Raw genomic sequence first — 72,089 nt, forward strand, 5'->3', positions numbered from 1 at the left:
GCGGGCAGCAGGACCGAGGCAGGGACCATCCCATCCCTGTGCTGGGCACTGCTGGGGCTGCACCTTGAGTGCTGTCCTCAGTTCTGGGTCCCTGCTTTACAAAGGACATTGAGGGGCTGCAGTGTCTCCAGAGAGGGGCAACAAGGCTGGTGAAAGGTTTAGAAAATATGTCTTGTGAGGGACAGCTGGAGGAGCTGGGGTTGTTTAGTCTTGAGGGGGCTCAGGGTGGGGACATCATCGCTGTCTGCAGCTCACTGAAAGCAGCTTGTACTGAGGTGGGGCCGTGCCTGCAGAGAGGACGGGAGGAAATGGCCTTAAACATGAGAGGTTCAGATTAGATCCTAGGAGACAATTTTGTCACTGTTTGGGTGGTCGGGCACTGTTTGGTAGGTTGTGCAGAGAGGTGGTATGGGTTTGTCATGGGGATCTGGCACTGGGTGTCGGCCGCACTGGCTGATGTTAAAGGTCTCTACCACCCCTGACGGTGCCATGATTCCACCCTTCCATGCCGCAGGGCCGGGACACCCGCAGGCCCATTCCTGCAATGCTTTTAACAACTCCCATTTGCCCTTGGTTCTGCCAGCCTGCTCGACCATTGCTGCGGCAGCATCACACGGCCGAGCTGCGGCGGCCGCGCTGGGCCAGGGGCCCGGTGGCTCCCGGAGCACGGCTGAGGGGGCAATGGGGGCCATGAGGGAAATGATGGAGATGAGGCGACGTGGGAGATGGGCCGACGCCGGAGATGGGGCGATGCCGCCGTGGGCAGGGCGGGGCGGCCGCGCTGACGTCAGGGCGGGCGGCGGGGCGCGGGGCGGCTGCGTGTTCCCGCCCTCCGCCCCTCCCTGCGCGGGCCGGGCCGGCCGGCGGGACCCGAGGGCGCGGAGCGGGCCTGCCCCGGGAGGCGACACGGCCCGCGCCGGCCGGCGGTGAGTGCGGGGCGGCCATCCTCCCCGCGCCCTCATCGGGGGCTCTGAGCCGGCGGGGAGCGGCCGCCGTCCTCCGCCCAGCGCCGCCGCCCTGCGCCGGGGCGGGGGTCGCGGCTCGGCCGGGGATGCTGCGGCAGCGGGGGCCGCGCGGGCCGCGGGAGGCCGGGGCCGGGCGGGCGGGGCGGCCTCAGCGCTCGGCTCCGGGCCCGCTGAATGTCACGGAGGGCTCGGGGACGGCTCGGCACGGCGGGCCCGGCGCCGGGAGCGCCCCGGTGCCGGCTCTGCGGTGCTTGGCGTGTCCTGTGATCCGGTGTGCGGGCAGACGCACCTGCGGGTGCCTTGGGAGCAGCTGCTGCGAGCTCCGGCCGCAGAGGTCTTGTAGCGTGAGGTTTCGTATCTCGAGGGATTTAATCTCCGAAAAGGGGAAGCATCAAAAGCACCCAGTGTGTGTTCAGAGATAACAGTTTAAAAAAATAGCGGCGGTGGAAAAGGATTATAGTGGCGGCATTTCTGCTTTAGCAGTGATCTGTTGAGGTTTATACCAAGGGGATGTTCTATACGTTGTGGTGATTTCACTTTAATGACACTGAGACTTTGCTTTCGTCACCCAGAGCCTGCTGTTCTCTTCGTGTTCTGTCAAATGTACTTTGGCACACAATGAAACGTAGGCAACCTCAGCCTTTAACTTTGAGCTGGAGGAGGTCGAGCTGTTTATCTTCAGTTTAAGAAAGCAAAACTGCATGGGAACTTTATGCTCTAGCAGAGCGTTAGTGTCCAGGCCAGACATCAAATTAAGGTAAGGATTGTCCGTCTGGTATGCTGTGTAAAGATGTAAAGCACTTTTCAGGGGAGCTGGTGCATTTTGCAGGGTTAGAGCTTCATGTCTACAGCAGGTTTGTTCTTGGTGTCTGTGGGCTTTGAGCCTTGGTTTGGTACAGAATAGAATTTTTTGGTAGGAAGGTGTTAAAAATGAAATGAAATTGAATCTAAGTTCTCATTTTGTTACATTTTTTATAATTGAGAGCCACTTCACATATGTACTGAGACTTTAGTAAATTTCTCTCTTCTGGAGAAATATACAAAACTCTTGGGTTACTGAGACTAGTAAATTTCTTCCGGACAAATATACAAAACTCTGGGTTAGCCTGAGGCAGTAAATATTTACATTGTTTGCTGATAATGAATGAAATTCACAAGACGTTTTATCGTGCTTGTAATGATCACATAAATTCTATGGGCCCATTTTGAATTACATGCCTCCAAGCTGAAGAGGTGATGGCCTAACAAATGGGACATGAGCAACCTAAATGTCAACCAATACAGCTTAGAGTAGAAAAGTTGTTTTTGAAGTTGAGATTTAATTTCTGCTCATGGATGGTATTTTTCATTATAAAAGTATCAATGTTTGGGTTCCAAAAACTGCCCAGTATTGTTTTTTAACTGTAAAGCTGTTGAAAGGGTAGAAATAGCCTCAATTAACATAATGATCTCATTTAATGTATTGTTATACTAATGAGTAATCCTGTTTAATGGAACTGTTCGTGTAAAAGCTCATTGGAGTAAAATCCATTACTTTTGGACCTGATCATCCTTTAAGAGGGATTGGTTATTTGGAATAAACCAGTTAGTAGGAAATGTTGGCATGGGCTCTTTAGATAAAAAGCCATCATGCCATCAGTCTTGAGATGAATATTTCTTGCCTGGAATCCTTAGAAAGTGTGGATTTCTCAAAATGGAGAGGAGATGAAGGAATATAAGGTTACAGAAACCAATATGATAAAATATATCTACAGTGGTTGTGGTGTTCTCTTTCAGCCACTATTCACTGTAAACAGCAGCACCATCTTCTTAATTAGAAGCTTTCAGGCAGGGTTAAGTCCCGTGCCAACAGGGATGTTAAGGAGATCAAAATACTAATGGTGCTTTTGATAATCAGGTTGAAAATCCTGTATTGTGTTTCAATTGGAGCAATAAAAACAGATTATGTCAATCTCTGGATACCTGCACACGTGTATGTTACAGTAAAATCCCAAGAGCATTAAATAGTTACCCCAAAGTTGAAGTTTGGCTGGTCAGGAAAGGTCTCTGCATTTCTTCATAGCTCTTGGACACACAGCTCACTCTACACTGCTACCAAGTAGGTGCATTTTGGGAGATACTCTGGGAATGTTGTTTTCTCCTTAACCAAAAGTAGCTGGATTTGCAGTGTCCTGGACTTTGCTCAGTAGTCATTCTCTGTTCTGAAAGGAGGATTCAGCTGCAGCAGTTCTGCTGACAGTATCCTATGGGAATTGAGGAAAGTCTCCTCAGGGTGGGGGCTTTGCTTATCCCTGGTCACATGGGGAGCTGGTGTCACAAGTTCTTGCTAAAATGCCTGATTCACTGCAGATTGTTGGGTTTGTTTTTCATGAGCACTTAGTCTGTGCTGAGCTGAGGTCCTGCTCTGCAGAGTGCATTTTAATGGCATTATTGAAGAGGTACTGGCTCTGCTGGCAATGTCCTCACTGCAAGCAGGCTTGGCTTCTTAGCCAGAGGAAATGGCTGATGAGGATTTACTTTGATGAGGTGGCTGAACAACTTATGGATCAGAATAACCCTTAAATTGTACATAATTTCTGCAATTATTCCCTGAAGCCTAAGAAATTCTGTGCTTTTAGGCTAATCAGCCCAGATGGCTTGTGACACACACAGCACAAGGGAAGCATCCAGGGAGAACTGAATGTCCCAGCTCCTCTTGACTCAATAATATGCCTACTTTAAGCTGGAGATTCAAATCTCTTCTGGATAGATGCAGAGTTAATCACTACAATGTAGATTTAGTTGATAATTCCATTCACACTCTTTTTGTAAGTTGTTTTAAAGATTGGCTTTACTTAAATGCTATTATTTTCTGATCTTGTATGTTAAAATTATTACATAGTCATGTTGATACATATTTTTGGTGGGTTGAGGGTTGCTGTGGCTTTTGAGTGACCTTCATCTCAGTAAAGCAATCCTGCATAGGTAGAAACTTGGCAAGGCCCAGGCTGCTGCTGTTGGTAGCAGGAGATTTGAGGGGAGGAGCACAATCTGTCAGCCTGCAGGGCCTTATCCATCAGTAAACAGAGTTAAAAACAGAAAAAAAAAAAATCCCTGTGAAAATCTTTTAATCATGGAAGCTTTCTGAAATGGTAATTTGGATATGTATAGCTTTACTATGATTCCATTGAGATCCTGATTAAGCAAAACAAGCAATATGTATTGCCTTCATGTAAATTTGAATGAAACACAACATAGATTACTCTGAAACTGATCCTGTGACAAACTGTCATTCCTAACTGAAGTTACATCTCAATTTCTCAGATAATCTGTTTTGGTTTTTTTTTTCTCCTTCAGTTTCAAACCTCTGGGGACATAACAAATATCTGTGTCTTCCACGCTGTAAAAAACTGACCTTGAGAAGTACATTCCAGTATAGCTGTTGGTGTATCAGAAAGCTGGTAGGAAAACACAAAACACACATTAAAATCCTGGAGGCTGCCACTCTTGTCAAAAACATCTCGGTGTTTGTTATGCTGTGGGAAACTTGCAAAGTTGTTTGGTACTCAAACATTTTCAGGGAGTCTGGTTTTGAGACTGGAAACTGATTTATATCAGTGGAATTGTAGACAGAAGCTGTATTGAGTCCAGCACTAATGAAATAAAACAATAGCAAGAAAATGATACTTGGAAGATGTGTTTTACAAATAGGCAAGTTTCAGCTGAAAGCTGTAATACACAGCTGTGTGGCTGCACTATTTTTGATCAAGGGTGAATGTTAAGAAGTGAAACTTCAAATAATGCAGTATCTTCAGGAAAACACATAAATATGAAACAAACTGGTGTGTTTGGTAGTCAGGAGAGCAGGTATCTGTAGCCTCTTCTGGCACTGTAGGAGGTTTAGAAGCAATTTTAGTAGTAATTTTGCTTGGGAATCTGTGCAAGACAATGAGATAACCTTGAAAGAATTGTTGGGGCTCTGGAACTCCTTGCTTAAGGCAGTCAAGGATGCAGAAGGTTTGGGGGCTCAAGGACAGGTTACACAAAACAGTGGACAAGAGATCTGTGGAGGGTTCCTGAACAAACTGCATCAAATCTAAGAAATTCTATGAATTGAGAGCAGTTGAAGGTTGAGGAAGTCACATTTCTGTTTTTGCCCTAATCATCCCTTCCCTGGTGCATTTTGTTTTAAGGCAACCACAGGAGTTTATGGGATTTTTGTATTGCTCACCTCTAAAGTAAAATTGTCTGGAGGAACTATATGGAGAATTGAATTGGGCATTGAAGTGTCATGATCCACACACAGTGAAATTCCATGATTTATATAATATTTCCAACTTGTGCAGGATTCACTGTCTGTCTTTCATGGTAGCAGTGTTAAGGATTTTCTCTGTTAGTCCTTTTTCTAGTATTTTTTTTATCCAGCAGTGGCTGACTTAACAATATGATTTTTTTAGATACATAGCAATGTGCTGATGTGTTCTTGTCTCAAGATCATGATCTGTGAAAAACTGAACTATGCTGAAATAGCATTGGAAATATGTAGCAAAGAGCAAAGAAAATCTCAAAACTATTTTTTTCTATCTTCTTTCTGCTTCATCTTGTCTAATCTTGCTCAGTTATCACGTGTGAACCTCTTCAGGCTTATTGAAGATATCCCAGTGCCAGTGAGTGTGTGAATTACATGCAGTCTCTTCCAATTATCTCTGCTCAACCTATAACTGCAATTCTTACTCAGGCAGCAGGAGAAAAAGAAAGAATGAGTGTATGTGGCTAGAGGGGGAAAAAAAAAAAAAACAGCTTACATATTGGTTGAAAGCTCAGCCTCATTGAAGATTTAAACCCATGGAAATTCTTAATCTTAAGATACCCACATAGAAAAACTGCTCAGCAGCAGTTCAGACAGGAAGTATTGTTTCTGTTATTAGTCATTATTTAATCATTACAAAATATAGATTGAAAAATATGTTAGTGCCAGTGTGAGAGGCTTCTAGCTCGAGACAGCTCAGTGTTTTTACTTGGAGAACATGCATCAGTTGAATAAACAAACCAGAGGAGTAGGATGGACAGCATGGCAGTCTAAAAAGGGATATTTCCAGTTATAATTAGCTGTATACCAAGTTTCACTTGGCTTTCAGCCTGCCTGTCCTTATCAACAAGAAAATCCTGCTCCAGCTAACATGTTTGTATGTAAGAAGTAGAAAACAGTAACTGGTAACCAGCTCTTTGAGTTTGTTACTGAGTCAATGGTGAAGTAAATCTTTCCTAGAAGAGTTAGAGATGGGAATAGTGTGTTTGAATCACTAGAATCACTAGGTAACAGTGGATAGTGCTGAGGAAAAAAAGGTTATTCCTCTAAGTGAAATATTTGCTAGAGAACAGCAAGTAGTTCCTGATGGTTTGCAGTAGGACTTTGCTTTTGAGACAGATGCAATCTTTCTGGATTTGTTCTTACAAGACAGATTAAATTACCCATGTGAAATGCTGTTGCTGAAGGACTAATACCATCAGCAGGAGCAGGGGCCTGTTTCTGCTGTCAGTTGCTTTGATGCTGACATAATCACAAAATGTTTTAAGGAGACATCAGGATCTGACATTTCATTGGTAGAAAGCTTTAATTCTAGACTGCAATTGATGTTTGGGATTTTTTCCAGTCAATCTTAGCCACAGCATAAAATTTAAATTGCCTTTATGATGGTGATGCACCTTTAAAACTCTTCTGAAAGGCAGGCTTCTGATTACCTGCTGCGTTATTCTTCATGTAAGAATGCCAGAAATGTTTGAGAAACCTTGGAAAAAAGACTCTGGTGGGAAAGAGGAGAGTCTTTCCAAAATCCATGTACTTGCACAGAAGCATATACACAATTATGATTTTTCTTCCAGGACAGAAATCTTCCTAAATGCAGGGAAGTATTAAGGCAGCATAGGAACCTAGATATAAATGTGCTTTGTAGCCACAGTATGTTTGTTTGGAGTTGTTTTTGGAAGGGCTTGGGAGGTGGTGCTGGTGAATGATTAACAGGTTTTGGCTTCTTTGTAGGTGTGTGCCTTTGTCTCTAGATTGCAGAGCGTTGGATCTGTAAGGCAGACAGACAGTGTCATTTCTTACTTCAGTTTTTTCCCCTTTCTCTTTGTTATCCCTGCAAATTTGGTAACAACAAAGAGAAACAAGTAAAGGCTTTTTGTTTCTCCAGCAAAGATGTTGAAAACATCTGCATCTTTTGCTATTTAAGAGCTATTAAGCAACCCTAGTGAAGAAGCCTTACTTGCTCACTGGGGTGGAATCTCCTGGGTTGGTTCAGTCCACAGGAGGCTGTTCCTTGCATAACATAAGGAGTGAAGTAATGCACATAATTTAATTCCTTCTGGCAGGGGTGTTTCTGCACTGGAGCCACATGTATTTGCCATGATTAAGGTAATTATTTCTGATAGATGGCAAAATATCCCTCCCACCTCTTGCAGCATTCCTGGGGTCAGCACACCTAATGAGTGCTGCTGTCATCTGGGCCTTGTGTTCCTTGGATGCCTGTGAAAGCCACTGTGCCCTGCTCTTGTGTTCTGGAGCTGGTTATGCAAGGGCTGCCTGGTGTTTGTGTCTGCAGGTACAGGCTTGACATTGCTCATCCAGGCTGAGCAAGGTCTGCTGAAGAAAGGAATTGATGACTTCTGCAAGAGGATGCATCAGATGAAGAGCAGGTTCAGAGAGGAGTTGTGAATCTCCAGTGCTTTATTCCAGTTTCTGGCTGACCTGTCCCTGACAGCAGTTGGGCTGTCAGCACCAGGGCAGCAAAGAGTAACTGCCATTGCACTTCACATCTCATTTATCAGCAAACCATAATAACCTGCATTAACACTTATGAGGAACTTGAAATTGCACTGTCAAGGCTTTCTCCTTCCTTACAGACCCTGATAGTCTCTTTTACTGGGAGTAATTTGTCTGTACCCTCAGGTATCCTCTTCCATCTTCTTGTCTTTGTGCTGAAGCCGTTCCTTGCTGCAGCTGGCTAAACATCTGGACCTTGACTGCTTTCCTCCTTGTTAGTTGTGTAAGAATGCCAAAAATCAGTGCAGCTTTACTTGTTTGAGAAACAGGTTTTTAGCAAAAGTTTTTCTTGTAGGTAAAATTCCCATAAAATCTAAAAGGTCTTATGACAACTCATACCCTGTTTTGTTTCAATGTTTTGGTTAGTTTTGATGTAAAAATTTGGAGTTTAAAATGCATAGTTTCTGTTTTACTAATATGAAAAGTACAAGTGGGCAACAATTGCAAAGTATCCTTGTCTGGGCAGATAACACTTTGCCCTTTTTTGCTTCCTTGAGGTGCCTGATGCTGTGTATAAACAGCATTAATGGCACAGTGAACTGACAGTGTGGCCCTGAGGGATGCAGAGGGAGGTTTTGATTTTGGAATTATTGTGGTAGCTTTCTTCTACAAAATAGAGCTGTGTTTCCCTACTTCTTTTTCTCCAGTAAGTGCTTATGTCCTCTTGCCTTATCAAACATTAAGAATGCTGATGAATAGCAAGAATGCTTTTAGAGTTGACAAGGGATGTCACATTTTCTGCTGTATTGACCAGAGATATTGCTCAATGTTAGAAATACTGAAGCTCCAATTTCTTTATGATGTATTTCTTGCTTCCTTCTCTCTTTATTCATTCTCATGTTCTGCTCCTGTTCTTTGTCCTAGTGTATTTTAACAATAAATTGAGCACAAGAGCAGCTTGGATAGCTGGTTGGTTGGTGTTTGCTGGGTCAGCCCTTCAAAGTGGGTAGAACCTCGTTAGTGTGAGGGTGGAAAAACAGAAAAGGGAGTATCTCTAAGCTGCATTGAGACCTGAAAAGAGAATCTCACAATTTGGGACACAGAAAAGCAAGGTAATTTCAGAGAAATAGAACAAGAGGCCCTCACAGTCTTGGAATTTCTTGCTGTACTTCCTGGCTATGGTACCTTCAGAAGTCAATGTCAGGGTAGCTGGTGTTAATCACTGCAGTTTACATAGGAAAGGGAGAGTGGCTGAAATTCAGGGATGCCTTCATAAAGCATTGGGAATTGAGTTAAGAACAGATCTTTTGGAGAAATGGAAGGCAGGAGAAGGAAGGCAGGCTTGGAGAATTTCACTGCAGAGCTGATAAATCTTACTGGATCTTGGAGTGAAGGTGGCACTTTGGACTGAACTGAAACCACTCCATGCAGAGTAAACAGCACAAAAAGTTGTAAATACTCAAAGTTCACTCTGGAAGCCATCAGAATTTCTGGTTGCATTCTGATTAATTTTAATTCATGCAGCATGCATGATTTCCTCAGGATTCATGATCTTGAATTCCCCAGGGCTTGTCGTGCTCAGAGCAGGTGTTTGCCAGCTGGATCTCTTGCCAGTTTTTTCCATTCTGTTAAGCTCCCGTGGTGCTCTTAAAGCTGAAAATCGACTTGCAGTCATACTGCCCATCTTGGAATGTTCTCAAGTGAGTGCTAAGGAAGCCTTTTGCTGTTTCTGTTGCAGGGACCTCCCAGATTTTTCCCTGTTAACATTCAATACCTCCCTACATTGGTAGAAATAAGATATTTTCACATAACTGATGTAATTTTAATAACCCAGAGGTGTAAGAGGTGGTTTTATAAGCTGTGCACAGGGCACAGCTGAAATACACGCGCACTTCAATTTCTGTGAGTGAAACACAGATCTGAAACTGCTGCCATGGCAGTAGGATTGCAAGGGGAATTTCTCTGGCCTGTCACCAGCCTGTCACATGTGTTCCATCCCTCAGCTGGGTATTCCACACTGCTGTGACAAGAGGAGGGGAATTCAGTCCCATTCAGGAATCTGGAACTGGAAAATGCTGTTATCTGCCTGGGGGCAGGGATCCTAGGAATTGCAGGATTTTAAAATGTATTAATACATTTTCAGATGTGTGAATCTTTAAGCTGTCTTCTTCTGTAGGGCAGAGTCTCAGGTGCAAAGCTGGACTTTGCTGAGAAGCTAATGTATAGGAAACTGCCTTCCTGGTGCTGGAACAAACTGTGAATGAAATTACAGTGAATGTGGTGCTTGCCTCTTGAAACCAACAATGCAGGATTTTATTGAGGTGTAAATAATTCTGTAGAGGAAGTACCAAGGAGGGTGAGAATTAATATCCTTTTGCTTATCACCAGGATCTTGAATATCCTTGAAGGTAAGGATGTAGCAGCTTTGCAGTTAATTCAGATTATGCTTCAGAGGGGGTCTGTGGATTTTAACTCCTTTTCCCTGGATCATTATGTAAGGCTAGGCTCTTTATAATTAGCTTAATTCCTGATTAGGCTTGTGTGCACTAGATAATGTATTTCCCAAGGCAAAGAATATAAAACTTGTTTGCCCAAATGTCAGTTTTTTAAAAATCCATAAGTTACTTAAGTCTAAAAATACTTTGAATTTCTTTATAGTACAGTAGGCTGCAATTTAAATTGTATTGAACTTGAATCTTCTGGGATGCAGAAATCATACTCTAACTGGTAACAGTGCTGCTTGATAAGGGAGTTTAATTGTGAGGCTGGTGGAATCTTTCCTAGTAAACATAACTAAAGATTAAGGAAGTTTTAGAGAACTTAATAAGAAAATCCCCCATTTTCTGGGAAACATCTGCCAGACATGATGCTGTTAAGTTTTAGTGGTTTTTTTTGATGACATTGTGTTTCAGTGAAACAAATGAAACATTTGGGCTCCCGGAAGTGGCACAGTAGTTACAGTTACACAGCTAATAAAATACAGAGAAGTATTGTTTGTTTTTTAATTTAATTATCTGAAGTGTTCTGGGCTATCAGTATGGTTTTGTTGAAGATAATGTGTTGTCTTTGCCTAATCAAGGATAAATGAGCAAGAGCCCTTCCTAGAGAACTGAAATGTCTCCTTTTCAAGTTTAATTTGCAGCACTTGGTGGAGGATTAAAGTAATCTAATTAAATGGCCTCATTTAAATTTTGCAGTCACCTAAGAGATGGTAGACAGATGTGAAAAGGAATTATCCATAAAGCATGCAAGTTAAATTAGCAGCTTTCTAATTTAACTTTTTCAATTTGGAAGATTTCTTCACAAGACTTGCCTTTTCTTTAGAGTTAGGTTATCATCTGAGGGATCTGCACTATGATGCTTGCTGGGAATGAATTCATCAGCATATTAAAGGCCATTTTTTTATTCATGGAGCTATTAAAAAAAGTTGTACTTTATTGGATGTAGTTGACATGAAATAAAGATCTTTGATGTTGCCTGATGATATTATTTTCCTGTGCAAGGTATGCAGGTAGGCAAGAAGTCTGACATTAGACACCTCAATCCACATGCAGGCAAGTGTTATCCATGTGAATGAAATGGTCTGCAGGTCCCAGGGGGAAATATTTGTGTCCTTCTTTGCACACCTGTGTGAGGGCAGTGTCTCTGCTCTGCAAGAATTCACTGAGTCTTTGAAAAGTCAGGATTTGTGTATTTCAAAATGGAAATGCACACACCAGTTGCAGAATGTGAATTCTGGTGTTCTAACAAGTTAGGAGCCCCTAAATGCCCTGTCTGCAATGCCTTTCACTTTCTATCTTTGTAATGCAGATCTGCTTCCAGAAGTGCTGCTCTGGGGCATCCTATTCAGTGGCAAATCCTCAGGGTAATTCAGTTTGCATGAATTTAATGCCACTTCGATCTTATCTTTGATTTTATCTTCAACTGTATCACTAAGAATTTAAATGTTTCTTAGTGAGTCTTGCAGCTTGGGGAGTGATTCACTTCAGGGTAATCCTTGCTGTGGTTACACAAGATATTCTGTGTACTTTGAATAAGTAGATCCTTTGAATTTGCTTACTACCACTGACCTTATGCAGCTGTTGCACTGTACCTCAGGTTTATGTGTGAATCAGATGATTTCCAAAGTAGACTGCAGTCTCCATATAAAAACGATTACTAGGAATGTGAATCTTGTTTTGGGAGATCCATAAGGTCTCAGAAGAAAAAATGTTGTGATGAGATGCATGATGAGTAGTTATTTCCTATGTTTTAGGCATTGGGGAAATGGAAAACAATCTCAAAAAATTAGCTTTTAGTCAGATTTTACATTATTGTTTTATACGGGTTTATGTTGCAGACCACAGGTTTTTGCTGTGTCATATTTATGGCTTTTTGAAAAATACTAAATCTTAATTTAATAACTTAATAATTGTAACAGTTGAAAAGTTCAGTTTGTTGCTAAAAATGGGTAAATGAAAAAAAACAAAAAAAATCATCCAACCTCCTCTCAAGTTTATTTTATTGATTACAAAAGGAAAACAAAAACAGATGGTTTATGTAGAGAATGAAAGTTGGGAGAGGGAGCTGTCATCTGAAGAGTGTATTATTGCCAGATAACTGCTGGAACTCTGGAGTTAACAAATGTGTCTGGGTTACTCTTTATCAGCATGGTGGACTTAGGCACAGAAATCTAGGAAGCAAATAGCTGGAAATGTATAGAAAACTGTGTTTAATGTGTAGTTCATTCAGGTTTAATGTTGTTTTATTTTCCTTTCTTAGATTCAAGCACCCTTTAAGGACCAATGTACCCAATAGCTCATGGAAGAAAAAAATCAAAACAGGACATCCTTGGTTTCCAGGCTACCGAAATATGGAATGAAAACTTTGGGGGCTGTTTTGCAACCGATGCCAAATGGGACGACCGTGAACTTAGCAGGGAGTAACGGTGGCAAAAATTTCAACAAGCACAATGGCACTGTTGGAATGTCTTCCTTTGCTTTCAACTGGAAAAAATCAAATAAATGTCAGCTTAACGATCAGAATGGGAGAGAGGTCAACACCGGACGCAACTCTAATGAAAAATTAATTGATTCTGAGAAGTTCCCTCAATCTCAAGGAGCATTGGGCAATGATGAGCTCAGGGTGGGTTTGAACAGCACTGCTTCGGTTGTGTCAAAAGCAGCAAAGCAAACCAATATGTTTGTATCTTCTACTGAGGAATTAAATCCAAAGTCTATATCTGGACTCTCTAATTCAGCTAAATTCACCAAAGGTACCCTGTCAGGAAGGACATACTCTGGACTCAATGCTCCAAGATCAAATTTAAATGGATTTTATGGAAATCGGCCGGTGGTAGGTTTGCAGAGACCTAGAGCTAATTCTGGTGCCACAAGGACAAGTTCAGGAGAAAGCCTGGCACAATCTACAGACAATGCCAGCAAGGCTTTTTGCTGTGACAAAATGGTAAGATCACAAAGTTTTTCACATTCCATTCAGAATTCTTTCCTTCCCAGTGCATCTCTAACCAGGTCACATTCCTTTAACAAAGCTGTGGATCTTACAAGGCCTTATCATAGTCAGAATGTCGCTGCCAGGACGTCTCAGAGGCCTGCTCTGCTGTCAAGGAACGCGTGTCAGTTGGATGTACCCAATGGAAACGAGCCAATGAAGTATGGATTTACCAGACCGTACTCGGCTGTGTCAGCTCCCTGTTCCAAGAAACCCCCACTGTCAAACGGATCTGGGTCAGCACCTTCCTATGGATACAGATTGAGTCGGCCTTCCCTGCTGAAGCCCACCAGGCAGCGCTTTGCTGGGAGTGCTGTTGTGGATGGCGGCAAAAGCGCGGCTCCGGACGCGCGCCTGCTGGAGAGCGCGGAGATCTCAGCCAGCATCAACAGAGCCGTTGATAAAAACAGCATCCTAGAGAGCAGGGCTCACAGAACAGAACCTGGGGAGGCCCTGCATGAGAGTCTGGGAAAGCATGGGTCAAAAGTGATGTGTATGAGCGATGATGGAGATGAAATATCGATATCTTCTTTGTCATCCTCTGAGAAAAATGATTTGAGTGAAGACTTCAGTGACGATTTCATAGATATAGAAGAGGCAAACAGAACTGTACAAATCCAGCAGAAGGAGAGCTGCCTTCAGGAATTAGAGCATGGGAGCAGAACGTCCATCGAGCCCTTCACGTCTCTCAAGGGAGGTGGAGGATCTCACTGTAATGCTGACGACTGGCTTGATATAAATGTGTCTGGTAAATACATTTTTTATGTTCTGTTTGAAGTTTTAGGTGCTAAATCAAAATTCTGTGATAGTAATTAAGTTATTTAATGTAATTACCCATTGCTTATGGCTTGTTTCAGAATGGAACTGCTCTATGCTGACATATGTGTTTGCTTGTGCCTTTTCTGCATTATAGTTTTTTCCCAAGCATTACTTTGAAGAGCCCTTTGTGATAAAAATGAAAGTGACCTCCTTTAAACACATTTGTGTTGTGGTTGTGGGATTCCTCATATCTTTGTTATGCCATTCATTTTCTGGGTTGGTGATATTTTAAGAAAATTTCACCTCGTGCTCCCTCCACCTCTGTAGGCAGAGAACAGCTGTAACTGCTTCTAAGTAGTGGAAATAAGTGTAGGATGTGTAATTGAATTAGTTCAGTTATAAACAGAATTGTTACTGGGTCTTTTTTGTTTTTTCTGATGCATATTAATTCTTTAAAAATGAGTTGAAGACACACAAGAAGATGCTTTTGAAAGTCACATTTTCAAATCTTTGATGGGCCTCTCATGATAAAAGCTTATTTGGGGGATGTTGCAATTGAAAGACTAGAACCAAAGGATATATTTTTGGACCCACCTTCTAGTATGTTAGCAATGATGTAGATTGGAAGATTCCTTGGTTGTAGCTGCCAAACCAGCTTAAGCTTTTCCCCCTTCTGGGATGATGGAACAATACTGCAGAAAGCTCTCAGGTATTTCTGTTACAGTACAGCTCCAGCAGAGGCAGCACACCAGTAACAGGCATTTTAATGTTTATTTTTTGAAAATTGGATTGTTTTTGTAGTCTTAACTGATGCTGTTCTCTTTAAGCAGTGGATGACAACAGTGAAAGCACAAAACACACTACTGAGAATGTCATCTCTTCAGAGATGAACTACAGAGCTGGCTCCTCCTTTGAGCTCTCTCCATCTGACAGCTCTGATGGCACATACATGTGGGATGAAGAAGGGCTGGAACCTATAGGAAGTGTCCATCCATGTGGAAGTTACGACTCTTCAGAAATGAACAGCATAGTATGTATCTGTGTTCATAACTGGCATTGCTACAGTGTGTTGAGTTCATTGCTTATTAAGTATATTTTTTAAAATATTAATTCTTTTTAAAAAATTATAATTGTTTCCTCTTTGTGCTGTGGTTGATTGCTTTGTGAAACTTCTTGTTTAGGAACTCCTGTTTCTGGACCAGGTGACCTTGATCAAGCTGTTTGCACACATTTTTTTTCTTTCCTGATTCTAAAGTCAGGACAAAACAGGTCCTTCCTTACACAGTCTCATAGCAGAACTCACAAAGAGTAAAGGAATTTGATTTCTGCAAAGTACAGGTTCAACACCTCCTAGCAATCTCTAAACATAGGAGTGAAAAAGCCAGAAAATAGCTGTTGCCTCTGTGGCTTCTTGCATCTGTTATTCTGTACTGTGTGCTCACAGGGCCCTTGTGAGCTGAAGCAGACATTTGATTTCTCTCTTCAGTCAGTCATAGCATCTTTGAGGTGGAGACCTGGCTGTAGCTCACTGTAGCAGGGCTCTTTGTGCCTCTCCAGTGGGACACACAAATGCAGCACAACGTTTTTCTCACTGCTGAACTCAAACTGATGTGCAAGAAACATCATTAAATGTGTGGAGAGTGGATGGAGAGTTGTTGCTGTGCTGTGGTGTGATCCTCCATCTGGGACCAGAGAGCCAACCTTAGAATTTCAGTGGCCCTGAAGAATGTTCTGTCTGCTCTGTTTGTACTCCTTTATCTGCACAGAATTTGAATCAAGCAACTTGGGTTTTATTAACATTAAGCTAACAATCAGAAGGTTTGACAAAACCAGTTTGGTTTAACTGATGTGTCACTCTTCGTGAGTTTCAGGTGTGTTGGGTGCTGTGTCACCACTGCAATTTAGTGGTGACTTTCAGACTTGGGCACAGATAGGTAATTACATTCTTTGTGTGTAACCAAATATCAATTCCTGATATATTTTCAGCTGCTTGTGGTATTGTTTGTTCTCTGTCTTAAATTATGATGTTGGGATCTAGTGCTTGAAAGAATTTAGCAGTGGTTATTAACTTTTTGTGGCAGATGTGGCCAGCTTGGAAAAGCTGTTAGGTATTTTTGTAGTGTGAGTTTTGTAGCTTTATTGGTGTTTACAGAGAAAACTTTCATGGAGGCCACTGCAAAAACAAATACTCTTGTTGCAGACACATGCATGACATGCCAAGAAAAAAGGGAAGTTTTTAAACTTTGTCCTTGGTAAGTTTTAAACATAGATATTTTGATGCACACTCTGAAAAGTAACAAACAAATGGAAGACACTTCTTTTACTGTGCTTTCAGAGAATGTATCTAGGTTTTGGTCTGTGTAGCCCCTGTGAATTAATTTGTGCATGGATATGAGTTCCTATTGAATCAATTGCTGATTGACAGAAACTGTTGTAAGCAGATGAAAGGCACATTAGAAGCCTTTGATATTCTTATTCACTATTTTGCATTATTTCTTTGTTTTTTGAAAGTAAACAGATTTTAGAAAGGGCTTAAGAATGGAAGAATGTACTTACTAGTTTTGGAGGAAGTGGAGAAAGGAGATTTTAAGACTTGATGTTGAATCTAGAAGATCACGTATTGTTGCGACCCATTTTGATTTTTTTATCCTGTTCCTGCTTTTCCTGAATTCAGTGCTTACTGCTGCACTGTGACATTTATCTGAATGAGAGAAACATCAGTAGTACCTTTTATTTTTACAAGACAGAAATACATTTTCAGTAGCTTGGATTTTGAGGGGGGAAAATGGAGCTCTGAAATGTTGAATTGCCTCTTAGTAGTGGGATTTTAAATTTTTTTTTCCCTGTACTTGTAGGTTTTGGTAGAAATTATGATATATTTGATTTCTTTAGCCTGAAGATTGACAGTGATCTTTTCTAATCTGAAGATGCAAAAGAATTTCTGATGCAGCTTTTCATTCTTTCTGAAAAACAGTACTCTTGAGTAGGTTTTTTAAGCTTTTGTTCCATGTTTTTCCTTTTCTCTGCAAGCAGAGAGTAGAAAGACAAAAAAGTGAAAGCATTGAGAATAATTATTGTGATTAGTCAACACGTCAGATGTTTTGATTGCTGGCAGATACGTGATCAAATTATGCAGTTTCTATCCTCTAGTGTGGTGTGTTAAAAGCAGTTCATATCTGTGTGTCAAAATCCAATTGCTGAGAGTCAGATTTAAGAATTTGGAGTGCTTGGGCTAATGCCAGCCTGCCTGCCCTTGGATTCAGTATTTCCAGGGCAGTCACCAAAGCAGTAGCTCTGGAGTTCCTGTGGCACCAGGCTGGGTGAGTAGAAGCAATGTGGCTGAGTGGCAGTTCAGGGAACTGTGTGCTGAGTAATTGGTCATGTTTATTGCACAGTTTGCCTTTTTCTTTCTCATTTTCATCCCACTGCTGTTTTGGTAGTCTTTTAAGCTGTATCCTTCTTAGTATCAACAAATACTAGATGCCAAATGTTTTTCCTAAGCTTTTCCATAGATGGCAGTGCAGCCCCCCCTAGGGTGAACTTGGTTTAGGAGTGTTTGGAGCATCTTTGGGAGGGCAGCTTTTGCAAAGGGGATTTTAGCTGTGCTTCTGAAACGAGAACCAGCATAGGAAGGCAACAGCAGGAACTTGCTGGCTTCTGAAGCTCATTGTTCCTTTTGGGGAGCAGAAAAGCCAATATCTTTGCTATTCTCAGTACATCTTGATTTTAAAGATGTGGGAACGAAGAATAAAGGAAAATTTAGCCTCTTCTAATGCAGTCCTCCTGTTCTTTACTGAGTCAGCAGCTGTGAAGAAAATGTGTAATCCAGTGTTGGAAGTTTTAGAGTCATATAAATCTAAATAATATCACAGGCAGGACTTAGAGCTTGGTAGGAATTTGTGGGGTTTTTTGTAAGGATGAAAATATTTTTATTGCCTAATTGCATAACAGAAAGTAACTAATTCCACTATCTCTGTTGTTGTTTTATTTCCACTTTCAAATGGAAATTTTGGTTATTTTGGATAAATTTCTTAGCGCTGAACTGCTTTCAAATTTCTAAGCACTGATTTTGTTGGTGCCCTTTATAGTTTTTCCCACAGCTGGTCTTTGCTTCTGAGCACCAAGTTCAGTTCTGTGTGAGCAGACTGGTGCTTAGCAGAGCAGCTGATGGCTCTGTAACTTAGCAGGAAGGGCAGTATTTATCCATAGGTGCTCTCACTCAATTCTAGCTGTGCTGTTTGCCCCTGTCCTGGATTTTAGTCACTGACAGCAGTGCCTCATTCCTTTAGTGCTTCATGGCAGAAAGCTGCTCAGCAGTGTGAGTTACAACTCCTGGCTGTAGTTTGGTTTTGTTAGATTTTTGTTTTCAGTAATTTTTGTCTGAAAATACTGTTCACCATACCTGTAAACAATGTGTCTCAAACAGGCAGCCTGACTGGAGTCTCATGGCTCTCTTGCTGTAGCAAGGTTTGAGGTGTTTTCTCATCTCCAGCACATTAAGAAGACACATGGGAAAGAGAAGCTTTAATGTGTGTTTGTTCAGAGTGAAGCTTTGAATGTTTTTGGCAAGTGCAAGTCCTTATTTACATTGAGAAGATAGGTAGTACAGCTGTTCTTGTTCTGAGGTATCTGCTTGTTTTAAAGATGCTACAATATTTTAGTGCTCAAAGTCTGCAAGAAGTAAAACTTTAAACTGAAAACATTCCTGTAATTTTGGCTTCTTTCTGTAATACTCTCAAGAGAGGTTTTTGCAATGTGATTTGGGGTTTTTTTCATTTCTTTTCAAGCAATTGCATTTGGCCAATAGGTTTGGACAGGAAGCTTTCAGAGTGTTCCCTGTACTGTCAGATTGACTCTTTTTCCTGTAGGCTCCGGTAGCAATGTGGATCTTTGCACTGTGTTCATTTTTCCTGAAGTAAATCCAGCCAGTGTTTTTGGGTATGTGCAGAGTGAGCATCAATGTAATTATAAGGCATAGGATTATGGAATAATAATTGAAATCTGGCTTGAGGAGACAGATGGGTTTTAACTGCTTTGCTGAGAATTTAATTGCTCTTGGGATGAAATCTGGATCTCACTGGAATGAATCAGTTTGACACATGGCCAGAATTCTAGCCACAGTATCAAATAGTTACATTTTTCTCTTCTTCCAGGTAATTTTTTGAAGTCTTGTAAGATTTTTGTTGTTGTTCTTTGTTGTATTTTTTCCCCTTTGTGACTGTAACTTGGGCAAGGGCAATTCTGAATTAGTTTTTGAGACTGGGCAAAACGCTTTCTGGTTCCTGAAGCATTGGTACTCAGTGGAATATGCTCTACTTCTTAAAGAAAATGAACTTGCTAAAATAGAATTGTTTAGTTCAGTTATTAATTTATTTCAGTAGTTATTTACAAGTAATTTAGTGCTAATTACCTTAATTTTGTAAATAATTCACTTCTCAAAATTACTCTGTAGTAAGGTTTAAATTGCCAGTCTGATTTCTCAAATGAGTAATTTATTAACATGAATTCAGACTTGTAATGTGTGTAGTTCTAATACATTTATTTCTTTTATTATTTTATTTATTTCCATTTATTATACTTTCTTGATATTGCCTTCTACCATCTTCCTTTCTTTAGCAGAACTTTCTTTTCAGGAGGTAATGCCAAAACACTAATTCTTGTTCTATGAGAAGTTGGGCTTTTTAAACTTTGTAATGTTTGGTTACAGCTGTAATGAAAATAAAACTGCAAGTAAGCTTAAGACAATGTAAAAAGTACATAAACTTTTCTCAACACAAACTTTTTTTTTGCTAGAACTTTCTAAAAGAGTAGTCATGAAATGAGTCCTTCAGGTACAAGCTAGGTACAAGAAGCACACATTAAAAGCCTTTCATCTAATGAGCCAGATGAAATTCAGTTCTTTTTTCTCTTTACATCTTTCAAAGAACAATGAAGATCTTACTCAAAGCAGAGAAGAGCATTAAAATGTTTCTTGACAGGCTGTACTCAAATGAGCAGTGTTGACTTAATGCATTTCCTCCTCTCTTAGAATACAAAAGGTGAGGTTAATAAAGAGAATTAATTTCATTTTGTGCTCCCATGATGCTTCCTGAAAGTAATTTGTGTACTTCAGTTGAGCACTTCTTTAAGAAGTGTCTGAGTTTGTTCTGTACCTGAAAGCAAAGGATGATTTCACCTCAGTCAGTGCATTTTGACTAAAATTCATTATGGCATTAATAAATACACACTTCCAATTTTGTATATGGTTAGAGATTTTGAAATATTTTTTTTGCTAGTGAATGTGATACAGTGAGAACTGATGACACTATTAGATGCCCAATACTTTAGTGAGGTTGTGAGGATGGAAAGAAAGAGAAGGCATAATTATTGTGGTATAATTATTTAGTGAAGTGTACTTCATTAAATATGGATTCCCTTCTTCATAGGGAATCTTGTTATATATGTTGGGGTGATTTGGATTTTGAAGTAGCTGACAAATTGAATTTGTTGGTTCTTCACACTCCTTTACCTGAAAGCCTGACTTTTGAGTTAGGCCAATATCTTTATTGGCAAGAGATATCCCAGTAGCACATGAGGTCTTCTGTGAGGTTTTAGCTTTTACTGATGCATTCTAGAAAATGGCAAACAATGTATGAATTTATTAATTGGTATACAGAAAGATTTACTGGAAATACATTGTCTGGGAAGCTGCCATTTCTGTGGTCAAACTTCCTGCTCAGGTGTGTGTGTGTGTGTATATATATATATATATGTATAGTGATTCTGGAATTGGAATCTAATACACATGTCAGCCTTGAAAGCTGTTTTTCATTGGTAGCTGCTTATTGGAAGTTGCTGTAGTTGGTAACCTCTGTTTAAGCTGTACAAGCTTCTAAATTCATGTCTTTGTCCCAATATCTTCATGTCATGTTCCAGAATCTGATAAAAATTATTCAGATTCACTTAAATTTTACTTTTATAACTTCATAGTTTTCATTTTTCCAATAATACAAGTACAGAAATCTGTGGCAATTGTTTTTTTTGTTCCTAATTTCTAAGAAGCCTATTTTTATGCCTAAAAATGTGTGTTTGGAAAACCACTAGACTGCTTGGTTCTGATTTCAAAACCTCAAAAGTCAGTGTCATCTTTTTGCCTTTAATCTTCATTATGAACAGATAATATTTGTGAATATACTGAAGTAATGGGAGAACACCCTTGAGTAATATTTCCACCATTAAGTTTTTAGTAGAAAACTGCAACTGCTATGAAAAATTCAGTCTGTGTTGTTGCTTGTCAATACAGAACTAAGGGCACAAACTCATTTCAGTGTGTTCTGTCAGCTCCTCAGCCATTCCTGTGGTGGAGTTTGCTGGCAGGCAGTTTTCTGCTCGTGGCAGAGAAAGGAAATGTCATGACATTAGGGAATGATTTTAGAGGGAAAACAGCCACCATTGACTGTCCTACCTCTGCTCCAGTCTTCAACCTCTGAGTTTAACTGTAGCAGCAAGGAGAGGTGGTGAGAAACAGAATTACTTCATGAGATGGCACTTCTGTCTGTCCTGTGTTATATAGTGTCCCTAGTGTCAAACATTATTAGGAGATAATATGACTTTATTACAGTGCACAAACCTCTTGTGATCCTGGTCTGAGAGACATGACATTTGGTGAACATCCTTTTATGGCAAATTACCTTTTTTCCTTTGGGAAAGCTTATATGTCCTTGAGAGCTGCTTCCTTCAGAACTGACACAGTAAATCTTCTCAGGCTGTTTTGGCTGGAAAAACCAAGGAAGGCAACTTCACTTTTACTGATGTGTTCTGCTCATGGCATCCATTAATTACACCTTTGGGTCTGTGTTTTGGGCAGAGTGTGGCAGCTGCTGTGATGCTGTGTGAAATATGAGAGCAAACACTGGTAGAAGTTACCACTAGGTTCATTTTCTAGGCTTGTAAGGGATGTTTTCTGTATGAGCTGGTAACTGCATGTCTATATGTGAGCTGGTTCTGAGCTTTTGTGCCCTTGGCTGACACTGTGGAAATGTATCAGGATGATGTGGCATAAACACACCTCTGCAGGAGTGCAATATGTGAGGGAACACTTCCCCTGTTGTGAGCAGCTCATGGAGAGACTGGTCAAAATAGAATCACCCAAAGTAGCTTGCAGATATTTGAGGATTGTTTTGGTTTTAATTAGAAGCAAGTATATTAAGCTGGGTGTGTAAGAATAGAACACATTAATGCTGTGTAACGTGTCATAGTCAGGTTACTCCCAAAGTCTCTTAGGGTAGAATTAAAACTCTTGCTCAGAGGGAACAACTGAGCTACTGGTACAGCCATGCCCATGCTGTTCCTCTGAGGTTGTTTGGTTCCTTTCTCAGCTGGGAATTATTTGAAGCATCTATATTTTCCTTAAACAAACATTGTACATTTAATCCAAGTGCAAGCCAGTGGAGTGAGAATAATTCACAATCATTTCTGCCAGTTAAGAGCAGCTGTAGCAATTACACATTGCTTAATAGGGTAAAATGCTCCATTGTTGGCTAGATAAACTGTAAAAGCAATGCTGAACCTCTTGGTAGCCTTTTTGTGCAAACAGACTGGAAGCAGTGAGTAGGAAGAACTGCTTCTCCTCCTCCCCTGCTCTTCCTCTGTCACTATTTATGCTCAGTGCTGACTGCTTTCTGTGATTGTGTTTAAAAGTAAACAGGAAACTCTATTTAAAAGCACCAGCCTATTAAAAAAAAAACCAAAACAACAAACCTAAAAATAAAAAATCTTTTTAAAATTTGCTGGAATTATATAGGATGGTTACAATGCTTCCCCCTTTCAACTTTCCTCATTGCTGGAGGCTAGATGGCAGTCAAGGAATGCTGCATGTGGCAGTGGGCGTTGCTTGGGCTGTGTGCTTGAAAGTGCTGTTGCTTATGAAATGGTCAAGTCTCAACAGAATGACTAATATTTCTGGTTTTCCTATTTCTCTTCTTTCATTGTGTTACTGAATTTCAGATTTTTTACACAGTCTGGCATCTGATTTTATATATTAAAAAAAAAAATTAAAACCCCCAGCAAGTACAGATGCTTTAGATACAGCATGTAATAACTTAAACTAATAATGAATCCCTCTATACCTTCAGTAAACCTAGGTAGAACATACAAATAAAATGTATGTTCTACCTCTATAAAAATGTTTTCAAGAACAGTAAATCTCTAAGACCATTCTACTTAACAGTTAAACCAAAAATGTTTCAGATTTTCCAAGCCAAGTTGTTGTCGCATGTGTTGCCACAGCAACCTTCAGTTACAGAGCATGGACAAAATTACAAAGTACTTGTTTGGCTGCTTGGCCTAATTATCTTCAGTGTGACTTGTGCAGTGTGCTCTTATTCTGTCTTTGGTAACCTGCAGAGTTCTATCCCATCTCTTCCTTGGGTGGTTTTCTCTGTTTTGAGCAATTCATTTACAGTGGGTTTCTCTCTTCAGCCCTATAGTACACTATGTGCTTTTCCTCTGTCTGTGTTTTCTGCCTTCACTTAAGAGTTCTGTTCAGTTCCTATATAACATTGCCTTTTTGGAGACTTCCTATTTCTTTTTTTATCTCAGATATTGTCAGATGCTGAAAATAGCATTGAAAAAGACCCTGGAGGTTTCCCTCCTTTCTTCTGTCAGCCTTGCCTTGTGTTTGACTTTGGCAGTTATTCTTTAGCTGCCCTTCAGATGACTGATTTAGCCAGTCTGTTTTCTGTTTGTTTTTAAAAGCCACTTCCTTTTTTTCATTCCTCAAGCACCTGAAATGATGCTTTCTTAATTTCAGTGCTGCTCTCAAATGCTTCACTTGAGTTTTTTGTCCTGATTCTCCTGTAGGTCTTTCCCTTTACTCACACCTATCTTCTACTGTGGTCTTTTTCCAGCATCATCAAAAGCAAGACCTAAGTCACTAAATCAGTAATAAAAACAATTAGTTATTTTCTTTTAGCTGTCTCCTTCCTAAAGATGGAGCAAACAAGGGAGGTCTGAGATTGTGAGTTATGGAAACAGGTAAAATGTTCCTAATGCTCATACCAGTTCATGACTCCCTCAAAGCAATTGCTTTTCCTGCAGAATATCCTAATCTGGCACAGGTACTTGGAGCTGAGGCTCTTCTCAATTCTGGCAATGCTCTCTGGAATTAGTTGAGGACTTTGCATTTCTACACTAACCTCAATGCCTGACTTCATTTTTTTTTTTAATTCCACTGTAATATACATTGTGTTATAAACTTTCACTGGTCATCATTTTTATGTTTAATAGGGAGAAAATGCAGATATCTGTCTGTCTTCTATTTGGGGCACTTTATGGTTTACTTTGGTTGCATTATAACCTTTCAATACTTAGTGCAAGAATTGGGAAAGCTGAGAATCAGACCTCTTGCCTAGGTTCAGCTGTTAAACTAAATTGAATTCAAATTGGTTGGTGGACTGAAAAATAGCACTCTTCAGTTTAAGAAAAAGCTTATGATGCATGTTGCATGAGGAATTTTTGGAAACTGAACTTTTTGAAAATATTTTGCACTCCAGTTCATTATAGCGAACATTACTTTATCATGAAATCTGCAGTTTTGCTTCAGCAAAAGCAGCTCTTCTGCACAGAGTTCCCCAAACTTCAAAGCAGTGGTGTTGATGTTGTATCCCTCTCTAGAAAGGGATGCTGGGCTCCATGCCTTCAAAAAACTGGGTTAAATCCCAAGCTGCTGTGGGTGAGCTGTTGTGTGTGCTTGCTGAACCTGTGGTAAAACACAGAATCTGAGGACAATCACTCCAGGAAGGATTTGCAGAACACTGAAGTGAACTTGCTGAAAGTGGTATGTCACATGTGGTGTCCCTTGCCCTTTGGCCTTTTCCCTTCTCCTTGTGCAGTATGAGGGCTCCCTGCACTGGGGTGCTGGAGTTCCTCAGTTCTTACAGCAGGACTCACAGCTCATCTGCCTCACCTCCTGCTCTCCCTGTTCTGTTGCAGGAAGCCAGCACAGCACTGCTGCCTGTGTCCAGTGGAGAGAGAGCTTGGGGACAGCACTGTAGTTGGACCTGGGATTTCACAGTCCCAAGCTCAGTCTCTTCCTAGGTTGTACCAGCTTGAAAATCTAGTGCTGAATCAGCCTTGTGAAAATCATACCCCCTTTAATACACATTTCTCTTGTCACCTATATAAATACAATGGGATTCTTCTTTTTCTGTGACTTGTAATAATTGCTGAAACATGGAATATTCTCTAGGGTTGAAGCTGATGCACTTGGGAAGAATTTTTTTATTTCCTGTTCTGTTTGAGCTCATTGCCCTGAATCTCTTCATGATGCTAATTGCTGTTAAGCACACATTATTAACTATGTTATTCCCATGTAATTACCTGCAGTTCCTTATGCAGTAGAAAGAACAGCAGTGGAAGTATCTAAATTTTCTTTTTTTACATACACTAATTTGCTGACAAAATTTGTGCTTTATCTTATGGCTATTTCAGGATGACATTGCTGACACCTCTTTGTATATTGTGTTTCCCAAGTAGCTCACAGGGGGAAATGCTCAAAGTGCATTCACACATGGCCCAGTGATTACAAAGTCTTGGTATTTGCAGTTGTGGGGTTTTTTTGTAGCATGGAGTTTCCTTTCCTCAGTGTGGTGAAGAATGTGTAATTAGGGAAGCATAATGAAGTGTGCTGTTGACAGGAAAGTATGTCTGGAATCTCAAATACTGACCTTCTATGACACCATTACACTTCCAAAGTTCTCATTCAGAGATATTAAGGTGGCTTATCTAGGTTTATTAGTAAAAATTTTGGCATATTGTGCTTTTGTATTGTGCATTTTTAAATGCATTTGCGCAGTGATGGCAAAGCTTTTCCACTTTTTGTGTTTGTGGCCACTGTTTCTATTTTATTTGTCATGCTTATTAAAGTTCTTGTTCTTGCAGTAGAAAAAAATAATGCTTGTTCACACTAATTTGGAAGATGAAAGCACAGCATAGAAATAATTTATCAACTACCAAACTGAAGCTGCCTCTCAAGCATGCTTGTATTTTGCAGAATTGTTTGAAAAAATATGCATTAGTTTAAAAACTCCTAGTTCCTGAATAAATGGAAGCAAAAGCAGCAAAAATTTACAGGCATTTTGTTGTCCCAAATATTAAATACATGTTTCATTTAAATGGCTTTCATTTTTTTGTGAAGCTTTTTCATAGTTGGATTTATTATTATTTCCAGTGCCTTGCTGTGTGGGTTCTCCTGATTTTTCTTGTAAATGCACAGAATGCTATTTGTGGACAAAGCAATTCAGATAGGACTTTGAAATATGACAAAAGCGGGTGGTTTTGTCTCAAGTATTCCATCTTTCTTTTGTATTGCTCATGTTTTACAAAGTACACAGTAACTATTTTCATATCACACTTTCCCTCCTAAGTCAATAAATAACTTGCCCTGCAGAAATGCAAAATGTTTAATGTCCTGTGACACAACCCAAATCCCCCCAAAAATCTTGAAGCATCTTGTCACCGTCTATAATAAAATACAGTAGTGCTTTGTGAGTGCTGTAGGAAGGCTGCTGAAGAGCAGCTGGAGCAACATTTCAGACAAATGCCTGTTAATGTTCTTCCTTTTCACCTGTGCATCTGTGACAAGGCAAATCTAACAAATGACAGCCAGCAAAGGGGGGGCTTTGCTAGGGAATATTGTTGGGCAGTGTCTTCACAGCTTGTATGCCAGTATTCATGTAAGTATTTAGTGATCAATTTACTATGAGAAATGGTTGTAAAACACTTATTTGATTTAATATTTGATAAATTATTCTATATTGGTGTCACATATCACTTCTAGGAGTAGCCAATAAACCTTAGAAAAATCTGTTTCTGGTGTTAGGAAAGAGGCCAGTGTGTGGTGCCTGAGTCTGGTGTCAGGCCTTAAAAGCATGGCTTTCACTGGGAACTCTGGAGCTGGATATCCCGAGGAGTTTGCTCAAGCCTGCTGTGTGTGACAGTCACTTGGTGTTAGTGGGTTTTATTTCCTTGGAGTGATGGAGTGAAAGGGTGTCTGGGCTCTCTGCCCAGGCTGCTGTACTTTCCAGCAGCACTGGCAGTGTCAGACTGAGCCATGAGCTGGGTGTTCCACAGCCTTGGCCTCCTCAGTTCCTCCTCCTCTTGGTATTCTTAAAGCAAGAGGGGTCAGTCTCTGTCTTTTTAACACTGACTGGGCTTGCCCTCATTGCAGTCCTTTAATATACCTGGCTACATTTAATATGTGTAATTCATTTAGCACTAAATAGCATTTTTCTTGTGCCATTAGCATACTCATGCAGTGGGATGGTTTATTAGTCCCTTCAGGAACATATCTATAAGTACCATAATCTGAAAGGCAAAACAAAGCAGAGTTTGGTGCTCATAATAGCATGTTTGAATCTTTGTTGTCCCAAAAAGTCAAGATAACATAGGCTTCCCTCACTTCCTTTCAATGATTTGGTGTTGAGAGCTGAAATAAGAGGCATTAATGTCATCTCTCCATTCAAAGCTGTTTTTGAATTCCAAGTAAACAAAGTTGTTGAGTTTCAAAACACTCCTAATTGCTAAGAAGGCAGGATATTAATGAATAAAAAAGCCTTTGGAGTGTTCCACAGGCATCAGGCAGCAAAATGTTTAAATCCATCTTTGTTTCATCCAGCAGTGTTACTGTGTTATATTAGCAGAGGTGTGATGATTATTGTTTGTATAGATGGTCTGAAATAAGGCTGATCTTCCTGAGGAGAGGAGACTGCTGGTAACATTGGTTGTGTGCACAGTAAAAATGTAACAAAGCTTTTTGTGACAGTAGGGTGTATGAAATATCATGGAAGCAGCTGTATCTCACTTTGCCTTCCTTGCAGGATATCTTGAATAATCTTGATTCATGTGATCTTGAAGATGATGATCTCATGCTTGATGTGGACCTGCCCGAGGACCCTCCTCGTGACAAAGGTGAGTAAGGCAGCCAAGCACTCTCACTGTGAAACTGGATCATGGCCTTAAGAGACTTTTGACTTGCTTTCTTCTGACTCTTGAATTAATAAGTTAATGCACTCTTCTAAGTGGAGTGTGTTTTCTTTTTTAAAGTAACAACTCTTTCTTTTGTGAAATACAGGAAGGGAGATATTTGTTTTCCCAAATACAACTCTTATATTTGAAAAATTCTGAATATAGAAGTGTACTACCTTGAATAAAAATGCAACCTCTTTTCACGCTGTTTTTTTCCTTAGGATTATTTCTAGAGAATAAATTTCAAAGTTTTAAGTTGGTCTTTTAGTCTCATCTATTCAGTATGTTTGGAAATGCTGGGACAGTATTTTCTTTCAGCTGAATGGCCGCATAATTCTTTGAGATATATAATCTTCTTCTACAAAATGACAATATCTCCTAATAGGTATACATATACTTCAGGGTAGCAGAAGATGTAAAATTTAAGATGTGTGTTTTCAAATGGTGTTTTATGCACTCTTACATTCAGTGAGGGTCCTGTCAGACTTTTCACAGAGAAGGTAGAGGTACCTAGATGCCCCTGAAATAGAACAAATTCAGAATACAGTGAACTTGATAAAGGAAATTACGGCTGCACTTTGCCAAATCTCAGACTGGAAAAGTTTGAGGCATTTGCTTTGTTTATTCCCGAGCTACTCATGGGACTGCTGAGTATTGTTGCTATTATGAGCTGTTGTTATGTTAATATGGGTATTTGTTTTACCTGCACGTTCAGTGGAGGGCAGGCTGTCTTCAAATACAGAAACACTGAATGTGTAGCACTGTCAGGCCCTACCCAGTGCAAACAAGCACTGAAAGGAAGAGGGCTTTACTTATTTTGTGTAACATTCAGCTGCTTGCTGAAGTAAATTCAGGGGTTTTTGAGAGCACCTCTGAGTTATCTGGGTGAACACTCCTGTGTGTATATTAGATATGAAGCCAAATTTGCAGTAAATAAAGCACAATTTTCCATCTGTGATGATGGTGACACATTGTATTCTAATGTTGTGCAAATGTAAAGTGCAGTACATAATCTTTTAAATCTCAGAATGAGTTGTTCAATGTGCTTTTGTGAAATGATTTGAAAACATTGCAAGTATGCAACTTTTCAACCCTGACAGGTATGATTTTTTTACTTTTTTCCTCATTTTTCAGAATGGGTAACAATTCAAGCCTAAGGCATATTCTTTCAGTAGGAATAATTTAATTCTGTTGGGGCAAAACTAAGAAGCAATTTTAAAGGTTAGATCAATTTCTCCTAAGTTTGCTTGTTTATATGAAACATGCACTGCATTTGCATCAGTAATTCCATTACAAATTATTAATTTGAAAACTGCTAGAAGGGCATGTTTTTAAAGTTAAATGTTTACCACAAAAACATTTAAAGCTAATTACTGCTACTTTTCACATTTTTTTAGAGTTTGGGTTTCCTTGTAAAATTAGCCTGGCATAAATAGGATATCTCTGCTTCTTATCTTGAAAATTCTGTATTTTCAGCAAAGAGGATCTGAAAAGAAGAATTCAAAAGCCACCGCTAGGTTTTACCTTATGTAAACATGACCACTTGAAAAAGCGAAACTTCTTCTTGGTTAATCTCCACCTGTCTTTACTCAGTGTCTCAATATTTACTTTTCCAAAGCTGAAAATCATAATTGCTTGTAAACTTACTGAGCGCTTATTTTGTTACTAATTTTCATATGTTATGAGCTGTAGAAAGACACTGCTAAAGGAAAATAAATCTTGTTAGTTAAGGTGAATAAGTTTATTTTATTATGCAATTTTTTGGTTATTTGTTAGGTGATAAAAACTGAATTGGAGGTGTGAGTACTTGTTCTAGTAATGTTTGACAGCACTTTTTGCCAACACTTTTTCCATAATTATGTGCAACTTCACTGATGTCAGCCTCTTAAGACTTTCCAGGTCCTCCGAAACTCTCCTGGTTTCACTTTGGAGCCTGGGATGCTGCTTGGCCACTATTTTTAGCAGCAGTGGTAGCTGCAGAAGCATGCAGGGAGTGAGGAGGGCCGTGTAAATCACAGGGTGACGCCGGGCTGGCTCGCAGCCCCACGCAGGCTGGGAAGGCAGCGGGAAGCAGGGCCCGTTCGGAGCCGGGCGCGCAGCGCGGCTCGGGGGGCAAGCGCTGCTCCCCTGCGCGCAGCTGCTGCCAGGAGAGCGCTGGCAATGTGAGGGAAAGCTCCCTGGGTAAGTGAAGGACCAGGTGTGGTGGCAGAATAGCACTTTAGGGCTGTTTTTGCCGGGTCTGACTCCTGGGTAGGAGTTGTTTTGGCTTTCTCTCAGTCGTTTCCGGGCTGTTGCCAAATTTAGTGTTTGTTCCCTTAAGACGTTTGTGGAATTCCTGTGGCTTTGCAGAAGTTGGAGTCTTAAAGAGCTTGTTTGGTTTCCTTGTTTTAAATCATGCTGGTTGTCCAGTTAAATACAGATTTAATGTCTCTGAATCTGAAAACCAAGCCATGTGAATAGGAGGAGGTATATCTGTATTTTAAGTAAGGAAGCTGTTTTCTTTTTGCAATGCAATACTGGCCTTTTTTTTACAATGTTGCCTTTCTGTGTTTGTGTATTGTTAGAACTTGTTAAAGGCCTGGAGATACCATCAGTAAGAGAGAGAGAGGAAAATTGTTTCTTTTAAATTTATTTTCTTCTATAATTTCTACCTCCTTCAAATGATTTTCTGTCAAAAGTAGAAATACTATTAAAGCTGGATTCTTCAGTTTCTGCTACAGGTTGCTCTTATACTTGTAACGAGTTTATGTTTTAATAAAAATGTGACATTGTTGCAGAAGCCCACTTGATACTTCTAAAATGTATACTGTTTTGGATCAGTTAAAAAATCAAAACAAACCCCACAGACTTTACACTGCATCTGTTACCAGCACATAGTTAATATTTTATTTGCAAGGTCCTGGGAACAAGTCTTACGATTTTTTGTACTATTACGCTCTCTGTAGAGGAATGTGAAAATATGAGCCGCTATGAGAGACAAGACAGAAATGCGAGACAGCATCAAGAGGGATTCTGGAAAAGAGCACCACAGCAGCGATGGAATACACAGGAGCACTATCATCTTGGCCATACTGACCATTATATCCATGGTAAAAATGATTTGAACAGGTAAAGCACTTTTCTATATCCTCACAAGCATTTAAAGCACCAGTGAGCAATTCCTTTTTGGCACTAAGGGATCTCAAGTGATATTGAGTACAAGTACAATATTTTCTGAATAGTTGTGTGTCTGAGTGGAAGCACCACTGAGGGTTGTAACAATTTCTTTTCAAAACTTATGCTTCTATTTTCAGGCCAAGTACTTGTTGCTCATGTTGATGCAATATTATACATGTTGATTAAAATAGCTTATGTGTTCCATGGAAAACTATTGCAGTGTCTTAGTACTTGCATTTTTTAAGTTTGGGGAGCTTTTTGCAGTTTAATTTGTTGGTAAAGTAAATGTAACCTTATAGTCTTTAAAGGGTTGAATGATAGTTTATAGAAATTCTGCTGTGATAGTTTATAGAAATTCTGCTGAACTAACTTTTTTTAGGGCACTGTAGTTTATAGTCTGAGAGGGATCTCTGGGAGTGGAAAGGAAAACTCTGTATTTAAGTGAAGTAGCACTGACATTTTCCAATTTATTCATTTATTTTCTGCTGTGTGCCACAGTCTGTAAGTATAGCCCACGTTGCATAACATTTTCCTTTTTACCAACCACTCCGGTTTGTCATGTCTGTGTGTCTGTTTTGGGTTTTTTAGGGGTTCAAGCTACCTGGAGCCAGGTGTGGGTGCCCTGGAGAGCTGCGCGGCGCCGCGGGCGCTGGCCGAGAACACGGTGATGCTGGACGAGATGACCCTGCGGCACATGGTGCAGGACTGCACCGCCGTCAAAACACAGCTGCTCCGCCTCAAGAGGCTCCTGCACCAGGTGAGCCCTCCACAGGTGCTGGGGAGGATCAGAGTTGGGCATGGAAGTCTCACAGATACGTGTGCTTAGCAGAAAGAGTTTTGAATGCAGAATCTGAATGAAGAATAGAGGTAGAAGCAAGATTGAATATAGAAGAAAAGAATTGTTGAGCTGATATTACTGAGTAACTAAAGAGGCAAAGAGTATGTTAGTTAGAAGGGGTTTTTATGACTTAGAGCGAAAGATAAACTCACTTCAAACAAAAAGATGTTTTTACTAAGCAGAAAGCACAGGCAAGCAAGTCAGCAAATGTTGCAAGTAGAAAAAAAGTCTTTGAATTTTCTACTGCAAGAAAACTGAAGAACAACTTCTAGCTTAAGTTGTAATGTACTAGCGTTTAGTGATTAGAGAATAATAACATGAATATAGTAATTATGGTAGTTATGATAAGCTATAGATAAAAGTTAAAGTATAGATTAGTTCTACTGTATTAAGATGCTCAGCAAAGTATGCAATACATTTGCAACTTAAGTTTTAATGTAGAAGAAAAGAATTGTTGAGCTGATATTACTGAGTAACTAAAGAGGCAAAGAGTATGTTAGTTAGAAGGGTTTTTTATGACTTAGAGCGAAAGATAAACTCACTTCAAACAAAAAGATGTTTTTACTAAGCAGAAAGCACAGGCAAGCAAGTCAGCAAATGTTGCAAGTAGAAAAAAAGTCTCAGAATTTTCTACTGCAAGAAAACTGAAAAACAATTTCTAGCTTAAATTGTAATGTACTAACATTTAGTGATTAGAGAATACTAACATGAATATAGTAATTATAGTAGTTATGATAAGGTATAGATAAAAGTTATAGATTAGTTCTACTGTATTAAGATGCTCAGCAAAGTATATAATACATTTGTAACTTAAACTAAAAGTCTGTAAGCTTCCCTGCAACTGGAGCTGACAGCTCTGTCACCCACAAAGCTTGTAGGCACAAGCTCTGGCACCCACAACCCTAGACTGCTGTAACATCCTAGAGGTAATAAACTGCATTTTGAAGAGCCTCCTAGAATCCCACATCTCTCATTAAGACTCTTACACACAGGGACTAAGGCATTAAATAAACTGTGGACTGGGCCTAGGTGGGCTTATGTTCTGTTTGGCCTTATTAGGATATTGGCATTTCATTTATACATTGAGTTACAATGTTCCAGAAAGTGACTATACTATTTATTGCTGTTTCCAGTAGTGCCTTTTCTGCCTTGTCAGCACTTTACTGACTACAAAACATGCTAAATACTAAAATTTTTAACATTTATTCACCATTTTATTCACAATTAATATTTTTTCACTAATTTATTCACAAATTTTCTTCTCTGAGGAAACATCCAAGAAAAAAAAATCAGCACATGTGAAAACCAGCTTTTATCCAATAAGATTCAAAAAAGCTGGGAGTTAAAAAAATAAACAGTATTAAAATTGATCCCATTGATCAAACTTGCATTCAGCATGTCAATGCTATTAGCTTTTTCTTAAAGCTTTGTTTTCCTCATTCTTTTAATCTTTTCATTGTGTTTTGAGAAGAAGCTTAGCAAATCCTGCTGGGTCATCTCTATTGGAAGTGTTCAAATTTAAACTTCCTATGTTATGAAATTGTCATAAGCTTTTAAGGAGCTTTTTTAATGTACCTCAAAACTTGGCAAGTTGTGGGAGTTGGTAAACTGCTGGATGACTCAGCAGAAGTATGGCATTTCAGCTACAAAAATTTCTTTGTTGCCATAATAAAGAGCAGTCCATGAGGCTTTCTTTGGAGGCATACACAGATGAGCATTGAAAAGTGTGTGACGTTGTCTTTTAATACCACATTCATTGCTGCTCTTTTCTAACAGGATAATGTAATGAGAATAACTTAGTGCCTTAAAAGTAAGGCAGCAAAACAAAAAACAACAAAACAAAAAGCAAATCAACCTTGAGGCTAATTCAAGGGTGTGATTGTGCCTTTTAGAAATGAGAGCATTTGCTTCCTGTGCTGAGATGTCCTGATTTTGTCAGGGGGAAAAACAATTATAACAAAAGTAATGCGGTGCCAGAAGGGGAAGGTGTGTTCTTAGAACCCAGTGTCTGAGTGGTGGGCTGCTTAAACTGTGCCCCCCAACAGCCCCAGGCATTAATACAAAGGTTCCCTGCCACTTCTATCTAGGACTTTTAATGCCTTTAACACAAGGACAGTTTGGCAGCTTGATGGATGATCTGTGTGTGTGGTGCATGGTGTAAAGGCTTGCACATTATAGCCAAGTAATGTGTGGCCCTGCAGAGTATCATGTGTAAAATCTTGATCTAGTTTATAATAGCCAGGTTGCAGAATAAAAACCTTGCCTCAAGTAGCTCAGATTAACTTTTTAAAAAGAACTTAAATGCACAGAATGAAACAGTTACTCTTAATATGTCAGTTTTTCTAAATTTGCTCCTGGACTTGACAAATGCCTGATCCTTCTTCCCTGTAACCGTGAGTTCAGTAATAACAGGTGTAATTCTTCCCTTCAAACTTTGTCAGGCATACTAGGCTGTATTTTCCTAACCTAAACCAACCCTGTTTTGACTCACTGCTTCCAAAACTCATCACTGGACTTCTGAATATTTATTCTGCTCTCCTGTGTATAATCCAGTCTTTTAATCAAAGAACGTGAAATAGTAATGTAAAAGTAAATTAGCCTGCTGCAGAGGTGGAAACTTCAGAACCTTTACTACCTAAATTGCTAAACAATTAGGGCAGAACTTGTATGAAATATTTCTTCATTACATTAAAGTGTTAAGCCTTTACTGTAAACATCGTGCTTCATACCAACAGGAATGAGTAAAAATACCACAATTCTTCTTTACTTCTTGAACAGAAATACAGTTTTGAAAACAAACAGTTGAACTTTAGCATTCTGAACTCTGAACTAGGACTGGATCACAAGCAGCTTCTTGCAAAATATAAAAAAAATCAAGGTACAAAGCCAATTGCTTTCAAACTCCAGTTTTATTGTGGAATCAGTTCTTCTATTAGCTCCACCAATATTACACATTTAAATGTATGTGTTGCCTTTCTCCAGTTGTGACGTTCAGCAATAATATTTAATTTGGATAGGTAGAAATAGAGCTGTAGTCAGGACTTAGACTTGAGGTCCCAGAGGAACAGTTACAGTAAAATAGGAAGAGTTAGCAATTAAATTCAGTTTTATACAATTATCTCATCAGCTGTAGCGTGACTTAGTGTAGAGCACAGCACATAATGAATGTATACCTAGCAGATTCCTGGGGGGACTTAATGTGCTGTATGGATTCATTGCTGTGACTGGATGTAAATTAGCTGGAGTATTGCTAGCAACTCAGCTGCAGCAGTGTGGGGTTGGTGCATTCCCAGTTCAGCTTGGAAAAAGAAATAGTTCTTTGAGCAACAGAGCCTTGGCTGAGCTCTGTGTGAGCTGGAACACGTGCTGGCTGCTTGCTCCTCACTCACTGCCATCTTCCTGTGCCTTCAGACAGTGAAATCAGCAATAGGAGTCTCTCTCATACAGAGCTTAGAAGATTTTCACAGTAGTGAGTTTAACCTTCTCTGACTTTTCAGTAATGTAAAATAACCTACATGGAGTGAAAAATGTGGCTTGTTCTTGTATTGAATGCAGCCATATTTGCAGAGAGGTGTACTGCTGGAGAGTGTTCTCTCTTTAATGCTTAACTGGAGTGCTAACTTTGTATTGTAAGAAGAAAATGTTTTGGAAGTCTAATTCTAGTAATAATTGACATGTAAATGTTAATACCTCTTAAACATTGACTAAGGTGCTTCATTTGCATGCTTATTAAGAAATAAGTTTTCTTCTGATCTTAACAATTTCTTCCTCCTCCTCAATTAATTTCATAAACTTGCTGCTCTGGGTGTAGGTTAATGTGTTAATACAATTTTAAATAAAGTTTTTCTGTTTCTGTTGCGCTTGAACCTTTAATCTTGGCAAGGATTGACCATCCTCTGTAGTAACCCAATGCAGCTTGGTTGCATTGCTTGCACTTGCTGTTCCTGCAGGGAGGGCTGAAACATGAGGCAGTTCACAGAACTGAGATCTGTGAAGCTCTTTTTTCTGTGGGAGGCAGGTTTTATAAAAAAATGTTTCATTTCAACTTATCTTTCATGAATGGAAATGAAATTCTATTTTTCAAGCACCGCTCTTCACTGTAGCTTATCAGATATGGCCCATTTGTATGAAGAGGTGTGAATGAAAATGTGAACCATGTAGTGCAGATTTGTTAAATGCATCAGTACATTTTGCTGAGGCTTTAGATCAGTAAGTCACTTGTGTATCTTTGAAATACATATTCATTGTGTTCTGTTCTTTTTGCATCTGGTGAGATCCACAAGAGAGATTAATCTTTGTTTATGAGAAGCCCGAAGTTGAGAAAGAAACAGAGTTACAAAATAAAAAGATGTTTTTGTGTCATGCATTAAGTTGTATAACTTGCCTCTACAATTATTATTTACTAGCCACAACATAAAATAGTTCACCTCAGTGACTTAATTGTGCTTGGAAGAAACAGAACCAAAGGAGATGAACAAACAATAGCAAATCAAATTGGCAAACTGTAAGTTTAAGCAGTTGTTTCACTGTCAGATTGTTGCTGTGACAGTGTTTGACAGTGGCAGTGAGATTGACGTGGCCTGGATGAAACTGCACTCAGAATGCCAGGCAGGCAGCAGGTGAATAGCACCCTCTGCTTGATGAACTCTTAACTCAGCTTCTGCTTGCATCCTTACAGAAATGCCATTAGCAAAGGAGTCTGTTCAGATCAGTGATTTGTAGTGAATAAAGCTTGGAATTGGGAATTAAAACCTAGACCTTCCTAAAAATTCAGTAGACTCCAATAAACTTGCCACTGCTCTGGATAAGTGATTATACCAAAATAAATAGTATGTTTATATCAAAATAAACAATATGATTATACCAAAATAAATAATGTGTTCTGCTACTGTAAAAATGACAGCAGTAGCAGTTTTCTGTATTGCCTATTGTAGTGTGATACCTTTATGGTGATACCTTTATAAAGTTTATTGTATCTTTACCAAAAGATTGAAAGTAGATATTCTTTCCAAGTTTCCAAATGTGATGATATCTTGATGTACTTGTTAGTATTATTTTTAACCTACCAAAAATAGCATATGCATATAACCAGGTGCATTTTCTTTGCTAATTCTGTCATCTTTTTGGTAATTCTGGTATCTTTTTTTTGTACGGGGGTGGCTCTATTTTGCTGATTTCCCCTGTTTCATTTTAGCAGTGTAATGACAAAGAAGCAAAAAGCACAAGAAGGCATATTTCATAGATGAATCCTAGCTTGTGTTCAAATGGAGGCTTGATTTCCTACTGATAGAGTTAGAACTGCTTCTTTTCCAGTTGTGCTGTGTTCTCTCCATGTGTACTGGGGGAATTGCAGCTGTGGTGAGGGAATTGCTGCAATGACCTTTGTCCCTGCTTTGCTGGTGAATGAGTCAGGTGTAGCACAGGCCTGGAGTGCTGATTTAAATCACCAGGGAGTGTGTGACACACTAACCTTCTTTGCTATCAGGTCTTAATCTGCTGTTGTGGAATGTCTTACTGCTCCACTTCCCTGCATTTTAATAGCAGTAAAAGCTATATTGGAGCTACAGAGCTTTGAAAAGTCATGTGAGATACTTTTGCTTGAAATAGTTTGCCTTGTTTTGTGGTTTTTTCCCATTCCCATGGTGCCTCCTTCACAGTTGTAACTGTGACCATCTGTGGCTTCACTTCTGAGTGTATTTGTTTGAATCATTGCTTAAAATAAAATGTTGGTGAAACTTTTTAATTGGGGGATATAAGATAAATACAATTAAATACAATTAAATATAGAAATATAAAATATTGATAAATATTTATTCTATATAAAATAAATATAAAATACAATATTAATATGCAAAAAATAATTTGTAAAACTGTAAGTAATTCTAGGATTCTAATTGCTGCACTTTTCCTCTAGCATTTTACAAATGTTTTGAACTAACTAATGTTTGTGTTTTTATGGTATTACTGTGCAAATTATTTCAAAGCACTCTGGTAGAACTTCTCTGTAACATGGTGTGTAAACTGCTGCTTCATCAGTCTTTCATTTGCTGGCCAAGGGCCTGGAAGGGACAAGCATCTGCTTGAGAACTGATGACAGCTGAGTGCTGGACAGCATAAACTTGACTGTTCTCAAAATTATTTATATAAAAACCCAAAATTCTCAAAATTATTTATATAAAAACCCAAAAAACAAACAAACAAAAAAAAAACCAATCCAAAAGCATCCAAAACAAAACAGCACCAAAAAACTGAGGTGTAAGTTCTGTCAAGTTATAGAAATTAAGTATAAGTGTCTGTAGCAGGGGCATCACCTGGGCCTTGTACACAGGCTGCAGCAAGGGTGGCTTTCCTGTGGGGGGAAGAAGAAAACTTGCTGTTTCAACAAGTAATTCAAACTTGTATTCTTGTCTTTGTCCCCTGGTAGAATGATGAAAATGTGTCACTCCAGGACATCACAGTCTCAGTTCCATCGAGTCCAGAACCACAAGAACCTGAGTCAACTTTTAAGGTAAATGACATTGATTGACTCTAAGGAATAAGAGATGCAAACCTGTTTATGTTTAGAAAACACACCCAAACCTTGTGTGTTACTGAAGTACTGCTTCTTGCTTCTTTCTTTGTTGAAATGCTAACCTAGGTGAACCCCACAAAGTCAGTGGCAAGTTTATTCTTTTTTAGAAAGGGTATTTAAGGCAGAAGAAGTCACAGTAGGTATAGCAAATAGAATAATCTTTTCTAGTTGGAGACTTGTCATATTGTGTTTTCTGTGGTAGTAAGGTTTTGTAGCATTACTTGGCTCTTACTGTAAAATCACTATACAAAGATCACTAATTCTGTATTTATGGGAGAGAAACATTGCTTACTGGAAATACAACAAGGCTATAAATACTTCATGAAGTTGAAGAACACTTAAAATCTAATGTTTGTTCTGGGTTCAGTAATTTCTGTTGCTGATAAAGAGGACTGTAGGTAGTGTTTGCTGACTAGACCTTTTCATCTGCATAATGTCACTTGTTTGCACAACAGATGAATTACTGCTTCAAAAATGCAGCTGATCTACTTACCCTGGAAATTTAGGGGGTCAGCTGAATTTGGCCTCTTACAGGGACTTTTAGTCAAGTTTCTTCACTCTTTTACCTGTGTCCCTGCAGCCCCTCTCTCAGTGTGGAAAGGAGGAGAAAGCATGTGCTGTGTCACTGCCATCCCTGCAGGCATGTCTGATCTCTCATGTCCTGTAGAGGTGTTGCTTAGATCATGCAGTCCTTACACAAAACCACTGTTCTGTTGCAGATGGATGATCTGCTGAACGAGATCAGGCAGCTTAAAGATGAACTGAGGAAAAAGGATGAAACAATCAACCAACTAGAGCAGCAGCTTGTAAGTATAATGTAAAATGTTTAGCAAAGTCCCAGCTGTGCACTGCAGAGTGCAACTTCAATAGGCAGTTTTGATGAAGGCTTTAAGAGACCTTAGACAGATATTTTTTTCCTACACTTTCACTGTAACAATGGTAGGTTTGAGTTCCCAGTTGTGCTCCTGGGATCTTTAATTCCATAATCTGGTCATGATTTTGTGTGGCACTAAGCAAGGATGTTTATAATGCTGTTGAAGGTATTTAATTTCCAAAACAGTTTTGAACATAAAATTCTAGAAGCTGCTCAGAAAAAACAGTAAGGAAAAGATAAGGCTACACTTAGAGTATTTTAAAAATGGATGAGGATTGGGCCTATCATTCTACTTAAAGTTTTTGTTACTGGTTTTTTTCTTCCTCTACTGTCCATTATCTTAATAAAGAATTACACCATAGAATTTAAAGCTGAGCAAAGTTGTATTCTAAGTTGATTGTTTTTTAAGAAAATAATACAAAACAAGTTGAATATTCAGATTAAATCTGTCAACTATGAACAAGTTATGGGTCACTTCATCATAAATTAGGTTCAGGGAAACACAAAGCCTCAAGCAAGAGTCACATGTGCCTTTTACCTTTTTGCTCTTGTTCTGAGTTTGGATTTGCTGTGCATATCTTTGCATTTCGTTTTGTTAAATTCACCTGCTGTGACAATTTTTGTAAAACAACCCCACATTTTCAAGCCATTTCAAGCCACAGCAAGGTCCTACAGGCAGGGTAGATGAGATGCCAAGAGGTGCACACCATACATGTTTATCATAGCTGGGGACAGTACCTGTGTGACCATAATCTCTAATGAAATGTTAAACATGTGCTTTTGTAGGTGTGTGCAGTTAAACTGAGCTATGGCCTTCATCCTCTCCCTCTCTGGCTTGGGAACATTTCCTCTAAAACAAAACTGAAAGGTGAAGATTTGGCCTTTGCTCTGCTGTTTAAACAGCAGAATCCCAGATCACAGAATCCCAAACCCAATTACGTTGTTTGTTAGCATTTAGCTGTAAATGTTGGGTTTTGGGTACATTTGGTCTCACTGTTAACAATCAGCCAAAATTCCTTGAAGGAAGTTTCTCCTTCCCTGCTCAGTCATGCACCTGATTGCTGGAGTAACCTGTAACTGCTGCAGCAGAGGAACTCTGCTGTAGAGATGGGTAAAACTTACATTTGTAATGGCTGAAAGATGACTTGAAGAACTCAGTGCTTCAGAAATTTAAGTGGAAAAACTCTTTCCAAAAGTCAATATTTATTCTGGATTACTTCTCAGTATCCTTTGGGAAAGCAGCAGTTGTGCAGCACTGTCAACAGTGGTTTCTACCCTTTAATCGTATCGTGCTCTACAGTCAAGTCATGCTTCATGTTTGAACACTGGGCCTTGACTGTACTTTTCAAGAGGCTCACTTGGTTAATTTCTAACTAATTCTTGTTTGTTTTTCTCTTTTTGGGGGTGATTAAGGCCACTAGATGTAACTGCCAGAAGGACAATCAAAAGCCTGCAGGGGCAGTGCGCGCGTGTGCCGATAAATTCACACAAACCTCCTGGAGGAGGAGTTCTGTGAGTAAAGTGGGCCCTTCATGCTTGGCTACCTCTTTCTGCCTTTCATTCCCCACTGCTATAACCTGGCTCTCACACAACTCAGCCCTGTTAAAGAGATTCTGTACTGTTTGTGAGTAAAGTCCTTCCTGCTGTGCAACCCTTGCATACTTTTGCAGCTCTGTTATATAAACAAATATTACAAACATTTATTTCAAAATAAATAATTAAACTTTAGAAGTCTGCTCTTAAAATAATCACCCTTTGCAGCATTTAATTTACAGTCAATCCAAATCAATCCTGTATATCTAGTCATACTTAAGAGATTTTCTTATATCTTGACTTTAAAGTATCTCTTTGGGTTTTTTCCTGGTCAAATTTTCATTGTTGATATTTTCATATTTCTTGAGGAAAATAAACAGTATATTCTAAGTTTCAGTGCATAAGTGTAAAAACAAAAGTTAATATTGTTTATTTTTTTATAATTCATTTTAATAACTTGAATCATGAGAAAAATAATTGTGTAAAAATCACTTTGACAAAAGACATCTTCATTCCCATATGTTGTTGCATGGATCACATTTGTTTCCACTATGTAAAATTTATGTTCTTCATGAAACACCAATAGAATGATTAAGATGAGGGAGGGACGACATATTTGATATTATATAATAAGAAGAAAATACCTTTGCTAAACAAAGCTTTTGTTAGTCACCAGCAAATAGCATTTGGATCTTGAAGCTACTGCTCTAGCTAGAAAACCTAGGACATTTTATTCAAGGTTAAAAATGGGTTTGATTTTTTTTTTAATTTTTGTTTCTTTGTTTCTACCCTACATTGAGTTACTTGATGTAAGTTTGTAATAAAGATTAATCACCCCTGTTATCCTTCTAAAATTGCTCTTTTAAATGTATGGCACTATAGGGCAGAAGCACCACGGTGCTGTGTGTTCACCAGTTACTAGCAAACAGCTTTACCCATGTTTTCCAACCACCTCCTTTCTGTCATAAGAGGCTGTCAAAGGTTATAGCCTTAAGCAGCTTTTGGTTGGCTTTGACACCTCTGCTCCCCCATGTACATGTAACCACTTGGCTCATCCCATGTGTTTCTTCTCCTTTTACTTTACTGAGCCCTTGCATTGTTTCTTTTTCCCACTTTAATTTTGTGTGTGTGCTGTTGGTGGGATGTCTTTGTGCATTGATGCTGTTACAAGGTTAGTGGCTATTGTTTCCATCTTCCTTTTTTTCCAGTTCATTTATCACATGGCTTCAGCGTCAAGATGAATTGTCATGGAAAGTTAGTTGCTAACTACAGGAGTTTTAGTCTGTATGAATTGTGGTGTTATTTGATAAGACAAAGATAGTGGAGAAGATGGGGAATTTGAGTTGCTGTCTCAAGCACAAGGAGTCACTCAGCACAGTTGTCTGGTTTGGGTCAGGTTGGCCAGTATATTTCTTAAAGTTATATTGTAGTTTTGTTCAAGAAGACTTTTTTTTTGTCAGGAGGAAGTTTGGGTTAAAAGACAGTATCTTAAGAAGAGCTAAAGGAGCCTCTGCTGTATTCATGGTTGGGTGTGTGGATATGTGTATATGATACCCATACATATTCCTAGACATCTGATCATTGCACACACAATCCAAACATCTTGCTATTTTTATCCATTAGCAAAGTTTCTCATGAAACTGATAAAGGACTTGGAAAAATTCATGAAGTGTTAACAAATTTTGTAACTGTGCTGCTTTTCAGTACCTTTTAATAGCTGGGAAGTTTTGGACAGAATATTTTGGGCATGTTTTTAGGTATTTTTCAATGTTTTCATGTGCATATTTGTAAGTTACAGGCTTTCTTTCACCCAACAGAAGCAGGAACTCTGTAATGTGGGATTTCTCCAAGGAGGACAATGGTCTGGCTGGTGCAGCCAAATTTCAGTTCTAATGGTCAGACCTCAACTTTCTGGCTTCATGCTTCCTCTGCCAACATGCATTTGGATATTTCCTTGCATATAAAATAGTTTTTGATTTGAACCTAATAACAAAAAATGTCTCTTGCAGTAGAAAGGAGACACAATCAGCTCTTCTTTTCTTGAGGTAAGAGTACAATAAACAGAAGGAGACACCTAAGTCAAGTGTATTCTCACTACTCAAATCCCCAAAATTTCTTAAATAAATTCTTTTGGTTTATTAACATTCCTGTTCAGTTTAGTTTATTGGTCTTGGCCTAAGAATAAAGACTAAGAAAAATCTGTTTCTTGGTCCTATATGCAGTATAAGTCTTGAAATATTGTTAATGTTTATGAAATTAGCAGGTCTTTATATAGACTAGCTTTTTCATATAGATAGTTTTGTTTGTTTTTTGTTTTTTTTTTTTTTTTTTGAACCAAATTGTAGTTGAAGTCTTGGCAATGACAGAGTGGTTACTTTGAGGCATCTTAGCTTTTTGCTTCTTTAAGCTAGTTAAATATTCATCAAAATTGAAAACTATTACAATTTCAGTTTTTCCTATTAGTGTTGACCTGACAGTCATTTTAAATTATGGTGGATATTAGGTACTTCAGGTATCAAAAATTTGAAAATTAATGTGACTGTTTATAAGTTCTATATATTCTATACAAATCAGAACTGATACAAGTTTTTTGTTCCTGAGGAGTTTGGACCAGTCTGGGAACACAGTGATTTAGTGTTCCAAGGAACACTTTAAATGCTTACTGAAACATGCCTAACAAACATTGTTGATGTAGTGTGTCATAAAGAATAGATGCTGGAATAAACTAGGAAACAGTGAGAGGGGAAAGCAGCTATTTCAGTTAGGAATTTAAGTCCATATGAATAGCAGCAATTCAACTGGCCATTTGAAATAGCTGGTATTTCTGATCACTTTATGGTTCTGCTACTAAGTAAATAAATGGATATCATTAAACATATTCATTTTTAAAAGTCATGTTCACATAGTTTCTTTGTTATTAAATATTTCTAGAAAATGGCCCATTCTGATGTGGCTATAAACTTGTCTGGTGTTCTCTTCAGGGACCACAGCTTTTCAAAGTGCTTTTAGGTTTTTTCATATTTAAAGGTAAATAAACATAAGTGGAAGTTGTGTAACTTTAATTTAATCCTTGGAATTTAGTGCTCACATAATAAAAACCAGGGACTGGAAAGAAATGTTTGGGAAAATTGCCTTCTTAAAAATTTATAAGTAGCTACCTATTGCCTGTCTACTGTGTCTGTGACATGGTATTTCTTGTAAGTGTCCTGGCAGGATGCTCAGAATTTGGCTAACTTCTAGGTTAGGTTTGTGTTTTATTCTTGGTTAGCCATCCTTGGGGTAAAGGCTTGTACAGATATTTGCTGGCAGGGTAGACTATGACATTTCTGAAAGGATCTCTTACAGGTCTCTTATACAGAATTCATTCCAGTTAGTGTGTCTTATGATTTAACTATCATGGAAGAAGATAAAAATTACATGAAGAAATTAATGTTAATGGACAACTAACAAGAAAGAAAAATGTGAGCATCCATTGCCACGCTTGTAGGATTGTTTCTCTAATAGTAAATACTGATGTTTTTAAGACTTTGAGGGTAAAGGGGTAGAAGTCAAGTTTTTGTTGATAAAACATTTGGTTTCTTGGGCTGGAAAGGATGTTGGCAGATGCTGAGTAGTAAATGACAAGCAAGCAAACTGCAAAGCCCTGAATTTGTTCCAAGATACCTGCAAAAGACTCTGGCCTGTGAGGACCAGTTCCTACTAATTGCTGGCTGCTGTTCCACTCCCTGCTAGAGTAGATAGTGTGTACAGTAAAAGCTGGGTATTTTCCCTTGGTAACAGCTCACAGTGGTGAGATGAGCTTTGCTGTCTAAATTTGCATACAAGTTCATTCTTGTCTCTGCTGAAATGACAACAGAACCTCTCACTTTGCATGGGAGCGTGCATGGTCTTGTTCTTTGCTCCATCTTTTCCCTGCTTTTGCACTGAGATATTCTTTGCCTTCCTTTTGAATTTTGTTCCACTTTGTCATTCCAAAGCTTTCCATGTCACTTGTTTTGAGGAACCTTTGTAATCCTTTGTCTTTGTGTATTGGTCTTCTGGTTTTGGTACCTTCCTTCTCCTTAGCCTTAAACATCCTGTATGTGTCATTGTCACACCATTAATTTAAGCTTGCAGCTTTTGAGGTCCTGTCACTGTATGTGTTCACAGCCAGCCTCTGTTTCTGTCACTGTCCAATGCTCTGCTGTTTGCTTCATGTTCTTACACATGTACTTGGTGAAACAAAACCATAGCTGGGCTAGGTGGTTATATTGTGCCCCTGTCTCTTGTGCTGACTGTGCATGACATGGAGGACTACGTGGAAGAGAGGTCCTTGAACCCTTCACAAGCAATTCCTGTTGGTTTTGTGTAAACCAACACATAAAACTGGGTTGGTGAAGTTTTTCGTCTGAATACTTTCAGAAAGACTATTGCATGTCAGAACTGCTTTTTCATCATCTCTTTCTGGGTGCTAGGCCAGTCAGAGAAGACTGCTGCAGAAACATTTTGTTTGCCTCAGTAGTGAAGTTTGTCATTCTTGGTTTGTTCATGATGTGGCACTCTGAGGGTGTATGAGACAACTGGCAGTGCTTGGTGAGAGGGAGCAAAAATCACCTCCTCATTGAAGTGCTCAGAGGTTCCAGTTGTGTGGGTTAAAAAAGAGATCTTTGCTGTATTTGTTTCTGCAGCAGAACAGACTTTTTAAGGCAGTAGCAGTTTTGCGTGTTGGTGTATCCTTGGGAGAAGAACTGGAGTATCTGGCTGTAGGGCTAAAATGACTGTGGGGCAATAGCTGAGAAATATTTCACTTCTCCTTTTCTGGCAGAAGCAATTGCTTTTGTTCATGTGATTTCTTATTCTAAGGTTGAAATCTGCTCATAACTAGCAATGAAAAACTCTGGCCTTAGTCTTCATTGTAGCATTTAAAAGAAGAAACAGCCTCCAGATTTTCCCAGTGCAATTAGAGTCAGAACTTCATAAAGCATTTGGTACAACATAAAGCAGGAGTACAATTCATCAGCATCTCAGAAGAACGTTTGTCCTTCTGGTTTGTAGTCTGCTCTATCCCAGCTGCTTTTATTTTTCCAGTCCTGAATCTCACGTTGTTTTAAAATGCTGATTCACTTCTCTTTGGGGATGCCTTTGCTGTTTCACAAATCCAGAGTCTGGAAAATAAGAGGAATGGGATTTAAGAGTAGTGACTGGATACACATAATATCTGTGGGGAGGGACTGTTCAAACTACTGTCTAACATTAAAGTCTTAGAGGAAAAAGTTGCTTCAGAACCCAGGAGAATCCCATCACACATTTTTTGTTTGGGTTTGTTTTTTTTATGATAGAAGTTCAGGTAAGTCATGGTCTCATCTTTCAATTCTAGAATTCCTTGCTTATGAGTTTTATAGACATTGTAACAAATAAGTGGTTATTCAGGTTTTTCTTATTTCTTAGTTTTAGTAGGAAACTGCCACATTGTGTGTGCATTTTGAATATGTAGTATCATCTGAGGAGATAAGGTTTTAGTGTGTTTCTTTTTTCTTCTTCTTTCGATTTCTTGGGAACCTTAGTGCACATTTGAGTAATAGGAGATGAATATAGGTTGATGTTTAAAGGAGAAAGCTTGGTAAATTTGCTGGAATTTTGTACAATAATAACTATTAGGAGAAAATTAATCTTTTTGTAAGCCAGGCATATTTGCAGATACTTAAATCTTAATGTGCTATATCAATGGGATTGCTACATCCTTTATAATTTTTATAATCAGTTTCAGTCATAAGACACATCATAATACATTCCTAGTGCTGTATCTGCAGAGTCTTACTTTTTCATTTGATGTTGGTTTTATTATCTTATTTGTTGTACAATTAAACAACCCTGGCTTGGAGGATTTTTAGAAAAAAATTATTTAATTTAATAATCTATTACAAAAAAAGAAATCTGGAATTTATTTGAAGCTTACCTATATGGAACAATTTCAACTGCAGCGTTTGGAAGAAGGGGATTAAAATATGCCTGGAGACCAGTTCAGCTGGCAGAAGATTCAAGGAGGTTACTTGCACTTTCTTCATTTGCCTCTCTTCTCAGAGCAATGATAAAGTAGCATGAAGAATTATTGGATTGGCTGTACTTAGTGCAGGGCTTTGAAGTGCTAATAGGGATGCTTAAAAGTTTCTGGAACGTATCAAGACATGTAAATATTTCATTGCCTTTACAATAGTGTCTTAACTGTTATGTAGCTCAGATAGCTTGTGCTTCTTTTAATCTCTTTTCGGAGAGTAAAAGGGAGAGATATAAAATTTTCACCTCCCTTCTTAATGTGTTAAGAATTTCAAAGAAGAAAGCCCGTTGCCAACTCAGATGAGTCTCTGCAAAATCAGACTTGTGCCCGGTGATAATTTGCTTTCTACTATGTGGAGATTCAGTTATGTTTAGGGAATGGAAAGAGTTTTTCTTGGTGTTCCAGTAGTCTGACACAATTTTGGATGAAATGTGACCAGACCTGTAAAATGTAGTATTCTTTTGTACTGTACTATCAAAATCCAAAGAGTTTGATCATTTTCTCATCAGTCATTGAGTGATAATTTATGGGACTATTTATGTATTTAATGTATGTACCTATTCAGCTGATGCAGCACATTATATTATTTTGTCACATTGCTTGACTGAATCTAATGCTATTCCAGTACTTTCATGCAGCAGCCTAAAAATTGTGATCTTAATGACTGCTGATGGAGGGCTGTAGGAACCCATTAGGTAATCAATAACTCCATCTAGAGATAATCAGACTGAAGATCTTGTTTCATTTTTCCCCTTGGATTTCGCTGCAATAATTGTTTTATCTCAGCTTCTGAAGAACAGTAAAGGAGACTTGTCAGGCTTTTTTTTAATTTATTTCCTGTTCTGGATGAAAAGTGTTCTGACTAGCAGATTCTAAGGCTTGGTTAAATGCATGTTAAGTTTCATCTTAGCAGTACTGAAACCTGGAATAGTGCTGGATAAAATCTGATTAGGTAAGGATAACTGGAAGATCAGGGAAGTTTTTTAAACTCTCCTAAGACAAATAAAAGCATAATATTCATAGAAATAATGTGATGTTTAACATTGTTTTAAAAGAAGAATGGAAGTAAAATACTTTATTATTTGTCCAGCTGTGGCAGTGTGGTCTGCAGCAGAAAATCTGGAGCGGGGGGCACACTGGGTTCCTGTTTTCTGTGATGTGGGTGCTGTTCAGGTACCTTCAGCCTGCTGGCTCACAGGGTGGCCACAATTTATTGCTGTTAGTCAGGAGGCAGTGGGGCAGTCATTATTGTAGTGCCAGTATTCCAGGACTTAGAAAAGCAGTTTTCAGCTGCTTAAATGGCAAAAGGATTGTAAATTCTTAAACCTGCCCTGCTGAAATAGGAAATCAAGATTGTGTTGTTTAAGAGGGAAGTTGCAGCTTGGATTTGTAAAGGTAAGGATGTGGGGAAAAGGAAAAGTAATAAGAAAATTACTTCTTTTGAGAATGTAGCAACCACAGTGTGTCACACTTAGGGTGATTTGAGAGCTGTGACAGGCAAACTCTGCACTGCATGGATCTGCACAGTTCCCTGATCCTTTCATGGAAGACTCAAGCTCCAAGAGCAAGGTGCAAGGAAAACAGCTCTATGTCAGCTCTTCTCTTCCACAATAAATAATACTGATGAAGTTGGAGTAAAGTGGTCTCTAAAGCACCAGGACTTACTGGAAAATTCGTTTCTATGCATTAGAAATGTTTGTTGTAAACTAAAGTTGACTGGTTTTCCAGTAGATTAGAACAAAGCAAGCTACTATTTGGTGAGGCATTTTTAAAATAATTTTGAAGGCTGTATAATTGCAATTTTATCATATATTTTTAATAATGAAAAGCTCAGCTTCTATACTCTTCGCTAAAACTACCTGGGACAGAAATGTGTGCTTATATATTGAAAAAACTTGGAGGTATTTTGTAAAATTCCTAACTAGTTTAGGACATCTGGGCTCTGGTAGCATATAACATTTGCTTTTACGAGGTAGGACAGCTGGAAATATAACGATACCTTTCTGGGGAAAAGAATGGTGTGGCTTTTTGGTGTCTTGTTTTTCCCTGTTCTCTTTTTTTATTATACTTCTCCCCCTCTCTCTTTCTGCACAGGGTGGGTATTCTGCTCCCTCCTTCTCTCCCTGGCAGGGCTCATTCCAGGGCATCCCTCGGAGTGTTCCACCGCACCGCAGACAGAGTGAGTCTGTCCCTCTCACTCATCTCCCCCACCGTGTTCCAGTAGCAGCTTCCCCTTGGCACGCACCGTCCATCTCGTAGTCTCCTCCTCTCTCAGGCAGATCTCCAGGCATACACCATAGTCTGTGCCTAACAAAGCGCTTCCTCCGGCCAGCCTGCCAGCAGCTGCCACTTACAGCTTCGTAACAGTCATTAAATGCCAATAGACCTCAGCAGTTCTTCAGGCAAACCCGAGTAGGCCCTTGTTTCCAGTCCTGTCTTAACATCAGTCGTGCTTGCTGCATTTCCCTGTTTTCCATGGCTGTGATGCACTCTCCTGTCCGTGTGTCTGTCCTGTTTGCTCACGCGCGTCTCTGCGCGCGTTCACGTCAACGCGTCGTGGTTGTACAGAAAAGTGTTGCTGGGAAAGTGTCACTTGCATTGTCTCTCACAAAAAGTTTTAACTTTTCAGAATGGCTTCCCTCAAACTAATTATTTTCCCCCGTCTCTCGGTATTTGTTGTAAAAAGGCTTCTCTTACGTTGAAGTGGCTGTTGCACAACTTGCATGATTTATTAACGTTCCTTATGTGCTAGCTACAATGTGGGCTGGTATAAGATGCATTTGTTCACTTGGCTTGGATCTGCAAAACAAAAGACAATTGCTGATTTTAAAACTGTGTGCTTACGTAGACATAGAGAAATGGTAAGTCTTATTTTGTGCTTTGGTATTGCATTTTGAACGGATAAGTGTTTGAAGAAATATAACTACTTCATAACGCTAAAGTTATATTTTTTAAATGTACTGTAATTTGCAAATTACAGTGTTTGCCTAGCAAAGCTCAAGAGTGTATTTGGACAAGAAATAAAGGCAAAGTAAAATAATGGAAACAAAGTAAGTTTTCCAGGGCCAATGCAGATCTGAAGAGTAAGCTGCACCTTGGAGAGCTAAGCTTACATATATTTCACACTGCAATAATCTTTACGTACATCAATCACCAGGAAAAAAAATCTAATATTTTGTAAACTGTGCTTCAGATACTCTCTTGACGCTTCTGTGACAATGTTCATGTAAACAACTCATCAGGAATGCACAGCCTGTTTCATGGGCTTTCTCTGTGCAATAAGGGATGTGCTTCATTTCTCTGTGGTGTTTGATGTGGGACTGTGTGTGTAATGAACATAGAACCCCAAAATCTGATGATTGTGCCTTCTGTTGCTGAGTGGAGGGGCCAGCAGTAGCACAGCCTGGGTGATTCACTGTCCTACCAACAGAGACTGACTTCAAGGAGATCAGTTTTAGATTTAAGGATCATACAAATGTTATGGTTTTGGGACTTGGAGACTGACTGGAGAGTCAGAATGGGAGGATGCTGTCCCAGCTGCCCCGTGAGCCTCTGGTGTGACATCATTCACAGTGGCTGCTTAGCTGAAAAAGAAAACTTTGCTTGCTAATCTCGCTGGTTTTCTGAGCCTCCACCTCATCCCTCACTAACAAGGGTGGTCTCTTGTTTGGGATTCCAAAGTAAACTTTTGTTACTAAAGCAGGCTGGATTTTTTAGTGTGCATCTTATATGTTGCATTCGATGAATTGCTAGTAAAGCAGGCACAGTCAATGAAAATGGGTCCTTGACTAGTTAACCTAAACTATAACAAATATATTGTTTAGGAAAGTAAGTTTCCACTATTGGAGTGTTCCTAGCTTTTTTTCTTTCAGACTTAGGTTTAATCTATAGAGCAACCCTGGAAATAAAAATAAAGTATACATTAGGAGGTTCCTTAGACATTTTAAATTAAATTCTTGAAAAATCAATGATTTATCACTGTGTGAACAGTTCTGTAAAGTAAAACAACACTGGAACAGTCACTAATTTTTTCATTCTTTCCCACTTGGTTCAGTGGTTTCAGTGTTCAGGTTTTGGAGCTGGTATGAAATGCCAAATATGCGGTTTTAAGTCAAATGCTGAGCTAAGTATCACCACTGAGTGTAGGACAGCCTGAAACACCAATGTCAGTGTTCTTTTGCACTAATACAGAGAAGATGATGGGAACATGAAGTGTAGTCTCAGGTTTTGTCTGGTTGTGTTTTCAGTATAGACTTGGCAGTCAAGCACTTCTTTCTTAACTTCTGGATCCTGAACCTAAAATACATCTCTGCATCTGAATTCTGTAGGTTACTTCACTGTGCTGTTGATAGCTGATGGATACATAGATCACTTACAGGCACTGTAGATTATGAGGGTGTAAATCTGTAAACTGTTCATATTACAGTGTGTAAACAACTAAAAATAATTTCCCTCCTGCTGTACAGGACAGGAAATATATCCCTGCTAGGTAATATTACACTAGTGTAGGTTTATGGCTCTCTCTAAGCACCAGTCACGTCAGCACACCTGCTGCAGAACTTGCCTCAGCGTATCACTGCACTGCAACATACTTCAGCTTTGGGTGTATGTTTTTCACTTTTAATGACAATTACTTTTTAATACTTCCACATTTATTAATTTCATGGTTTTGCACCAGCCTTGGAAACAATTGAGCAGCTTGCATTTCATAAACACTTTGATAACAGTACATTAATTCTTTCATTTTAGGAATAAAAACCAAATAATTTTGTTCCTGTGATTCCCATGTGTCTTGAACTAACTCCTGTGTAAGGGTCATTTATTTTTCTTTTGATCATGGGATATATTTTGATGACATCTCAAACTTTGTTCAATACAGTTAAACCCTTTCAATTTGTGTTCTGGAAATGAACCAATTATGTGGCTCTAGAAATAAAGATTTAGAGAACACATTGGTAAGGAAGCAATCATGAGTTTTTGTTGTAATACAAGAATATTACACCACCTTCTCTAGGCCCCTCACCCTAAGTGCTTCTCCACACAGAAATGCTGATCAAAACCACTTTGTTATTCAAGCATTGCAGTTGTTGCATCTCCACTTACTGTGCACATCCTGGAGGAGATATTTCAACTTTTTGCACGTAAGCATTACAGATAGAGATAATCTAAGCAATGCTAGTAGGTGACACACAGCTTGTTATCACCAGGAAGGAAGCTGCTCTATGCCCAGTGACTATAAATCAGATCCAGGCTGTGCTTTTTCACACATTTTCTTTTAAACAAAGATACCGTGCTGAAATGTTTCCAAAGCTTTATGGACTGCTGCAGCTTTGTAGGATATACAGAGTTTTGTGTTAGCAGAAACAAGTTACTTCAGAGCATTAGCTGGGAAGTTCTGTGACAAATTATTAAAAACATCCGGGAATAATTACATTACTGCCTTTTTTATGTAATTAGTGTGCTTCAAGAGTGTTCAGCTATATGAAGAAGAGGTTTTTAGGAAAAACTTCTTTCCTCCCAGCTTCAGTACTTGCAGAGTCAACTACAAGAGAAAGGACTCTTGTACCAAACTAAGTTTATGTTTGCAAAAAGCCCCTTGATTTTGTATATGGTCATATTTATCTGCTTGCTGCACATATATCCATATTTGTGGATCAAATACCTGCCTTGATGTAGTTATATATTACTTGAAGTAATTTTTCTTTGAAAAAATAAAATTTTCCAAGTTGAGGTTTCTGTACAAACTTGCAGAAAGAATAATAATGCTTTGCCACATTACCAATTATTTTACTAGCCTCATGGTTGTGGTGAATGATGCTTAAAAAAATACAATTGTGTCATTATTTGAGGTCATTCTCCATACTGCAGAATCCTGTATTTAATGCTGAAATATGGATATAAAACAGCTAGATCAAAGAGAAAGAAAAAAAAAGTTCAAAAAGAAGGTATTAGAAAATGCTACAGATTTAAGGTGTGAACTGTTGATGTTTTCCAGAGGTGGAAAATGAGAGCTCTCTGGTGCAGCCTTTCAGCAGGGCTGTGTCTGCACAGGCCATGCTTTGAAAGTACAGCTTATCCTGTGCCAAGGCAGTGAGAGGAGGGGTGGCAGAACTGATGAGGAAATGAAAGAATTATGTAGCAGAGTTTGTTATCCTTCCCTTCCACCCCTTTCCAAAAAGAACCTGTGGTAGTTTTCTCTTCCAACTTGTGAGTTGCTGGGAAGATTGAGTTATGAAAAATGAGGGCAATATGATCCAAGGATGGAATGCTGTGCCTTTAATGACCTTGCTGTTCAGGGTTAGATATTGAACATGCATATGCACAGATGGAAAATTTTTTCTTTTATACAGTTTTAATAATACACACAAATTCTAGTTGCAGTGTTTGGAGTATAAGAAATGAACTGCTAAAAACCTTGAAGTTGTAAGAGCAAAGGTATTCCATGCAGGTCCTGCTGTAAATGTTTTTGTACTGCGTTACTTAAATACTGTTGCTTCCTTTGTTTCTTGAAGGAGGATTAAAAACCAGTGGGGGACACGGTAATTGCAATTGAAATGGTGAAAAGTTGCAGTTTGTCATGGCAATTGCTCATTGTTCTGTCTTGGTCCTCTGACATCATTGTCCTTGTCTTTTTCTTGTCTCTGCTTTCCATTATGCCATTGGCAAGGAGTTGAGAAGTTAGTCCATTACTTCTGTGATAAAGCGTGGTACAGTACAACTTCAGATTTATTCCCACCTCCCCCTCACGCATTTTCACTGTTGGGTTTTTTCTTTGCCCTGTGCATGATGCATGTCTGTGGGAGATGTGCATGCAGTTCTCAGATTTTCCATTGCATTGCTTCCCTCCTTCCTCAAGACACTGCAGGGAGAAAATTATTTCATTCTACAGAGTTATTGTAAAGGGAATCGAGATGGGGATCAAGAAAACCAAAGCAAAACTGACAGGAATTTTCAGCTACTGAATGAATATCACAGTCATGACCACATTTTTAACTTCTTTAACAGTCCATTTAATATCTTTCACCGTACAACATGATGTTTCAGTTTTCCAGCACAAATCTAATACAACCTCAGTAGTTTGATAACTGTACAACAGTGCTTATCCTTGCCATGGATGTCATCTTTCTCTGGATGATGTAACAGCCAGTTGTACTTGAGAGAAATAATAGAAAAATCTCTTAGGCTAACCAAGTAGAGAGTGAAAATCTTTATTTCTTGGGTAATTTTGGTTAGTACATCAGTATTTGGAAGGCTTTGAAGCTCTTGCCAATACAGAAAAATCAGTTTCTTTGTGCAGAAAGGAGCACGTCAAATGGACTTTGTCAAATGTACTTCCAGTTTGAGGAAGAGTGTCTTCAGTTCCATTGTACTTGAAATGTTTGAGTCCAACTTTGCATTTTAGGAGCATCCCAAAGGAGTGCAGGTGTTTGTCTACCTGCACGTTTTCTTCATGGGACATAAGTAGAAGTCTGGGTAGCATGGCAGTCAATTCCAAATCATGGTGTGTCCCACCCCAGAAATATTATCAGAAGTGCACACAAAACAATGCAGATGAAACCCTATTTTAGGACTTGTGTGAAACAAAATACTGTGCCTGGAAGGCAGAATGCTTCTTGATCTATTTCTCCTCCTTCCATCCTTCGTGTGATGGAATTCACCAAGTACTTCAGTCCTTCAGCTGGCTTATTGTTTTTACCAATAACAGGGTCAGAATTTCAAAGGCTTTCTTTGTCAAAGGAGAACTTGTATTTAGTACCAAGATATGAGCTGTGGGTGACAATAATGTCAGTGTTGGATACCTTGTGAAATGTTACATGCATATTTTGCAAGTGGCATTTTGCTGCTTTTAGTGTCGTTTTGAATGTTAATGCATGTAGAAATTTGATGATATTAAAATCTGCCATTGTGATAATTGGACAGATCTTGAGTAGAAATACACAATTACAAAGCAGTACAGTATTTAAAACAAGAGGGCAAAGATGATACCAGAGCTTTAGTGTCCTCATAATTCTGAGCACGTAGCCATTTTCTATCTTAGTATCACCAACTTTCTGGGTAATAAGCTGCTTAGACCTTTTAAAGTTATGAAGGATAATGAGTGTATTTGGCTATTTTCATATGAAAAATGCAAAATTGCCTGAAGGGAAGAGCTCAAATACTACCTAGCCTTTGTCAGAAGAATTCAAAATAGCATTATTGAAACCTTGATAGCTTTGTTGTACTTCATACGTGTTTAACTCTACTTTCCCTACAAATTTAGCTTCTTCTGTAATTTACCAATTTTGAATTTTGCTGATTAGTATTGCTAGAATTATTTGATATTAAGTCAGAATTTTTATTGATTATATTTTATATTTTCCTGTGTTTTTGAAGAGTAGCATTTAAAAACCTTTTCTAGTTCCTAGAAGGAGAAAAACTTTCTGACAATTTTTTTTTTCACATATGACATAATACTGTGGGCTATAAATGTTTTAATTTTATTTTTACTTCAAGTAGGACTAGAAAATAAGATTTATTTGTTGTAGTATTTGCATGGGAATTGGGTACATATTGCTTTGATTTCTGCATTCATTAGCAGTTTTGGTTTTTCAGGTGAGATCTCAAATCAGTAAATCATTTTGGCTAACATCTGGCTGTCACCTCCTAGACTGGAAGGATAATAACTTCTGTAATAAACACTGGAAAATGGAAAAAAATATCTGGAGGGCTAATTTTATTTAAGCTGTAATTCTCTCAGTGTATGCAATTACTTCTTTTGTTTAGCATTTCCTTCCTGTAGGATTGTATAGTTAAGAAGGATTTACAAAGTTAAGCTAGTTTTGGGTAGCATAAGGAATAATGTTTTTGTACTCATTTGACACCATTTTGGAGGCCATTTTGCCTTTTTTTTTTTTAATCTTTTCCCTCTTTCCAAAAAAATCATGTTCTGACTGCTCAGGATATTTGCCTTATATGTCTATCAGTGATAGTGGATGTCACTGGTCCAGATTGTGCCTTTTCTTGCAAGATAACTGTTATTTTCTAAAGGGAAAAAACTGCCCATAAATAAAAAATAGACTGAGAAACCTTGATTTTCCTGTCATTAACCTTTAATTTTTTTTTCTTGATGAGGAATTTTAAAGATTCAGTTTTTGGTAGTAATCCTGCCAGGGAAAAGATGAAAAGCCTAAAGAGTCCTGAGATGGGCTATGGCCCTAAATGTGTAACAGTAATCTGGCATGCACAGCAATCATTGCATTCTTCCTGCTGATTCAAAGAACTAAAAAGACCAGACAAATGATGAGTTTTCTCTTTAGAACTTTTGAATAATTCAGGAGAGTGACTAAAATAACACTTTTAGTCAAATCTCCCAAACACAAACATAGCTTCTTTTTTATTCACTCTATTTCACTAGTAAACAGAATAAGCCTGTTTACTGTGTACGTGCAGCCTGTCAGCTGGTAAGAATCCAGGTAGTTGAGTGATGGCTAGTTGGCAGGAGTTTAGTTCCCCTCCTTTGTAAAGAAAATGAGAAAAATAATCCAAACCTGCTAAAACTGTAGTTTAGGTTTTAATAGATTTTGGGTTTTGCCACGAATTGCAGAATTTTTAGTGATGCTTCCAAGATCTGTGTCCAAGTTACAGGTCTAGGATGTATTGTGAAAGTAGTACACCATTAATCTTTTAAGTCTCTTTACAGGGCAGAGCAAAGAGAATAGAAATTCCCCAGAAGAGGTACTGGCAATTCTCTTATCTGATGTGTGTCTGATTAGATTGTATCTTCTGATAAAATATAAAATCTTCTCTTTATCCCATGGCTGTCGGTGTGGTAGAGTGTGGTCTCTACTTTCACATGAACTCTGCTTCTTTATCAGCCCATTTAAAATCAGTTCAAGATAAAACAGTTACCTAAGCTTAGCCACTAGCTTGATAAGCACTTACTTCCTACAGACTTTCTGGCCTCAGCAAGGCAAGGAAATGGCCTGTAAGTCCCTGTGGTCCATCCAACTGCTTTCCTGCCTGTGCATTAAAAGGGTTGGGGTAGTTGAGGTCAGTATGCAGTGAGCAGAAATTGAAGATGGATGCAGCTGTTGTGTTGGGTTAAGCACTTGGTTAGAACTGATCTGCACTGACGTTGATTCTCACGCTGTCCTGCAGATTTGGGTGAAACCATCAATCAACCATGCCTTCTTCATCTTTCCTTTTTTAGCCGGTCGGTTTCCTTTTTGTCTTTATGTTGTTGTTAATTTCAGTGCTGGTATATTTTTTCCACTTCAGTTACGAGTTCCATTTGTGTGTGTCCCATGACTCATCCTGTTTTGCTGAAGTTAAAGTTTTGATTTAAAACCCCAGATATACAGCCCTTATCAAGCATCCAGTCAGCTCACGTTGGATTCTGAGTGTACCTGGTGTCTTCTCTGCCTAATATATTCTTGTATCATTTTCTCTTTAACAGCCTCAAGTACTACAGCCTTCCAGCAGCCTTCCCAATTCCACAGACCTCGCCCAGGGAAAACTAATAAAAACTCCACATATCGAGGCCCACAGTGAATATCCTAAACCAGATCTGCATGACAGTAGAAATCATCAGAATCAAAATGCTGCAAGTGTCTCTCTCCCAAATAGCCTGAATGACATAAACTCTTCAAGAAGCGTACACTTAAACACAAAAGATGAAAATACATCATATTTGGACAATTTGAAAAACAAAAACACTGAAGACCCTGGAGAGGTGGCTAGTAATAAGAAAGGTATACCACCTCGTTCTTACTATCAGACCTCTACACGAGCAGATGCTCCAGAGGTGCAGACTGGATTACCTGTGAAAGTTCAACCCTCATTCACAAACCAGGCTTCCCAGCCAAAGACTTCGAGAATCGTGAAGCCCCCAACTGCTTTAGTGCCTCCTACCATGGCCGTTCCCGTACGATCTGCAGATCACTCCGCTGCTTCCAAGGAACGTGAGCTTCTACCACTGAGGAGTTCGACTCAGCCACAGCCAACATCTGGGCAGGATAACCTGAAGGGTAAACAGAGTCAGAAAGTGTCTAAACTTCGCCCACCAACTACGTCCTTCGTCAAATCCAAGCAAGGGAGCAGTCAGAAATCCACACCAGTACCTCCAGAGCCTCAGAACACCTCCCTCAAGTCCAACATCCCCAGGCCACCAGTGCAGAGGAAGGAGGGCGTGCAGACGCACTCCGCTGGCGCGCACTCCGGGGACAGCATGCCCTCCGCTCGGCACTCCCGCCTCCCGAAACCAAAGACACACTGAGGCCATCCCACACCTCACCCGCTGCCACGCCGTGTCCCACTCCCCTCTCGGGACTGCCTTGGAGCCTGCTGTACCTGCAGCCTGCAAATCCTGCCGCTGTTCCAAACTGCATCTTCTTTAGGGTTTGCATTCTCCATCCTGCCGTGTTCTGAGGCTGATGTTATGAGCTGTGCAGTTTCTCTTGAGTGCTTTATTTTATCGTTGGTCTGTAATAAAGATAGTATTGCAATCTTTGTAGTTAAGCAAATACTGAAGTCTGTGATGACTACAAATGCCAGAATGCTGCACTATTTATTTCAGGATGGCAGAAATTATTTCTTACCTCTGTTTGAGTTATTAGACAATGAAATTGCTGTTCTGTTGAACTTCTTGGTTCTGAGTACTCGTTAGGTCAGAGTGGTAGAAAATTAGACTGACTAGCAGATGTTTTATTGGCCATAATTCTGACTCTGTATTCCAGAGGCCTATGCAAAAATCCTTGTATTTATCATTCTCTCAAGACTGACATATTTAATGTTATTTAATCTCATGGGTTGGGTGGGTTGTGTTGTTTTGTTTTGCTGTAATCTGAAGTAGCTCTGTTCTTTATTTATCCTGTTTTCACTGTTCACAGACGTTAGGCAGATTTCACAGGGTGAAACGAATCTTCTCGCTTAAACATCCTCATTTGTTAAATGACTGTGGTATGTTTTTATTGTGTTGAATAGACACATTACTGGGTAGATTCTTGAAATGCAGTGCTAAGGATGTTTGTCCAAACCTTCCAATGCAGGCTCTTAGGAATTGGTAAGTAGGGAGCCTCTGGGAATAAAGGGGTCCAGAACACCTATGTTGAGGTTGCACAACATGCATTTTAATTGATATTTTAAACTTTTATTGTTCTGCTTGTATTTATTAATTTCTGCTTAATATTGAAAGGCTCTGAAGTACCTGACTTGAAATTTTGCACAAACTTTGCCATATGTGTAAGAATTTGAAACTATTTTACAGAAATAAAACTTATATTAAAAATGCAACTATTTTTTAAAAAGGAAAAAATTACCCCGCTTATTTGCTTTGAGCAATCCTATTATGTCCTAATCCAGAGCTGGTACTCTTAAGAGTTTTTCAAAGATGTGGTATTTTGGGTTTTTTGGATTTTTCATTTTCTTTTTTTTTTTTTTTTTTTTTTTTTTTTGGTAATTTCTGAAGACGTGCATAACTGGTAAGGAGCTTCTTGGGGAAACTAAGCAGAAAAAAAATCTACATTTTTGTGCTCTCTAGGAGAAGTCTTCTTTCTGAAAGTAGTCTTGGTGCACTCTGGGACCATGACACAAATGATGCAAGTTACATGTGTGCATATCCAGTGAAGCTTTCCAGAAATTTGTTGTTATGTCCCATCTCCAATTCTTCCTATCTTTCCCATGACTCTCTTGGATGTTACTGGTTTTGGTTTTTTTTCCTGTTCTCAAGTTGGTTTTAAAGTCAGCAGCAGAAGGTTGCTGCAACGATTTGGCCCAAAATCTGTTCCTGAAGAGCACATAATGTCAGTGAAATGCAACACAGTGTTAGTTTGTTCTAGGCTCTGGCTGTAGGACATTGACATATTACAGTATTTTCTTTGAGAGAATTATAAATTAGTAGGTGTAGACATTTCATAAATGAATTCAGTATTCAGCTTCTATAATATAAGCCCTTTTACTGGGGGTATCCAGATGGATGCCTCAGTTGGGTGAAGGAAAAAAGAGTCATCTCACCTGAGTTTTCAGTACATCATTGGTATTCAAGAATTATTTTGGATTTCTTACACTGTAACTTTATTTAACTGAAGATAGAGCGGAAAAATGAAAAGCTTGGGGAGGGAAATGGGTAGGGGGAGATTCTTTTTCTGAACTACTTAGATCAGTCTGAAATAAGGGACCTGCAGGACCTTCTGTGAACTGAGGTGATGACAATGTAAGCAAGACATAGCAAGACAAATACTGTTAATTGTTATAGTTGGTATAGGATCAGAAACCACAACTTGAGATTGCAGTAACAATTATGCTCTGGTAATAATTTATTTCCATGAAAAGCATTGAATTAGTAGTATTTAATGTACATATTTACTTTAAATAAGAAAATAAAACTCACTTTTTATATTCCCCAAAACTAGCTCCTGGCAGCTAACTGTGTTTCTCAGGAGTTTAAAGACTGCTGAGGGAATGGTCAGATTCCTGGTTCATTTTCTGGTCCATATAGATTTCTATGGAAGGTGTGTTTTTTAAGTTTACTTTCCTTGAAGAGAAGCTGATTTTATTGTTAGTTGTATATGGTTTTGTGTAAAAATACAGTTTTCACTTAATGTTATTGACAGAAATTCATCATCTTCTGCTTCGTATTGTGGAGGTATCGGCAGCCTGATTTAGTGATGTTTCAATTTTTATGTTTACATTTAAAAGTATAGATATCTATACCTTTATTCATATCTGCACCTTTACTGAAAATTAAGGAGATAATTAAAGCAAATTAAGCAAAGAATATCGAGATGATCAAGGTTTTCATTAAAAGGACAGTTTCTAATTTTTCTTTCCAGAAGAAAATCTTATATTTATATGGGAGTGTATATATATATTAAAGGAACATAAATAGATTATAGTCCTTTTTTATAGCATTTCCCCGTTTTGTTCTGACAGGTTAGTGAGACACTGAGCTGGAGCCAGCGGGATTTGATCATGGATGAGACAGATGCTAGCCTGGCTTGTGTTTGTGTTCAGCTGCTAACCTGGCATCCCTCTAGGACAACTGCATGGTTGGGCTCTTCAGACTTTACCAGGGATGGCTCTGTTGCACGTATAGTAAGTCCAGAGTATGGCAAAGCCTGTCACGAGATGGGCAGCTGGGAGAGAAGTGGTGAAGTGAGGCTTGAGGCTTCACCTCAGTGAAAGATGGGGTTTGGGGGGTGATGGATGAGGGCACTGAGAGTGCTTGTCAAATGGGATTAAGTGAGTATTTTCAGGTGTCATATCTACCTTTTGGAAGGTGCAGATATATCATCAGTACTGGTGCAGATTATCCAAAATGTGTACATTTAAGTATTTGATATCTTCAGGGTTTTTTTTTTTTAGGTTTATAAAACCGATTTATTGCCATTTTTTTTGTTTTCATTTCTCATTCTTTTGTGCAATATTCACAAAAGTATTAAACTACTGTTCAGTATGTGTGTACAGAGCAATTACGCATTTTAACAAGTGAATAAACACAAAAGAAAAGAACAGAATTGCACTTTAAATGAGCTTTATTGCTTGGAGTTGTGCCTAAAATAATCTAGATGCCTCCTGCTGTGTGTGGCTTTTGTTTGAAACAAATTTCCCCGGTAGCGTTGCTGTTTCCAAGGTATTTTCACATCACTTTCACAGGATCGATATGCACTCTAGCATGTTTAAAAGCATTCATGTAGTGTACTGAGGTTTTGTTGTGCAATGACTTTAATTTAACCGTGGAATTCTAACACTGATGATACAGCCAGATCATTAATACCCTCCCCTGAAGCTAACACTTCATACTGCCAATCAAAGCCAGTGGCAAAATTTCCCTAGGACTAGCATAGCTCTTAAAGAATGATGGTCCCAGAATATGGTTGTGAGAAAACAAGTGCAATATTATCTCTCCAACTTTCTCAAAATAATTACTAAGGCCCTGAAAATCCAAAATGACACAATTTTGATACAGTTTGAAAAAAACCAAGGGGTTCCTCAACTTTCCATTTTACAGCAGTGAGAGTAGGCATAGCAACCAGACTGCATTATAGGTCACAACAGTTCATCTCAGCCTTGATCTACATGCTGATTTGGTGTAACAATGCCTGAAAACTGAACACCATTTGCGTGATTTCCTTTGTTTGCATGTCACAGCCATATGCACATTCTAAAGTCTCATACTGGGGTAGGTTGCATGTTGTGGGGGGGAAGTATTTCTGGTTTTGCACAGCACATAATCCTCTTAATATGGACATTTCCTTGCTGTACAAATGGAAATCGGTTCTTGAATTGGGCTTCCGTAGCTATTCCTTATCTCGTTACAGAGGCTTTTTCTGAGCAGAGTGGATTTCATGTGACCCTGGTGGTAGGGCTCAGTGTAGTCATCTTACAACTGTGCTTTCAAGGAAATTCAGTCACTGTTATGGTAAAGCTGCTCACTGCCTACTAATTGTAAAAGCACCACCATAAAACCAACATTATTCCCGTGTAGCAAAATCTTCAATTCAATTCAATACTAGCTAAAACAAGAGGTACCCTTACTATCTGCTTTGTTGTTTTTGGTTTTTTAACCCAGGCCAGAGTAAATACTGTATATTGGAATTTGCTTGTAAAGTTGATTAAAAAACCTGTATGTAAAAATTCTTTCCTCAATGTTGCTCTAGTGAATAAAAATAAAAGTCATAATTCTAATAAGTATCTCTTTCTCTTGACTATTCATGTCTGTGCTTTTTCAAGTCATTGGTGCAAAATATAGATAGAACTGTAGGCAGAAACTTTGGGGGGACAGGGAAATTAGACTTACATTCACGATGGATTTTTTCTTGGAATTGTATTTCTCCCACAGAAATGGCAGGCTTTTAGCATGAGACTTATTAAAGGGAAAAAGGAGGGGGAAAAAGTCTTGGAAGAGCTAAACATTTTAATGTATTGATTGCAGATGAACATGGACTGACATGGTTAATTCTTAAAGGTATGTTTTGGCACCTATAGTGCAGTTAAGACAGCTATTAAATACTCTGCCTAAGTATTTAATGAGTTAAATTCTTTATCATAAGATACTCTGAGGGAGTTATTTCCTCACAGAAGTCCAAATGAATACAACGTGGGCAAATATACAAGTCCTAATTGTGTGTCAGAATTTTGCCCATGGTTTGAATGGTTTGCTGTTCTTGAGATGAAAGGAAATCTGCTCCATTAATTAATCTGACCTATTTCAGTGGATGGAAGTTCAAGTTTGAAATTATGATCAAAAAGGGAGGAAAATCCTGTAAGTTTGAAGTAAGAACATTTAAAATATACTGCAGGCAGGCACTTGTAATCTTTAACCTGATGTTGGCTTCAAGATGGCCTTTGAAAATTTGCATGGGTTTTGGGGTGGAAAGAGCTGCACAGGGTTTCCAAGTTCAAACCAAGAAGGAAGGAAGGGAGTGGGAATGAATGAATCCTCCTCCTGTAGTTCTCCTGGGTAAGTGCCCTTTGTTTCCTGTGGCCCAGACTGTGTAAGTGTGATGTCTAATCCTTATCAGTGTGATCATCAGGTGTTGAACACCTGATGCAATGACTATGGAAATAGTGTCCCTAAAGGCTGTCATTGACAGCTTCCCTGTCTTCCTCCTCCAGAGGCAAAGGCTTCCTCCATCTGCTGCTGTCCAAAGTGACAACAGTGGTTTCCTGACTCTGGAGCAGAGCTGCTTTATTGCTGTTGGGCAGAATGTTACACGTGGGGAGAAGGTGAGAGGGGGTGAGACATGTCAGACATTGCCCTTCCTTTGCTACCCAGACTGAACACCCCTGGCACCTTCCCTTTGACAGGAATATCTGGGGGTTTTATGAGCACCATTGAATGCAGCTGAACCACAAGACAAATTAATATCAAGCTATTTGTAGCATCAAACAGGTTTGTGCAGTTGCTGCTTGCCCTTATGGGTGATGGGTATTAGCTGCTGTTTCAACAATAATTGGCTTGTAGTAGAATGTCGCAGACATTTCTCCACAGAAATCCTTCCTTTTGGATTTCTGTGTCTTCGGGAGGCCAGAGGCCCCCGAAGAGAAGGTAAACAATTGTTATCAGCTGCTGTGGAATGCAATAGGATTCACCTTGATTGGCTCATTTTCTATGTTTATAATTAAGAGCCAATCATCAGTTCAAGCCAGGGGACTGAGTCCTTGGCCACAGCTTTGTTGTGGGTTCTTTTCTATCTCTTCTTAGCTTAGCTAGCAGCTCTGCAAACCTCTCTCTATATTCTATTAGTATAACTATAATGTATAATATCATATATTAATAAATCAAGCCTTCTGATCAAGATACAAGATTCACCGTCTCTCTCTCACCAGCAGCGGCCCACTCAGGTTGCTGTAATAGTAGAAGGCACTGAACATAAATGCTCCAGCTCTAAGAATTAGTTGCTCAGTTATTTAGTGCTAATCAGTCAATCTGAAAGCTAAAAGAGTGGGTTTCTGCTAGAATTTCTGATAATTTTCTCTGAAGCCACAGGCAGTAAGAGCCCTTGGGTCTCATACAATATGTGGGGTGCAGTGCAAGCTTGCTCCAAGTCCTCACTGAAAACACAGTGTGAGTTCTCAGTAAGATGCTGGAGGCAAAAGTAATTGACCAGCAAGCCTGTTTTGAGAAGGATTTTGAATTTGATTATTCCAAAGCACAGCACAATCTGAAAACTTCTGAGCTGTTTAAAATGGTTCCCTCCATCACAGGCTCTGAGAATTTCTTCAGTTGCCTACAGTGTTTCATGACACAGGTTGGCTTTTAAAGCCTGTTACAGTGCAAGCCCCTGAAATAGCCCAAGATGAGAGGTGTTTAAAACCACTTGTAGACATGGCATATTCCAACAGTTACTTCACTTTAGTTTGGTTTGGCTTTCTTCCTGAAAATTCCATAGAAATGCAGCAATTTGGGAGAAGCATTTAGATATCAGTGGAGCTTCACATTCTGACAACATGGGGTTCTCAGCACCTCTCCAGTCAAAACAATTATTTAGATTTTATTTTGAAGAGACCTGATAATATCATTATCTTGGGTGCTACAGAAAAGCAGCCTGTGCATTCCCTCATTTGCTCATGATATCAGAGCACCCTTTGTGTACACAGTGGTTAGTCTAGGGGTAGTAAATGTACTAATTTAGCTACCTCAGAAGCATATGTATATAAAACCTATGAGCCTTTAAAGAATTGGATCATTTGGTGTGATAGGTTTCAATGCTTAGTAATACAAAAATCCAGCTATTCCCACAATTCCATTTTAATTGCTACTCAGTTTGACAAACTGTACTAATTATCCCACGCTACCTTTAATCTCTCTGCCTTAGTGTCCTCATAAATAAAATCAGAATTGTACTGGTGTTAGCAAAGTCAATGCTTGCAAGATTCTATGCTGACAGCATGAAAAAAATTCCCTGAGGAAACGAATCCACCCTTATTTTCTTGAACACTTTATTAATCTTCCTGGATTTGCCTGCTCAGGAGTCTTTAATTTTAATTTTTTTAAAAGTAATTCCTTGCATACAAATTTTGTGGACCTTGTTGAGACTCTTTTATTAGATCCAGTGAATTTCCATCTTTTAGGAGTTCCATGGCAGTTATTTGCAGGAATTCATGAAGTGTAAATGAGAGGGAATGGTCTCTCTGTGTGAGTTACATGCAGCACAGCAAAGTTCTCTGAAACTCTGTAAGGAAGTCCTCATGGAAATCTGTATCCCAAGCAGCACTGGCAGTTTCAGGGAGTGGTAGGAACCTGTGGCCCCATTTTCCAGGAGGATCCCTAAGGTGTTCATCACGTTTATGCAAACAGTTGTGAGTTTGTGGGATGCTTCCTTTTTAATTCCACTCACCTTTGGCTAAGTGATTCCGTGTCACTGAGACTGCTGCCGGCAGCTCTGAGCACAGCCCAGGTTTACAGTTCACTGCTGTGTGGTTCCTCTGGGTTGTCGCTGTGTTTTCTGTCCCCCAGGGGTGGCAGCAGCCCCCAGTCACAGGGGACAGCCTCCTGCTGGATCAGGCAGGAGCAGGGAAGCAGTTACTGCCACAAGACACAGCAGAAGGGTGTCAGGCTGAGCTCATATGCCAGCATCCGAGCTTATGTTTCTACAAAGTCTGATGTTCAAACCATATGCTTCTAAGCTGCTGCAGATCTGGTGTTCCCATGCAGGAGGCCTAATGATGCACAAGCTCTCTGCCAATCGTGCTCCTGTGCTTTTCATCCCGGCATTCAATTCCCGACTTCAAAGGAATTAGTTAAGATCTGTGCATGAGCATTATATTAACAGCTGTTAAAAGCTCTGTGTGTGGTATTTCTGGCACATACAGGGCACTGAAAAAATGCTGTATGTTTGGAGTTTGTATTTAGGCATGAAAAATACATATTTCCTTTAAAATGTTCTTCTAATGACACTTTTTTTGAGCTGCTTTGAGGGTGCTCATTTCCTCAAGGGATTATCTTGGTGAGTTATTATTCTGCCAAGTAGTATTGTCGGGTTTCATAGAAATATATTTGTTTTATAAGGAAAAAAGGGTCATGGAGGTTATTTCACAGATTATTACACTTCTTATGTTACTGACACAAAAGAACACTGCATAATTTTTAATATGATTTCTTGTGTCCCATCCTGCAATGTGCTAGTGCAACAAACTAGCAAATTTGAGGAGGGGTGTTAGAAACACACTTATGGGTACATGTTGAATGTTACAGAAGGGCTTGTCAGCTGTTACTGTAAGTAGGAGCATGGGTCTCTGTGTGTGATAAGTGCTCTAAGCTCAGTACCAACTACCCAGGCCTTAGCAAACATGTTTTAGGCAGCGTCTGAAGGGTTAACCCCAAAATCTGATAGTATACGTTTTTTTTGATAAAGCACTTGGGGCTCGACATACAGAAGACGACAAGAATTAGGACTATTACTTTAACTGTAAATTCCTAGCAGGCAGGTGGATATCAGTGAGCAAGATGAACGGGAAATCCTCCCGTGCATTCATTCCCTTTCCCTTTAGGTGAGCCCAAAGCCAGCGGTGTGCGCAGCACTCGGTTCGTGCCGGGCTGCTGGGACAGCAGAGGGCAGTGCAATGCAAGCAGCCAGCCCTGCCAGCTCCTGTCCCCGGTGTCACACGCTTTCCCGGTGTCACACGCTCTCCCGGCCACAGCTGGAGCTCTAACCATGTCAGCAGCCTCAGCTGATTTATTGTTAGGAGGTGGAGGGGTAAAGCAGACATTGGAAACCTCCCTGAAGAATCTGTGTGATTTGAACGGGAATAAATTAGTTGTTTTCCCTGCTTGTTCTCTGTGGCAGGCTTGTCTTGTTCCAGCCTGCTGTATTTATCATTCAGCTCACTGACTGCTCAGGTGGGAAGTTCACAAGAGAGATGGGAGATAAAGACTAAATGTTCAAATGTGTTGGCAACTCCAAGCCCCTGTAGAAATCTTTGACTGCTCTTTCAGTGCACAAACCCGGCAGAGCAAATCCTGCTAGGATGAAATGATCATTTCACTACACCAACACAATTTGTTGTGCTGATGGTCACTGTTAGAAAATTACTCAAGGAGAACCTCTGTGTATTTACTTCCTTGTTTAATTGTGTATAAACTTTTCTGTACATAAAACAGATGAAATAAGTAGAAATCAGTCTCCCTATTGGGTCCTGTTTTCATTGTGTTTTAAATGAGCCTGATTTCTTGAGCATATTTGTTACATTTTTAAAAAGAAATAATTATTTGCTCATATGGTTCCTTGAATTTTGTATCCAGTAGGTAAAACTTCCTTCTCAAACCTTGGAAGTGATCACTTGTGCTTGGGGTCAAAACTTTATTCAAATTTTATTCATATGAAAAATGAAGCCTGCTGTGATCAGATTTAATTTAAAGAAAAGATTTCTTTCAGTAGAGCAAGTATGAACTAAGGTTAGAAGAACTTAACAATTTCGCTTTACTGACCTGAATTGAGATAGATACAAGCAAGCAATTTTTCAGGAATTTAATTAGTGATGTATTAGACCTGGGTCTTTCGGTTGAGAGTCTCTTTGCTTGATCTGTCGCTCTGTGAAACCTTGGACTCAACCTTTTTTATTTTTCTAGCAGTTCTGTTCTAGTACACAATGAAAAGTTTCTCAATAACCCCTGAAATGCAACTATTTAAAAATATCTCTCTGACCCTTCAGGTAAACTGAGTCCACATTAGCCTGTCCCCATGTTCACATACAATTTTCCATTTCCTGTGTTTATTTAGTAAATTGTTCCTCATCGCTATTTTCAGACAGAATCTTTATTTTAACCTATAGCAAGCAAATCACACTTAAATTATGATTTATGTTAATTTTAGCAGGAAGCAAGCAGGGCTTTATTTATGTTAGCTCTGTAGAAATACAACAAGGTACTCAGCAAACATGCTGCTGCTGGATCTGTGTCACCTTTCAGGGCAGTTGTGCTTTGTACCATCCTGTAAAATAATTCGTTTTTGCAGACTGAATCCACCAGAGGGAGTTTTTTGAGTTTTGGTTGGATTTTTTGAAGTAGTGATGGCTTTTTCTCCTAGGTTCCACAGATACCATAGTATGAGTTATTGCTGGTGTCTCCCACCAGTCTGAAGAGCAGGAAGGTGCTGCTGCCTTATGGCGGTGTAGCCTTGGCAGTGCCTGTTGAGGGGCAGGAGGAGGCTGCATCAGTGGAGGTGTGGGAGAAAGCTGTAACATCAAATCCTGTGAACTCTCTTGGAGGAAGGACAGGGCAGCAGGATCCCGTGCAGACTCACCTGAGGCTGCAGTAACTTTTAAACCAGTAGCAGAGCAACTATGTTAATAACTATCCCTGTCCCAGCTCAGTGGCAATGCATAGTAGCTGAAGCCAAACACACCATTTTCTTTTTATTTCCCTGGGATATTTTCACACATGTCCACACTCTCCTGTCATGCAACTGCACAGTATTCTAGCTGCTTACATGTGTGGATTCCTTTTATTTGTAATTGTAAGTGTATCAGCCCAGTAACTTAAGTAATTCTGAATCTTTTCCCTTCCTCTGTGTTTTAAATCAATCTGCAGCTAATTTACTCAGGCCAGCTTTTGATCTCCATGTCACCTTGCCTGCTTTGCCTGTCAGTTGTAGATTACATTTGGTCTTTGTACTTTGTGATTTGATTACTGGTAGCTACTTCATCGTTCCTCTCTTCCCCAGTGAGCCATGGGCATTACTGAGTTCATCTTTTCATTGCCTAACTACAGAGGACACAAACCTTTCAACAGCAGAGAGCAGACTGACAGGGAATTAACCTCCTGCTTGTGGAACCAAGGATGTGTCCTGAGTCTGTTCCTCAGAGATGTTTCCTTGCTGTCCAAAGCCCTATTGTCAGCCTCTGTGGTATCAAAGCTGTGGGAATAATTAATTCTCAGCTTTGAGCTTTGGGTGGCTTTGTGGAAAACCAAAGCAGACACTGTATGGATTCATTTTAAGTACGCTATTTTTATAAGTCTTTTTGAAGCTGAAGCTTCGATAAGGATTCCACCTCTATTTTCTTCCTTTAATTTGCTCCATTAAGACATGACTGACCTCTCAGCGCACCTTTGGCACCTGCCTGTGTTCTGAGAGGCTGCAGCTGAGCCTGCTGCCATGGCAGGGCACCTGAGTGTGATCAGATGGAAATGCACAGCCCTTACTCCCAGAGCAGCTGGCCCAGCTGCTGGCAGCTCTGTACAGAGCTGTGCCTTGTCTTTTCCTTTTGTTTTGGAAGGTAATGGCCATGGCTCAAATAAGACCATTTCCTAGAATGGACCATTTATTCTGACACATGGTCTCTGTGGTAGATTTCTTGGGGGTTCCTTGGGTTCTTTTGTTGTTTTGTTTGGGTTTTTAGCTGCACGATGCTAAGGTGCCCTCCTGCCATGCTGGAAGGTACACAGAAATCTCTGGCCACTTGCTCAGTGCTGGATGTCCTGCAGACTTTGCTACCTGCCTGTTCAGCAGCTGTAAAGTTTGGGTTGGATGCACACTGGTGCCTTGGCTCTCTGGTGACCACAGTGACCACTTGTCATGACTGACCTGATGAGTGTCAATGCTCAACCTGGCCAGCAGTACCAGTGACAAGGATTAATGAATCCCTCATTCCTCAGCCCAGGATCTCTCTTAATTTTGTGCTTCTCTGGCACATTTTGTGGCCTGGGGGCTGATGCTTTGCAGAGGATTTGCTGAAGGCAGCCCTGAGATTTCTGTGAACCCTGGGCGTGTGTTAGACCAGGAGGGAAGTGCACATTGCAGCCAGGTCAAGGCAGCATTGTTCTGGTGCCAAGATCCACCTCTCTGTTTCTGGAAGGGGAATTGCCATTGGCAGGCATCACACTGGTGGGTGACAGGCCCCAACTCCCTCCTCTTTGGCCATTTCACATGTGTGACCCCCAGGGGCAGGAGCCAGGATTCTCAAGTGCATGGGAGAACTCCCTGCACTGCACTGCAGACAAGGCTGTGAATAACCAGCTGCTGGGCAAATTTCTGGAAGAGGTTCTGTAGCCCTGTGGTCTTGAGGTGCACGGTGCTCTGTGCAGAGGTTTTTAGCTAAAAGGTTGCAGCTGGAGCACCTGGAGTTGAACCAGATTCATGGAAAGGATTAGCAATGTGTGTTACTGTATGTGGGTGTGATTCATGAGGGGTTTGAAAGGTACAGGGGGTTTCTTGGCACTTTGAAATGGCTGTTACTTTTCCCCCTCTAAATAGAGCAATTGAAGAAAAGAGTTGCTCAGTTTGAAAAAAGGAAATGCTTTACCTCTTTTTGTCTTGGTGCCTCAGGTGCTCCATGGAAGCCGGTTCAGTCTCTGTTTACTTTGCACAGCATCAGTCATTCAGGTGACATTTCCATTTGTCTCACTGCCAGCTGAACAGCACCTTATGGGCTCTCAAGGAGCTCACTGACGTGAGTGCCCTGACTACAAGATGCTCCTTTCCCTCTTTGGGTGCCAGCACTTTGAGCCAAGCAGCTGCTGAATGTCAGACTCGGTGGTAGACCTGGAGTTTAGCTGGTGTACTCCTGAGGATGAAGCTGGGGACAAAGTTCTGACCTGACATCACCACTTGTGCTTTAGTGGATTTAATTCTGTGGGCAAGTGATCTGCTCTATGGAAATAGCTGATGCTGGGTGTCCTAAACCAAAGTGGAATGATTCTTGCCTAATGTGAGCATTAAGAGGACTTGCTTTCTGTATTTGTGTAAATGCTTTTGCATCATCTTAATGAGTTATGAATGGCCACAGTTTTTTCCTCTTTTTCCAGAAGGTTCTGCACAGAAAAACAGCTGCATTTTATTTCTCAGGTACAATGAGCTTGTTCACTGCTCTCTGGTATCTTATTAATGAGTTGTGACTATGAAAATTAGGGATGCAGCCACTTCTGGGCAGGTTCATGAGCTGTGGTGCTTTGCTAAAGCCCAAAAAGATGTTATTTTTGGCAGTGCTAGAGACGTTATGAAAGAACATCAAAGATCATTAATGCATCTTTTGTAAACACTGTCTCTTACTAACCTCTGTGCTTCTGCTTCTGGCTGGATAAAAGCTGCCCACTGAGATTCCTGCTTCAGCTGCTGCCCCTTTGGGGTCTGCTAAGTGTGAGGCTTCTGAGCTGGTGTTCATTACTATTAATTAAGGAGCAGCTCTGTTCCTGGCAACCTGAGGCACAGTTCCATGAATCAAATGCAAGCTGTTCTGAGCTGATCAATAAGAGTGTTGCTTTCTAAAACTGGAACCACTGGTTTATAATATTGAGTTACTTTATTTGTAAGTTTATTGCTATGTGATCAGCCATAAAAGGTGGCCCAGCAAGATCTACTTTCTCTTGACAATCATTGCCCTATAATAGTCCTTCACTTTCCATTTGACTGATTTGGAGGCAGATGTGTAGTTTTTAATTGGTTTTTAATTCTCCTCAGCTCTGGGAGGTGGTGACTGAACAATCTCCAATTTATTTATTGATTTGAGTTCACAGCTCTAAATTATTCTTTTATCAGCCTTTATTGCTGGCTCTTCTCCTTGCTCATGCAGGAAGCTAAGACTTTTTTTTTTCTTTTTTAAAGAATGAATTAATAGAAAACAGTTAAGTAAAGCAGCAGCTGAAACTTTTGAGCAGGTGCTCAGCTGAGTTCCTGCCTGTCTTTTCCAGAAGCCATGCTCAGAAATG

General features: G+C 39.4%; 1 protein-coding gene across 1 annotated transcript; it reads left to right on the plus strand.

Annotated features, from left to right (window-relative positions):
* Positions 1-860: 860 nt before the first annotated feature.
* On the plus strand, positions 861-59,342 carry CCSER2 (coiled-coil serine rich protein 2). Its single transcript, XM_058810419.1, has 11 exons — positions 861-926; positions 1,538-1,722; positions 12,469-13,945; positions 14,784-14,986; positions 27,813-27,903; positions 30,906-31,068; positions 31,705-31,873; positions 38,379-38,462; positions 39,245-39,331; positions 40,813-40,911; positions 57,402-59,342. Exons 3-11 carry the CDS (start codon positions 12,508-12,510, stop codon positions 58,218-58,220), a joined length of 3,153 nt encoding a protein of 1,050 aa, XP_058666402.1. The 5' UTR covers positions 861-926; positions 1,538-1,722; positions 12,469-12,507; the 3' UTR covers positions 58,221-59,342.
* The last annotated feature ends 12,747 nt before the right edge of the window (positions 59,343-72,089 follow it).

This window comes from Ammospiza caudacuta, chromosome 9, assembly GCF_027887145.1.
Source record: "Ammospiza caudacuta isolate bAmmCau1 chromosome 9, bAmmCau1.pri, whole genome shotgun sequence".
Classification (NCBI taxonomy): Eukaryota; Metazoa; Chordata; class Aves; order Passeriformes; family Passerellidae; genus Ammospiza; species Ammospiza caudacuta.

Coding starts and splice junctions, on each gene's coding strand:
- CCSER2 (XM_058810419.1), top strand. CDS start 12,508: ATGGAAGAAAAAAATCAAAACAGGACATCCTTGGTTTCCAGGCTACCG. Junction 31,874..38,378: donor TCAAGAGGCTCCTGCACCAG/GTGAGCCCTCCA, acceptor GTCCCCTGGTAG/AATGATGAAAATGTGTCACT. Junction 38,463..39,244: donor AACCTGAGTCAACTTTTAAG/GTAAATGACATT, acceptor GTTCTGTTGCAG/ATGGATGATCTGCTGAACGA.